At 45.2% G+C, this 72,089-nt stretch overlaps 1 protein-coding gene across 1 annotated transcript; it reads left to right on the top strand.

Moving 5' to 3' along the window:
• Nucleotides 1–20,415: 20,415 nt before the first annotated feature.
• On the top strand, nt 20,416–35,657 carry PIGT (phosphatidylinositol glycan anchor biosynthesis class T). Its single transcript, XM_044296521.1, has 12 exons — nt 20,416–20,625; nt 21,221–21,398; nt 22,720–22,847; nt 24,700–24,800; nt 24,881–24,967; nt 26,095–26,182; nt 26,430–26,524; nt 27,829–27,997; nt 29,268–29,468; nt 31,013–31,178; nt 31,807–31,890; nt 33,449–35,657. Exons 1-12 carry the CDS (start codon nt 20,442–20,444, stop codon nt 33,699–33,701), a joined length of 1,734 nt encoding a protein of 577 aa, XP_044152456.1. The 5' UTR covers nt 20,416–20,441; the 3' UTR covers nt 33,702–35,657.
• Nucleotides 35,658–72,089: the final 36,432 nt, after the last annotated feature.

Raw genomic sequence — 72,089 nt, 5'->3', positions numbered from 1 at the left:
AGCCACCATTGACTCTCTGGTCGGCATGGTGGCTGACGCTCAGTCCAGGGTGTCGGTACTGGAGTCAGCCCCCCCCCCCCCAGGCGTCCCACCCTCCGGCTGAGTCCGTTGTTCCTCAGACGGCCGCGATAGGTACTTCTATTTTCACTCCCCGGAGGGGCCCCGGCCCATTTCATCCCGGAAGGTATTAAAAAGGATATTCTGGTTCAACATTTCCTCTCCTCCAATACCATCAGGAACTACCAAGCCGGCTTCAAGGCTTATGAAGTGTTTTCCAGGTCCCAGCCGCAAGGTGGCTTGGACGACGTCTCCTACACCCTGGCGTTCATAGGAAGGAAGAGGGGTGACCCTAGGGGCATCGGACAACAAGGGGGACAGAAAAGTCCGGGGGGCCTGTGCTCCCCCAATAATATACCCAAGATGCTACCCCCAAAGAATTAACTCGGCCAAAGCTCCCGAGCATAAATCAGATTAAAGGAAGAATGGAGCTCAAAAAGCCAAAATAATAAATATTGTAAATACTTTATTATATCATGAAAAAGACATCAATAATTACATACATATAGATGCAGTGGGACAGGGAAACAAAAGAAACAGGGAAAGAAACAACAGCGCCACCCTGGGTGGAAAACTCTGGTCATAAATCATAAAAGGTGTGATCAGCAAGATAAATACATAATAGTAAGCAGAAATAGTGTAACATAATGATGCTGCCGATACACAATAAGTAAGGTAACAAAGGTGAGTCCCAGAATGTGAAGAGGGAAGTAAAGGACCCATACAAGGGACCACTAAAATCCGACTTGCAAGTAGAAACCCTGACAACAGAAGTGATCCGTGTGGAACAAGACCGGATGTAAGAAAGAATAAATGGAACTCACCAATGAATCAGACCAAGAGATGACCTAACCAGGATGGCGCTACCCCAACGCGCGTTTCGGCGTGCCTTCGTCAGGGGGTAGCGCCATCACTGCGGATCAGACATTTTAAAATCTGTACGAACCAATCATACTCCAGCACTTGCTTGTCCCCAGGTGTGATGTTTACTGGCGCGCGATCACTCCGGAAGCAAACCACATCCGGTCACCCTGTGCCCGGCGTCAGACCAAAGAACCCGCCCCCCCACGTGACCAAGCACATGATCGGGCGGGGATGATGCATAGACGCACAGGCCCAGGGCGCCGGAGGCGGCGCCAGATGATGCGCGCACGCATCACACTAGGGGAGGAGCAACAGACAGCCGTCTGTTTAGAATCGATGCCAAAGACTCAGAACACCCCTATCGCAGAGAAAAAGAGGGGGAAGAAAAAGTAGAAAAAGGGATTGCAGGACATTATAACTGAAATACTTATATAATAATTGCAAAGTGAATGTAGTGGCTAAAATATGTAGGGTACCATGTAATGACATGCCCGAAGTAGTGGGTAAAGTTCATTAATATACGCATATATATACAACCATATACACCATACAGACATATACAATATACAGACATATACAAACATATACAAACATGTACAATATTTAATGGGTACAAGTGACAGCAATTAATACATAAAGTGCAAATGCATGTGTGTACATGTCAAATGAAACTGATGAGTACATATCAAATAAGCATGTTAATGGAATCCCATGTATGGAATGTGCATCGAAAATGCACCATAGATTATAAATATACCATGATTAAAGATGAGAAAATAAGGAAGTGAAAAAGTAATGATAGTGAAAAAAGACCTAAATGGACAAAATATATATTAACATAATAAAAGTGCAAAGAAATGTGGTGAGGGTGAAGTGGGACTGTGACATAAGTGCCCAGATATGAATTCATAAGAAAAAGGACTAGAAGTAGTGAGAGCTGTAGCCAAGCGAGGTGCAGGCGTAATCAGTGAGTAAATTGAGAGACCCCAAAAAGATAAGAGGGTCAATTGTGATGCTTGCAGGAAAACCTGCAGCTATGTAGAGTGCTGAGTGCAGGTGAACTTGAATCCATGGAAATAGAAAAAAAACAGAAGAGAGATCAGCACGAAAAATAGAAGAACGGAAGCAAGCAGGGAAAGGGGATGGGGAAAGGGAGAGGGAGGGGAAGGGAAGGTGAGAAAAGGAAGAAGCCTTCATGCGTCAGTGTATTGATACACACAGGGGCGTAGCTATAGGGAGTGCAGAGGTAGCAGTCGCTACCGGGCCCAGGAGCCTGAGGGGGCCCAAAGACCCCTGTGCCACATTTGAAGACACCAGTATTATATAAAGTACATGCTGTTCAACTTATACCTCTGACTGGAGGGAAGGGGTTAGGTCAAGAATTTGGCATGGGGGGTTGCCGTTTCAATTTCTGCCTCAGGCATCACGAAGACTATGTGCTTCTCTTCCCCTGGCCACAAAGCTCTGAGGGAAAGGGGGCCCAAGCTGAACTCTTGCACCAGGGCCCATGAGCCTTTAGCTACGCCCCTGGATACACATAAAGCTGTACATTCTTCTGGGTCCAAGGTGTTTTACGGATATTTCAAGCCCATGAAGGGGACCATTTATAAGAAAAATACTACATAATAGTACATAAGAAGAAGTACTAATAAAAACAGTATCTTGCAAATAACTGGCGCAATTACAGCTGTGTATCCTTGTGGATCCAAGATGTTGCAGATATTCAAGCCCATAGAGGAGGGCCGATGATAAGGAACAAAGAATGAATCAAACTTTGGCATCGATAGAGGGGATATCCTATGAATGACTAAAAAAGTGCTGGAGAAAAAACAAGTAAAAAATAGTGAGTCAATAACATGTATTCATAAAAGTTACATACTAACTGTTAAAACAAGATGGAATCCACAGTCGTGGACCCAGCGACTACAAGAAAGCGGAGAAACCCAGGTTTTCATTAAGCCCCCTGGGGCGTAACGTCCCCAGGGTCCAAATCCAGCGGCTTTCCCGTTGGGCTAGTCGCTTGGAAGTATTACCAGCGCGCAAATCTACTTGGATACAATCGATTCCCCTCACTTTAAGGAGCCTGGGATTACAGGAGTGGTGTGCCTTGAAGTGTCTGGCAATGGGTTTAGAAACCTCAATCTCCTCCAGCTCCTGCGCCTTCAGGATGTCCCTCACGTGTTCCCTCACACGGACCCGCAGCTCCCGTGTGGTCAGTCCCACATAAATCATGGGACATGGGCACTGGGCGTAATACACCACCTGAGTGCTGGAACACGTGAAGGAGTGTTTGATCCTGAAGGTTCTGGTGCCAGAGGAATTGGCGAAATCCACCCAGGGTGGCGCTGTTGTTTCTTTCCCTGTTTCTTTTGTTTCCCTGTCCCACTGCATCTATATGTATGTAATTATTGATGTCTTTTTCATGATATAATAAAGTATTTACAATATTTATTATTTTGGCTTTTTGAGCTCCATTCTTCCTTTAATCTGACCCTGGCGTTCATAGCCCACTGTCACCGCAATCTCAGGCTGTCATACAACACGGTCAAGCTATACCTAGCCAGGATACAGCACGGTGCCATGCTTCATAATCCAAATGCAGGTTCCATTTTTTCAGTGCAGGCAGTCAAGGCGGCCCTTAGGGGAGTCCAAAGGTGCGGGGATGCCCCTCCCGCCCGTAAACAGCCTGTCTCCGGCGAGATGTTTAGGAGATCGTCGTCCGTGCTGAATGGACATCCTTTTGGGCACTCTCCTAGTTTGGTTATTAAGGCAGCCATGTATCTCGGGTTTTATGGGTTCCCTAGGCCAGGTGAGTTCACCAGCACCTCTCCTAAACGTCAGGGATTGCAGGTGCGGCAATTGTCCTGGGTCCATGACCATTTTGTCCTCTGGCTCCCATCCACGAAATCCAATCAGCATGGGCCTCCCTCGGAGGTCAGGTTCTGCAAAACTGCTAACGATTGGTGCCCGGTCATGTTCCTCCGTCAATCGGTAGCTCTGCTACAAGATACCCCCCTAGATGGCCCGCTGCTACCTTGGCACAGGAAGTTCCTGACTTCAATCCAGTTCGTGTCCCACATCAGAACACTGGCTACAGGTCTCGGTTACAACCCGTCAGCCATCACTGGGCACTCGCTCCAAACCGGGGCCGCGTCCTCAGCATCAAAAAATGGGGTTCCGGCGCATGTGATCAAAGGCATGGGTCGCTGGCGTTCTTCTTGCTTCACGAGGTACATCCCGAACCTGTACGTAGAGATTTCCCTGGCTTCTGTAAACTCGTTCTCTGAGAGGAATTAAAAGTTTTCGGACACTACTCTGCTCTCCTCGTTTATTTTTGCCCACTGCTAGGCTTACCCTCCCTCCTGGCTCCCGGCACAACACAGCCAGCTTAGGTCAGGGGTAAGCGCTTCCCCTCATCCGTAGCCCTAAGCCTCTCCCATAAGTGGAAGGCTGAAAAGTCAGCCTGAATTTGTGGGAGGGGCATATTACCTTCTTAAGCGCCAGCCCCCAACTCCTCAGGGCGCTTCTGTTCATACCCACCCACCCCCGTTTCTCAAACACTCCCTTTAGGGTACGCCCACTGCTAGGCTTACCCTCGCTCCTGGCTCACGGCACAACACAGCCAGCTTAGGTCAGGGGTAAGCGCTTTCCCTCATCCGTAGCCCTAAGCCTCTCCCATAAGTGAAATCGTTCCTATTAATCCTAATGCATCACCCACCAGTGCTGACTTTGGAAAATGCTGTCATTATGGGAACTATTCACTTTATCTCTGTGAGCAGTAAAAGTATTAGGCCCCAGACAAACTCCTTTGTGCCCAGTAGGCCATGAACTGCCTTCTTATATCACTTGTGTGATCTTTAGGTGGACTGGTAAACAACATTTCAAGAGGCGCTAACATAATGGAGAATGCTTGTATAAGAATGTGAGTTCTTCTTGCATGACAGGTTCTTTTAAATGGGTTTTGAGGTCAAGGAACGCTACTTGACAATTTTTAAACAGTCTGGTCAGCTCAGCCATCACTCTTGACTGAATAGAGGACAACTTCAGGACAATATTGTGCATGGCCTTGCATAGAGAAGGTGACCTTTTCTGGGGATACGTATCTGTCCTGAAGGTGCAACTAGTATGTGTTCTATAGCAGCACTGTGGCTTAGGAACTCCTGGGCACCTTTAGCTCTACTTTCTACCAGTTGCACCAGTATCTAGCTGGTTCTGACACTCTACTGCCAATATTCTTGTCACGAGGGTGTCAAGAGCCACGTCTGACTCCGTTATACCCGGGGTCAGGAAGTCGCAGCGGGTGGCTGCGCGCTCTATGTCTAAAGATCACGGTGTTTCTTAGTGTTTGTTTTCTGTGTTTGCCTTGCTATCCTTTTTGTCTCACTCAGGGATCCGTAGCTTCTCCTCCTCAGCTGTTTCTTGTCTGCCACTCCCAAACTCCTTATATTCTCCTCTCACACTTCTCTTGTTGCCAGTTATAGAGCTTCCTGCCTGGACATCTATGCTGACCCACTGGAGCTGAGAATCTGGTTGTTGTTCCAGAGTGCTACCCTCCGGATCCCTGTTGGGCTCTTGTTGTCTCCTGTTGTTGCCCACCTGGGATTATATGTTTAGTTTGTATTGTCTGTCCTCCCCTTGGTGTTTTCCTTTAGAGCTAGTGGTGCGGACTAGTGTTCCCACCGCCCTGTTCACCATCTAGGGCTCATCCTAGGGAAAGCCAGGGTTTTAGGCACGTGATCGGCGTACAGGTGAGGAACCCGTCTAGGGACGACAGGGCAGCCAGGCGCCAGCCGCAAGGTGAGTCAGGGGTCACCACCTTCCCTCTCACTAGGGCAGGGCCTCCCTCTTTTCCTCCCTCCGTGTCACATATGTGACAGTTACGCCGATCGTGATATTATAACTGGCCCTTATTTTTTTTTTAGAAAAAAAAATATATATATATATATAATTTTTTTTTCTTCTCTACTTAGAATCCAATATGGATCCTATTGCTGCTTTGGCAAAACAGCTTCAAGGCCTGTCTTTGGAGGTGGCAGGATTGAAGGCGTCTGTCCTCCAACAGCAGCAGCAAATGCAGCAGACCGTAAGCCCAGCGGTTGCTATGGGTAACCAGGTTGTTACAGAACCCAAGGTTGTTCTTCCTGACAGATTCTCTGGGGGAAGGGACAAATTTGTGTTGTTCCGTGAGGCCTGCAAATTATATTTTAAGCTGCGCCCTTACTCCTCAGGTAATGAAGAACAGCGGGTGGGGATTGTTATTTCCCTGCTTCAGGGGGACCCGCAATCCTGGGCGTTCTCGTTACCCCCTGGGTCCCAGGCTCTCCGGTCAGTGGAGGGATTTTTTGGGGCTTTGGGTCTCATATATGATGACCCTGACCGTGTCGCCCTGGCTGAGTCGAAGTTACGGAGACTCCTACAGGGAGATCGGCCAGCAGAGGAATATTGCTCAGAGTTCCGCAGGTGGGCTACGGATACTCAGTGGAACGACCCGGCTCTCAGGAGTCAGTTCTGCTCTGGGTTATCTGAAAGGGTTAAGGATGCGCTGGCGCTGTATGAGACCCCCCTTTCCCTTGATGCTGTTATGTCCCTCTCTATCAGGATAAATAGACGTCTTAGGGAGAGATCGAAAATTCCTGAGCAATCGGTAACCTCTCCCAAGCAGCAGTTAGTCTGTACTGACTTGGATGAGCCTATGCAGCTAGGAGGAACTTCTCGTCAGGTCCGTCCTCCTGAGGTTCGCCGTAGGGGGGGGGCTTGTTTTTTCTGTGGGGGGAAGGGTAATTTCATTAATGTCTGTCCCTCCTTTCCCAAAAACAAAAGACCGTCGGAAAACTACTAACCCCAGGCTGTGCGGAGGATGTCAGCCGGGGGGTATACGTTTCCTCCATACGAACATCTCAATTTGTGTTGCCAGCGGTTATTGTTTTTGGTGTTAAGACGGAGTCTATTTCTTTTTTTCTAGACAGTGGTGCAGGGGTAAATTTGATAGATGCCCATTTTGCCCGCACTATGGGTTTGTCTCTCTGTACGCTGCAGAGACCCATTCCCATATTCGCTATTGACTCTGCTCCTCTGTCTCAGAGAAACCTCACTCACGTTGTCCATAACTTACATCTTCGGGTAGGGGACCACCATAAGGAGCGTCTTTCATGTTACGTTCTGGAGGGCCTTCCCTCTCCTGTGGTATTGGGTCTTCCCTGGTTGGTAGCGCACAATCCAGTGGTGGATTGGCAGGCCAGGGAGATATTGGAGTGGAGTGAGCATTGCAGAGAGAATTGCTTAAATAACAATTGCTTAATCGCCTCCATAGCTTCCCTACCTACATTTATTTCGGACTTTGAGGACGTTTTTTCTGAAAAGGGTTGTCAGAAGCTACCACCTCATCGTCCTTATGATTGCCCGGTTAACCTCATTCCCGGTGCAAAATTACCCAAGTCCAGGTTGTATAATCTTTCGGGTCCCGAGAGACAAGCCATGAAAGATTATATATCCGAGAGTCTGGCCAAGGGACACATCAGACCCTCTTCTTCACCCGTGGCTGCAGGGTTTTTCTTTGTTAAAAAGAAAGATGGGGGCCTGCGTCCTTGCCTAGATTTCCGTGAGCTAAACCGGATAACCGTCCGAGACCCATATCCTCTTCCTCTCATTCCTGACCTTTTTAATCAGATTGCGGGTGCTAGGTGGTTCTCCAAACTTGATCTTAGGGGGGCCTACAATCTGATTCGTATCAAGGAAGGGGATGAGTGGAAGACAGCTTTTAACACCCCTGAGGGGCATTACGAAAATTTAGTCATGCCTTTCGGTCTGACCAATGCCCCTGCTGTCTTCCAACATTTCGTTAATGATATTTTTAGTCATCTCATCGGCAGGTTTGTAGTCATATACCTAGATGATATCTTAATTTATTCGGCTGATCTGAAAACACATGAAGTACATGTCAGGCAAGTACTGCAGGTCCTACGGACGAATAAATTATATGCGAAAATTGAAAAATGTGTCTTCGCCGTTCAGGAAATACAATTCCTGGGATATCTATTATCTGCTTCAGGTTTCCGTATGGATCCTGGGAAGGTCCAGGCAATTGTAGATTGGGATCTTCCTGAGAACCTTAAAGCTCTACAACGGTTTTTGGGTTTCGCAAATTTCTACAGAAAGTTTATTAAAAATTATTCAGTGATCGTTAAACCCCTTACTGACATGACTAGGAAGGGGACTGATTTTTCTAAATGGTCTGACGCCGCTAAAATTGCATTTTCCTCTCTAAAAGAGAGATTTACCTCGGCACCTGTCCTAATTCAACCTGATGTCTCCCAGCCTTTTATTGTTGAAGTTGATGCGTCGGAGGTGGGAGTGGGGGCTGTATTGTCTCAGGGTCCGTCTCCTGGCAAATGGCGTCCTTGCGCTTTCTTTTCCAAAAAATTATCTGCAACAGAAAAGAACTATGATATTGGAAATAGGGAACTGTTGGCGATTAAACTGGCGTTTGAAGAGTGGCGTCACTTCTTAGAGGGAGCAATCCACCCCGTCACGGTAATTACGGATCACAAAAACCTTCTGTACCTAGAATCGGCTAAGCGTCTCACCCCTAGACAAGCTAGGTGGTCGCTATTCTTTACCAGATTTAACTTTGTAATCACCTATCGTCCTGGGGCAAAAAATACCAAGGCAGACGCATTGTCTCGTAGTTTCCCTGGAGGGGGTAATGTTAGTGATCCGGTACCTATTTTACAAAGAGGAGTGGTTGTCTCTGCTGTACACTCTGTTCTAGAGGGAAAGGTGTTAGAGGCCCAGGGGGACGCCCCGGCCTCTTGCCCCTCAGAGAAATTGTTTGTACCGTTAAACCTGCGTCTTGAGTTATTGAAGGAACATCATAATTCGGCACTTGCTGGGCACCCGGGTAGTAAAGCAACCTTGGAGCTATTGTCTCGTCGTTTTTGGTGGCCAAGGTTGCGTCAGGATGTAATAGATTTCGTGTCTACTTGTGCACGCGCGAAAGTCTCTCATACACGTCCAGCAGGGTCTTTATTGCCACTTTTCATCCCCAATAGACCATGGACACATCTATCAATGGATTTCATCACTGACTTACCTTTGTCTGCGGGTAAAACAGTTATCTTGGTAGTAGTAGACAGGTTTAGCAAAATGGTACACTTTATTGCGCTACCCGCACTTCCTAATGCTAAGACTCTTGCTCAGGTGTTTATCAGTGAAATCGTGAAGCTTCACGGGGTCCCTTCCGATGTGGTTTCGGATCGGGGAACCCAGTTTATTTCTAAGTTTTGGAAAGCTTTTTGTACCCGTTTAGGGGTACACTTATCCTTTTCCTCAGCTTTCCATCCTCAGTCGAATGGACAGACTGAGCGTACCAACCAAAACCTAGAAACATATTTAAGGTGTTTTGCGTCTGAAAACCAAGAGGTGTGGTCATCATATTTACCGTTAGCCGAGTTTGCCATAAATAATCGCCGTCAGGAATCCACTGGCAAGTCACCATTTCTTGGTGCATACGGTTTTCATCCCCAATTTTGTACTTTCAAAGAGGGGGGGTCTTCTGGGGTTCCCGAAGAGGAACGGTTTTCTTCATCTCTTTCATCGGTATGGCAGAAGGTGCAAGCGAACTTGAAAAATATGAGTGGTAAATACAAATGCATGGCCGATAAGAAACGGTCGCCAGGTCCGGACCTAGGAGTGAATGACTATGTGTGGTTATCTACTAGAAATATTAAGTTGAAGGTTCCCTCTTGGAAACTGGGTCCTAGGTTCATTGGTCCTTATAAAATTGTAGCCGTCATTAACCCTGTGGCTTTTCGCCTGGAGCTACCTCAGACTTTTAAGATCCATAACGTCTTCCATAAGTCGTTGCTCAAGAAGTATGTTCCACCTCTAGAACCATCACCGCTGCCACCTCCTCCTGTTGTTGTGGATGGTAATCTGGAGTTTCAAATATCCAGAATTGTTGATTCTCGTTGGGTCCGCCGCTCTCTTCAGTATCTGGTGCATTGGAGGGGTTACGGTCCCGAGGAAAGAATGTGGGTTCCAGCGTCAGAGGTAAACGCCAACAGGTTGATTCAGGCTTTCCATGTCTCTCATCCGGAGAGACCTGGTCCTGAGTGTCCGGAGGCCCCTCGTGAAAGGGGGGGTACTGTCACGAGGGTGTCAAGAGCCACGTCTGACTCCGTTATACCCGGGGTCAGGAAGTCGCAGCGGGTGGCTGCGCGCTCTATGTCTAAAGATCACGGTGTTTCTTAGTGTTTGTTTTCTGTGTTTGCCTTGCTATCCTTTTTGTCTCACTCAGGGATCCGTAGCTTCTCCTCCTCAGCTGTTTCTTGTCTGCCACTCCCAAACTCCTTATATTCTCCTCTCACACTTCTCTTGTTGCCAGTTATAGAGCTTCCTGCCTGGACATCTATGCTGACCCACTGGAGCTGAGAATCTGGTTGTTGTTCCAGAGTGCTACCCTCCGGATCCCTGTTGGGCTCTTGTTGTCTCCTATTGTTGCCCACCTGGGATTATATGTTTAGTTTGTATTGTCTGTCCTCCCCTTGGTGTTTTCCTTTAGAGCTAGTGGTGCGGACTAGTGTTCCCACCGCCCTGTTCACTATCTAGGGCTCATCCTAGGGAAAGCCAGGGTTTTAGGCACGTGATCGGCGTACGGGTGAGGAACCCGTCTAGGGACGACAGGGCAGCCAGGCGCCAGCCGCAAGGTGAGTCAGGGGTCACCACCTTCCCTCTCACTAGGGCAGGGCCTCCCTCTTTTCCTCCCTCCGTGTCACATATGTGACAGTTACGCCGATCGTGATAATTCTGCACCATGACCACATTGGGGTCTGAGTTGAGGTCTGATTGTGGGTCTGATCTGAGGTCTTATTACAATTGGGAGACGTATTGGGGCTCCCAACTGAGGTCTTATTAACACTGGGGGTCTGATTGGGGGTCTGATCTGAGGTCTAATGAAAAATATTTTTTTTCTTACTTTCCTCCTAGGTGCATTTTATGGGCGTCTTATAGGGTGAAAAAAACGGTATATTAGACCGCAGCATGATCAGTACAGAGTCAGCAGAATATAAATACACAGAGAATTGATTATGAAGTATATTTTTTGATCATTGATTTAGAAATGTATTCGGTCTAGGTTTCTTTCTACCGTAAACTACCTGGATAAACGCGTTCTCAGAACTCCTATATACAGTGGGATGCGAAAGTTTGGGCAACCTTGTTAATCGTCATGATATTCCTGTATAAATCGTTGGTTGTTACGATAAAAAATGTCAAGTAAATATATCATATAGGAGACACACACAGTGATATTTGAGAAGTGAAATTAAGTTTATTGGATTTACAGAAAGTGTGCTATTATTGTTTAAACAAAATTAGGCAGGTGCATAAATTTGGGCACTGTTGTCTTTTTATTTATTCCAAAACCTTTAGAACTAATTATTGGAACTCAAATTGGCTTGGTAAGCTCAGTGACCCCTGACCTACATACACAGGTGAATCCAATTATGAGAAAGAGTATTTAAGAGGGTCAATTGTAAGTTTCCCTCCTCTTTTAATTTTCTCTGAAGAGTAGCAACATGGGGGTCTCAAAACAACTCTCAAATGACCTGAAGACAAAGATTGTTCACCATCATGGTTTAGGGGAAGGATACAGAAAGCTGTCTCAGAGATTTCAGCTGTCTGTTTCCACAGTTAAGAACATATTGAGGAAATGGAAGACCACAGGCTCAGTTCAAGTTAAGGCTCGAAGTGGCAGACCAAGAAAAATCTCGGATAGACACAAGCGACGAATGGTGACAACAGTCAGAGTCAACCCACAGACCAGCACCAAAGACCTACAACATCATCTTGCTGCAGATGGAGTCACTGTGCATCGTTCAACCATTCCTTTACACAAGGAGATGCTGTAAGCGAGAGTGATGCAGAGGAAGCCTTTTCTCCGCCCACAGCACAAAAAGTGCAGCTTGAGGTGGGCTAAAGCACATTTGGACAAGCCAGCTTCATTTTGAAATAAGGTGCTGTGGACTGATGAAACTAAAATTGAGTTATTTGGCCATAACAAGGGGCATTATGCATGGAGGAAAAAGAACACAGCATTCCGAGAAAAACACCTGCTACCTACAGTAAAATATGGTGGTGGTTCCATCATGCTGTGGGGCTATGTGGCCAGTGCAGGGACTGGGAATCTTGTCAAAGTTGAGGGACGCATGGATTCCACTCAGTATCAGCAGATTCTGGAGACCAATGTCCAGGAATCAGTGACAAAGCTGAAGCTGCGCCGGGGCTGGATCTTTCAACAAGACAACGACCCTAAACACTGCTCAAAATCCACTAAGGCATTTATGCAGAGGAACAAGTACAACGTTCTGGAATGGCCATCTCAGTCCCCAGACCTGAATATAATGGAGAATCTGTGGTGTGACTTAAAGAGAGTTGTCCGTGCTCGGAAGCCATTAAACCTGAATGAACTAAAGATGTTTTGTAAAGAGGAATGGTCCAAAATACCTTCAACCAGAATCCAGACTCTCATTGGAACCTACAGGAAGCGTTTAGAGGCTGTAATTTCTGCAAAAGGAGGATCTATTAAATATTGATTTCATTTCTTTTTTGTGGTGCCCAAATGTATGCACCTGCCTAATTGTGTTTAAACAATTATAGCACACTTTCTATAAATCCAATAAACTTTATTTCACTTCTCAAATATCACTGTATGTGTCTCCTATATGATATATTTAACTGACATTTTTTATCGTAACAACCAACGATTTATACAGGAAAATCATGATTATTAACAAGGTTGCCCAAACTTTCGCATCCCACTGTAGGTGAATGGAGAGAGTTGTACATGTGCTGCCACCTCTTTATTCACAGAGGTCACAGCACTGTGCAGGTTGGGGGGGAAGGCCGAGGGATCCCGTTTTGTAGATAAGTAGAGGCATTAGAGGTGGGACCCACACCTATCACACATTTCTAGCCTATGCGGTGGACATGCTAGAAATGTCTAGAATGAGACCGCGAGGGGGGCTGCAATGGTGTTATGTGCAGTGGAAAATTATCCATGTGCGAGTAAAAAAAAAAGAAAAACAAACAAACAAAATGGAGTTGAATGGAGTTTCCTACTTTTCTGTTCCTTGTCCCCTACACTGCAGAACCTGGAAAATGGGAGGGCGGGCACTGTGGCTGGGGACACTAACTGGCGGCATAATGGCTGTCACTGATATAGGCAACTGTGGCTCGCACTGCTATGGTGGCAGATTATGGCATTAATCTAAGCAAGTTATAGGGTTTACAAAGATATGGTGGCTCACTCCGTTTGTAGTTATGGATTGGGTGCTGCTAAGCCTAAAATGACTCACCCAGTCATAAAAAGGTGAAAATGTAAAAGATAGAAAGGCTGAGCACTCTCCACCTGGGCCAAAGAGAGATACGGACAAAAATGGGTAATGGTGACAATATTTATTACACCTAATGCAGATTCAACAATTTAAAATATGCAATGCTAAAACAATAACAACTAGTTAATCATAAAACAAATCATAAAACAAATGTCAATAAATAAATAAATAATATACAGGATAAAAGACGCATCAATACATCTAATATATGTAAATAGATATAAACTATGCTGTTCAGAGACCGTGGATACTAAAATGTCTACAATGGCATAAAAAACCTTTAGGAATAAATATTATCGATAAAGATTCGAAATGATGAAAAATCAATAAAATGTTCGCCGATAAAGTGCTCAGTGTTTTTTCAAATAATTGTCTAGACAAAGTTCATATCGATTATTTAGACATATTTGGCATATATTCACTGAATGGAATACACCTCTCAATACAGTTCAATTGCCGTCTGACCTGAGCACACAGTGGCGTCCCACGTGGCTCACAATGTTGGATCCGGTGGTACCTGATTATAGTTGATCAATTGGAGCGATTCGGGTAGTTCTGTGGTCCCCAATATGAACGGTCTCCAAAGGTCTTCACCAGCTTTTTCAGATCTGGGAGATGTATAAGAATCAGGGCCCAGTTTGTTTGACTCGAGGTGTTCACTCTATATTGAAAAGTCGAAGATTCGACATAGTGAAAATCCAATTCCAAGATGTCTTGCAGTAACCAGGCGCGTTTCGGGGTCTTTTCCTGGCCCCTTCCTCAGTTAGTGTTAAAGTTACTGTATTGACTAGTACACCAGAGGTGTCGGCGAATTGCGTGACACAGGGATTCTGGTTTCGGTGCTGTTTAAATCCTTGTGTCATGCACGGGCCCTTCAGGGCTCTAAAGGGGTTATCCCTTGCATAATGTAAAACATGAAAATCAGACATCATACAGTACATGACAACCTCTTTCTAACAAACCTATAACCAGTCCTGCACCTCAAATAGATCCAGAGAGCCATTGCTCCAATTGTTCTGCTAGATCATGTGTCAAACACAAGGCCTGTGGGCCAAATCCAACTCGTGGCCTTGTTTTTTGTGGCCCACCGGTGAGGCCTGTAATATGTGTGCCGCAGCATATATTTACAATCACGTCCCGGCCACTCAGGAATCACTTCAACACAGCGCGTCACAGCTCCCCCACCACACTACGTAGCAGGGGCGCTGCGTCTACGTGACTGCAGCTTCTATGGGGTCAATGGGCAATGTGGGGGCAATGTGGCAGCAGGCTCTGCGGGGGCAATGTGGCTGCTGGCTCTGCGGGGGCAATGGTGCGTCAGGCTCTGCAGGGGCAATGTGGCGGCAGGCTCTGCGGGGGCAATTTGGCGGCAGGCTCTGCGGGGGCAATGTTGCGGCAGGCTCTGCGGGGGCAATGTGGCGGCAGGCTCTGCGGGGGCAATGTGGCGGCAGGCTCTGTGGGGGCAATGTGGCGGCAGCCTCTGTGGGGGCAATGTGGCGGCAGGCTCTGTGGGGGCAATGTGGCAGCAGGCTCTGTGGGGCAATGTCACAGCAGGCTCTGTGGGGGCAATCTGTTTTGTGTTATTTAACAACATGTTAACAGCCTTATGGTTGCCTTCAATGGGCTATAAATATACTACCAGCCCTTTGAAGACAACCATAAGGCTGATGTGGCCCTTGGAAAAAATGAGTTTGACACCCCTGTGCTACATTTATTTCAGGCTGTCAGCTTAGGGCATGTGTCCTTTCTCAGGGCCATGTCCCAGGATGAAACTAACTGAGCATGTGCTTCTGTCTCAGTGAGTTGGACAAAAAAAAAGCAAACAGCAGGTGGCGCTGTACAGACAGATTTATGTGAATAACTCAGTGGCTATAGTGACATTTTAATTACATGCAAATACAAAAGTATTCAAATCCAGGTTTGAAAAATGTTAAATATTTTTCGTGGGACAACCCCTTTAAGAAGGAATGGCAAATTGTACATTTTTTCCAAAGTGCTCCTTTAAAGGGATTGTGCCAAGTATGAACGGTATCCCTATCCACAGGATAGGGGATAACTGATTTGTGGGGGTCTGACCACTGCGACCCCAGTCCTATATTCCCTTCCTGATGGGAGTGGTAGGCCCAGCATACGCACTGCTGATCCATTCATTCTCTATTGGTGTGCAGGCAACAGCTGAGCGCTCGACTATGTCCACCAGTCCATTGGAGAATGAATAGAGTAGCAGTGCGTATGCTTGTTGGGGGTCTTAACAGTCAGCTGTAACAATGTAGCGAAGGTAAAAGAAGTATGCGGCACTCACCGAGGCATATGAATCTGTATCTTTTTATTCAGTCCTAGACATTGGACGAACAGGTGGGGTTATGAGGCGGACACGCTCCTGCAGATGAATGGCGGCTACGGCCGTTTCGCGCAATGTGTTGCGCTTCTTCTGACCGCGGATCAGCGGCCAGAAGAAGCGCAACACATTGCGCGAAACGGCCGTAGCCGCCATTCATCTGCAGGAGCGTGTCCGCCTCATAACCCCACCTGTTCGTCCAATGTCTAGGACTGAATAAAAAGATACAGATTCATATGCCTCGGTGAGTGCCGCATACTTTTTTGACCCTCGCTACATTGTTACAATTGATACCGCCTCCCGTCTCTATGCTGAGCACCACATATGAAGCAGATTAGCTACATTGCTGTTACTTTAGCCAGCACTAAGGACCGCAGCTCCGACCTGTCGCTTGCAGTGCCGCTGTGTTCTATTCCCGTTTATGTCTTAACAGTCAGCCCCCCAGTTTTCATTTATCCTATGGATAGGGGATAACTTTAATACTTGGCACACCCCCTTTAAGCTTTATTGTGGAGTCCAATGTAGAACGTGAACCTGGAACCCGAAAAGTTTGCGCTTATTTTTAGAACATTTCCAGCCTTTTGTAAAAATTTTGGGGTCCCAGAAAGCTGCTTTACACTGCATGAGCCTTTACAAAGTATCTGCTGAAGAACATGGTGGGGCTGAGAAGGGGCAGATGAAATAGTCAGAGGAAAGACATATGGATATCAGTAGAACAGCGCCGCCCAGTGGCCAAACACATGAAGGCTTCCTTACAGTCCAGATACTGGAGGGCTGAGTTTCCAGTAGCGTTTCCTTTACCCTGCGGGCAAGGTGCTATATCTGTAGCTCAGATTGTATAACTGGTTTATGGCTGCTGCTGGGATGTGGAGTTCTCGCCGAGAGGAACGTGAGCGAGGACTGACAGCGCAGCTGCGGAGAGATGGCCACAACCTGCTAAACACTAGAAATCCATACCAAAACTCCAGCAGAGAGGGAGAGGCCTCCTCAAAGCCCCCACCTCACACCTGCCACAGCCTGCATCTCTGATTTATAGGACCACCTCCATGTTAATGTGGGCGCTTGGGTGGTAGATCTGCCACATTACTATACACCAATGATGTCACCAGTAACATCTTCATCGTGGTTTTTGCTGCATACGTATATATATTCCTGTCACTTACGCCAAAGAACACAAAAAAGGGATTGTGAACTTACCCTCATTCAGACGGCTGTGATGTGGGCGCATGTTATCATCCATATTACAGCTAGAAATCCTGGCATAGCATGGACCTAATGATCTGAACTGACTGTATCACAGGTCCCTAAAATGCACCATCTAAATTATGCCTAAGTAGGACAGAGACAGCTGTATGCCACAGTTATTCGAAAATAAGAAAACAAATGGCCATATAGCTCTGGGATGCCCTTCTGGAGAAATATTTCCTTCCGGGGATCTTCCATTGTGGTGTGCCAATGGCCACAAATTTTCGAAAGGCCTCCGAGTCCACCAGTTTATATGGCAGTAGTTGACGGGCTAGCAGTTCCGACATCGCTAAGGTCTGGGAATTGAAGGGAAAATAATTCCTCTGACTCGAGTGGAGGGGCTATGGTGGTGGTGGTGTCTTTGGGGGTGCACACAGCAGAGTGAAGAGGGTGCAGATAGAGAGGATGAGGAGGGTGCAGAAGCGGAAGGCCGAGTGAGCCTCTCAACCAACTCTGGTGTGTCATTTGATGTAATCGCACGCACCTTCTCCAACTTCCCACTTAGGCTCCGGCCTGGTGCACCTGCCCGACCCCTACCACCCCTGCAGAACGGCCTGCCTATTCCTCTGCCTGTCATTTTCAAAATGACCCTGTGGCAAAGTCCCTAGAGAAAAGCAGTATTTGTGGAAGCAGGTATATTGCAGGCCTCAATCAGTATTTGGCGGAAGCCGTTATATTGCACCCCTCAATCAGTATTTTGTAGAAGCAGGTATATAGAACACCTGAATCAATATTTGGTGGAAGCGGGTATATCGCAACCCTCAATCAGTATTTAGTGGAAGCAGGTATATCGCACCCCTAACTCTGTATTTAGTGGAAGCAGGTATATCGCAACCCTCAATCAGTATTTTGTGGAAGCAGGTATATAAAACCCCTTAATCAGTATTTTGTGGAAGCAGGTATATCGCACCCCTCAATCAGTTCTTTTTGGGGGACGACTGGTATATCACACCAGTAGAAATTATTTGTTCCAATAACGCTTGTCCCTCCATATACCTGCAGTATCGCAGCAGAACCGCACACAACTGCTGCACAATACAAATGCACTATAATATACTTTCTATATTAGAAAGTATATTATAGGTATATCACACCCCTGCCTTAATCAGTATTTTTTTGGGGCAACAGGTATATCACACCAGTTGCAATTAGTTGTTCCAACAGCGTTTGTCCCTCTGTATAGCTGCCGTATCGCAGCAGAACCGCACACAACTGCTGCACAGCACAAATGTACTATAATATACTTTCTATGTTAGAAAGTATATTATAAGTATATCACACCCCTCAGTATGTTACACCTATCGATAGCACACCTATACCAGTCCTTTAAAAGGTCTTTTGTGGCCCTATTAGCTAGCGTTTGGTGTCCCTAACAGCCTGTGCCCACTCCACACAGCAACCTCTCCCTACACTGGCAAAACACTGAATGTAAAATCGTTGCCAAGTCGGGTTCTGTTATAGGGTGGGGGTGTGTCCATGTGCTGAAACATCTCAATTGGCTGTCCTGTCCCACCTGATGGATGTGTCATGGGTCAAAGTTCAGCGCAATGCCATAGGTTTGCATGTTCGGCGAATCGCGAACGAGCAAAGTTCGCTGCGAAAGAAGCGCTTGGCAAACCGCAAGGCCATCTCTTATTGCCTCCTTTGCTGGCTAGATTCATTTTTCCATCACATTATACACTGCTAGTTTCCATGGTTACGTCCACCTAGCAGTCCATCAGCCGTGGCCGTGCTTGCACACTATAGGAAAAAGAACTGGCCTCTCTGATGGCCGGGACCATGGGAGTGCACATAGGCACACATACACATCCACTGTTGGGTGGTCATAACCCCTGGAAATGAGCAGTGTATAATGTGATGGAAAAGTGAATCAAGCCAGCAAAGGAGGCAATATGGACAATCACAATACATTAGTAAGTGCCTTGTATTAACTTTCTCTGCATGATAAATGCCAGTTGCTGAAGTGACACAACCTCTTCCAGGTGTCCATGTTTTTTCTGGCATGCTTCTGGATCAACATGTTTAGGAATAAGAATCCTATTCATACCAAAAGTAGGATAAGAAGGGTGGCATGACAGCAATAATTGTGCTCCAGACTAAGAAAAAATAAACAGGAGCCATTGGCTCCTAAACTGAAAAATTTAGAAGCCAAATTATATTTTTAGTCGCCAAATTAAAAATATATATAATTATAATAATTTAAAAAAAAAGACTTGGAGAAGATGAGACGCAGGTCACAGTAGTGAGCCAGCACTACATATAGGAGAATACAGCACCACATAGCTCTCACATCCAGTGACATCTCCTGTCAAGTAGACCTTCTCTTTCCTCTTCTCCTCCATTTTAATCAGACCTCCATGACAAAGTCTTTCAGCCGCATCTCATCTCTACAGAGTTTGTTAAAGACACGTTAGATTTTTCAGATTTTCCATTAACCCCCCCCCCCCCCATCCTGGTGTCCTAACAATGTCATCGTGCTTTCATTTCCAATAGTGTGCCTGTGGTGCTCCCCAATGCCCCAGGTACTATACTGCTGAAAGAATAGTGACCCCACTAGAAATAATGTCCCTATAGTGTCTACAGCAATTATAAATGCCCAGTAATAATAATAAAACCTTAGATTAATTCCCCCACACACACTGTCCACACATAGTAATTTCCCCCTCACGTAGTAGAAATATGCTCCACAGTAGTAATTTCCTCCCATACTGTCCCCCAGTGCCACCCTTACGGCCAGTAATGTCCCCCAGTGCCACCCTTACGGCCAGTAATGTCCCCCAGTGCCCCCCTTACGGCCAGTAATGTCCCCCAGTGCCCCCCTTACGACCAGTAATGTCCCCCAGTGCCCCCCTTACGGCCCGTAATGTCTCCCCAGTGTTCCCCTAATGGCCAGTAATGTGCCCCCTTACTGCCCGTAATATATCCCCCCAGTGCACCCTAATGACCAGTAATGTCCCCCCAGTGTCCCCTTTATGGCCAGTAATGTCCCCCCAGTGCCGCCCTTATGGCCAGTAATGTCCCCCCAGTGCCCCCCTTACGGCCAGTAATATTTTACTACCAGAAGACACTGGACTAGAGTACACATAGTACAGACATATACTACACACTACATCAGGGGTTAGCAACCCCCGGCACTCCCGCTGTTATGAAACTACAACCCCCAGCATGCTTTATTCATTTCTATGGGAGTTACAAGAACAGCCAAGCAAGTAGGCATGCTGGGAGTTGTAGTTTCACCACAGCTGAAGTGCCAGAGGTTGCTGATCCCTGCATTACATCATGTACATGGGGGAGCATAGAGAGGTGTCAGTCATCCCTGGCCTTAAGCAGGAGGATGGAGAGAGTTGGGATGATGAGGATTATCCTCTCCTCCTCAGTGCACTGGGGGTGGCAGCGCCGCTTGTGTTCGCGGGCACATACGTGCGTCGTATACACATGACTGGCCGCAGCACCAGCCTCGCCTCTGCTTCGGAGTCACGTGACTAGCGCTCGTCACGTGACCCTGCGCCGCCGGAAGGTCCTCACCGCGCACGCGCTGTGTAGTCATGGCCGCTGTGTGGCTGCTGCTGCTCCCTTTGCTGCTGTCACCCCGGGGAGGGGACGCGGCCGGGCTTCCCCATGGAGACTCCTTCCAAGAAGAGCTGCTCCTCACCCCGCTGCGCTCCGGGGATATCGCCGCCACCTTCCAGTTCCGCACCCGCCTGGACTCGGACCTGCGGCAGGAGAGAGGTGACAGCCCTTCTGTACATCCGTGTGCGGCTCACACAAGGCGGTGTAGCAGAGCTGAGAATGTCACCTGATGACCTGCTGCCCCCTAGCAGGCCATAGAGTATATTGGGGGGGGGGGGGGGGCAGAGATTTTGGTGCAACTGTGACGCCCTCGTTGCACCAAGATCATTTTCTCTGGAATGCCACTCCAAGCCTATAGTAAAGGCATGGATTTCTCTGGTGTGGGCACTGATTGGGTTGGGGGAAACAAGTTACTATGGAGGGATGTGGTGACGGGTCCCCACTTCCTGGCCCCAGCCTGACACACAGGAGATGCCCGCTCAGTGGACTCAGCCAGTGATTGGCGTGGCTAAGCGGGCATCTCCTACCACCTTCTGTGTCTCAAGCTTAGGCCCAGGAAGTGGACACCAGCAGAGACCGGGCAGAACAGCAGTGGTGGGGGGATCCATATTTAACCCATTCTGCTTATTGTCTAAAAAAAAAACCTGCTTGTTAACTCTTTCCTGGCTCTCTGTGATGCCCATATATGCCCTGTCTTAGTCGTTGGTATCTACTGGCTCCGTTCTGCATTTCTACAGATATTTCTTTCTTTCAGTTTCTCACTACAGGTTGTTCCCTAAAGTTCTTGGCCAAGTGATCTGGAAGTACTCCATCCAGGAGCTGCATCTGTCCTTCACGCAGGGGTTCTGGCATACAAGATCCTGGGGGCAGCCCCTCCTGCAGGCACCTGCCGGGGCCGAGCTCTGGGTCTGGTTTCAGGAGTCTGTCAAAGAGTAAGTCCCCAGTGTAGAGGAGAAGGTGTGAAAGGGGTTGTCCGGCGAGGGCGTATGGACGCCTCTGTGGAGGATTTTGTGTGACCAATTATTATTGTATGCAGGGGCGGACTGGGAACTAAAAGTGGCCCCATGTTCTAGGAGGGTCCAAACTGATGGAAGATGGGGCGACATTAGTAGGTGGGTCAGCAATACCACAGTGCAGCACAATATATTGCCCAGCAGAACCAAATACCACAGTTCAGCACAATATACCGCCCCAGCAGAACCAAATACCACAGTGCAGCACAATATACTGCTCCAGCAGAACCAAATACCACAGTGCAGCACAATATACTGCCCCAGCAGAACCAAATACCACAGTTCAGCACAATATACCGCCCCAGCAGAACCAAATACCACAGTGCAGCCCAATATACCGCCCCAGCAGAACCAAATACCACAGTGCAGCACAATATACCGCCCCAGCAGAACCAAATACCACAGTGCAGCACAATATACTGCCCCAGCAGAACCAAATACCACAGTGCAGCACAATATACCGCCCCAGCAGAACCAAATACCACAGTGCAGCACAATATACTGCCCCAGCAGAACCAAATACCACAGTGCAGCACAATATACCGCCCCAGCAGAACCAAATACCACAGTGCAGCACAATATACCGCCCCAGCAGAACCAAATACCACAGTGCAGCACAATATACCGCCCCAGCAGAACCAAATACCACAGTGCAGCACAATATACCGCCCCAGCAGAACCAAATACCACAGTGCAGCACAATATAATGCCCCAGCAGAACCAAATACCACAGTGCAGCACAATATACCACCCCAGCAGAACTAATTAACACAGTGCAGCACAAAATACTGCCACCCTCGCCACAGTATTCAACTGTACCCACGTCCTGAGGACAGTGATACAGTTGTGGCCGTTGGCCAGGAGCATAAGTACCTGATGCTTTTAGCATTAATGCTATAAACATCAGATCATTTCTACTCAGCGCGGGACAGTGAAGAGGGCTCGGGCGCCCCCCTGGGTTTCAGCGCTCCGAGAAATTTCCCTGTAGGGTCTATGCCCTTGATTGTATGGTTATGCGTTCGTAGGAATGTGCCTGTGTAATATTGGGTTTCCCTGCAGCTTCACCCATCAGGATTGGTAACTTGGTAAATCCAATGTGCATTTACAGAGGCTCTGCTTGTATACGACCCTGTGTACTCCTCACTTATACATGATGTATAGATTGATCCTCTGCTTTGGTAATGGTAATTGGTAGAGGCCATGTCTTTTTTTAATGTTGGGGTTTTGTTTGTAATTTCAGTGTGGACAAAAACTGGAAGGAGCTGACGAACATCCTCTCGGGAATCTTCTGCGCCTCGCTAAACTTCATAGACTCCACTAACACCGTGACTCCGACTGCGTCCTTCAAGCCTCTGGGACTGGCCAATGGTCAGTATATACAGACGTGGACAAAATTGTTGGTACCCTTTGGTCAATGAAAGAAAAAGTCACAATGGTCACAGAAATAACTTTAATCTGACAAAAGTAATAATAAATTAAAATTCTATAAATGTTAACCAATGAAAGTCAGACATTGTTTTTCAACCATGCTTCAACAGAATTATGTAAAAAAATAAACTCATGAAACAGGCATGGACAAAAATGATGGTACCCCTAGAAAACACAGAACATAATGTGACCAAAGGGACATGTTAATTCAAGGTGTGTCCACTAATTAGCATCACAGGTGTCTACAACCTTGTAATCAGCCATTGGGCCTATATATATGGCTCCAGGTAATCACTGTGTTGTTTGGTGATATGGTGTGTACCACACTCGACATGGACCAGAGGAAGCAAAGGAAAGAGCTGTCTCAAGAGATCAGAAAGAAAATTATAGACAAGCATGTTAAAGGTAAAGGCTATAAGACCATCTCCAAGCAACTAGATGTTCCTGTGAGTACAGTTGCACATATTATTCATAAGTTTAAGATCCATGGGACTGTAGCCAACCTCCCTGGACGTGGCCGCAGGAGGAAAATTGATGACAAATCTAAGAGACGGATAATCCGAATGGTAACAAAAGAGCCTAGAAAGACTTCTAAAGAGATTCAAGGTGAACTTCATGCTCAAGGAACATCAGTGTCAGATCGCACCATCCGTCGTTGTTTGAGCCAAAGTGGACTACATGGGAGACGACCAAGGAGGACACCATTGTTGAAAACGAATCATAAAAAAGCAAGACTGGAATATGCCAAACTACATGTTGACAAGCCACAAAGCTTCTGGGAGAATGTCCTGTGGACAGATGAGACAAAAATCGAAGTTTTTGCCAAGGCACATCAGCTGTATGTTCACAGACGAAAAAATGAAGCATATCAAGAAAAGAACACTGTCCCTACTGTGAAACATGGAGGAGGCTCTGTTATGTTCTGGGGCTGCTTTGCTGCGTCTGGCACAGGGTGTCTTGAATCTGTGCAGGGTACAATGAAATCTCAAGACTATCAAGGAATTCTAGAGAGAAATGTACTAGCCAGTGTCAGAAAGCTTGGTCTCAGTCGCAGGTCATGGGTCTTGCAACAGGACAATGACCCAAAACACACCGCTAAAAACACCCAAGAATGGCTAAGAGGAAAAAATTGGACTATTCTAAAGTGGCCTTCTATGAGCCCTGACCTCAATCCTATTGAGCATCTTTGGAAGGAGCTGAAACATGCAGTCTGGAAAAGGCACCCTTCAAACCGGACACAACTGGAGCAGTTTGCTCATGAGGAGTGGGCCAAAATACCTGCTGAGAGGTGCAGATGTCTCATTGACAGTTACAGGAAGCGTTTGATTGCAGTGATTGCCTCAAAAGGTTGCGCAACAAAATATTAAGTTAGGGGTACCATCATTTTTGTCCATGCCTGTTTCATGAGTTTATTTTTTTACATAATTCTGTTGAAGCATGGTTGAAAAACAATGTCTGACTTTCATTGGTTAACATTTATAGAATTTTAATTTATTATTACTTTTGTCAGATTAAAGTTATTTCTGTGACCATTGTGACTTTTTCTTTCATTGACCAAAGGGTACCAACAATTTTGTCCACGTCTGTAAACAGTCTGCACATAGTCCCCGGTTACGGGAGATAATTCACCAGAGGTGTCTGGCAGCAGTTTTTGCCTCTCTTCTCATTGAGAACACATGCACACTTAGCCAAACTAAGTGTGTATGAGGGACTCGGGAGACATAGCTGTCTGCTATTGGAGGTGTAAGGGCAGCTTATATGTTGGAATGATTCTAATCTGCCCATCTTGCAGTGACAGATCACCACCTTCTGCGATATGCCACCTTACCCAGGGAGATTGTGTGCACTGAGAACCTGACTCCATGGAAGAAGCTGCTGCCTTGTGGCTCCAAGGTAGCTACTTAGATATGTTATAAGATGATCCTATTAAGAGAGTGGATTCCAGGTATTAATTCCGTGTGTTCTGACCGCAGGTTGGCCTGGCTTCTCTGTTGGAGGCAGAGCGTCTGTATCACACCAGTTACCACTCCCAGTCTGTGCACATCCGACCAGTTTGTAGAGTAAGTGATATATAGTAGTATAAGGGTAAGAAAAACACTTACTGGTTTAAAATAGTTTCCCGGAGCAATAACGTGCATATGTTCTAGCGGGACCGCTGAGTCCGGTGATTGTCTGCAGCACGTCATCACTTCAGGAAAGCAAACAGCGGACACCACTGAAGCATCAGCGCTGGTTACTTAGGGGGTTTAAAGGAAATATGTCAGCAGAAAATGACCCATTGTTTAAAGGGGTTATCAGAGACTAATAAATGCCCCCCTATATGCCCGGGTCCATCACTGAATCTTGTGATACTTACCTGGCTCGCTGCGCCGCTCCTGGTCCCCGCACCACCGCTGCTGTTTCTCTCCGTGCGCGGATGAAAACATCCGGTGTCGGCGGGGAGCAGCCAGTTGCTGACGGTGACAGGGATGAGCCTCCCTAGCATGACCTGCAAGGATTGTCCTTGTCACCGCCTGCCATTGGCTGCTCCCGCTTCCCCCGGACACCGGATGTTTTCATCCGCGCACGCGGTGAAGCAGGTGCGGGGACCAGGAGCGACGCAGCGAGCCAGGTAAGTATATTCAGTTTGAGGGGCCCAGGCATATGGGGGCATTTGTTAGTCTCGGATAACCCCTTTAAATCAGGTTATGTCACACGCATTTTTTTTTCCTTTAGCTTTTTATGTCTCTGTAGTAAAAAAAATCTTAAAACCTGCAGTTTACATACTGGCCACTAGGCCTCTTGCACTTGTCTTATTTTTGTCCATATTTGTGAATGAGAATAGCCTTTTCTATTGATGGGAGTGCGAAAAAAGTGCAATGCTCGTGCAGACCTAAAATTTGATACGGCAAGTAGTGGTTCTGTGCCTCCGTTCCGCACAGACCTTGCCGATTGCGGACCTGTTCAAGTGAATGGGTCCGCGTCTGTGATGCGAGGTGCACACGGCCGGTGCCTGCATATTGCAGACCCACTGTTTGCTACCCGCAATACGTGCGCAGCTGAACAACGGCCGTGTACTGTAAGTCTGCACATCAGAGGAATAGGCATCCACATCTTAGGATAGCGAGTATTCTCTAGGAATGCGGTTTTTGTGATACTTCTTGATAACGATCCACAGTACGAAGAAAACAATCTCATTATTTTCTAGGATGCAGGATGCTCAGCGGTCTCCTGGGAGTTGAGACAAATGTTAACTGTGGTGTTTGACATGTATACCAACGGACTTGGGAAAAGAGGTATTCACATTTCTTATAATGATCGTATAATAGATGTGTGTAAGGTCCACCTCCTTTATGTACTGGTATGTAAGTGACCAGAACAAACCTGTCCCTATATGTGCAATATGCAAGTTTTCTGAAATCACGGCGTCCCTGTGATCCTGCATTTCTCTGCGCAGTTTCTATTTTCAATAACTGTCTCCCTGAATTCAGCTATCCTCTAACAGACCGGCTCCTTACACTTAGTCATTTCATCCTCTTACAGACTGGTCTCTCTTTAAGATGTTTGCCCGAACAGTAACTGAGCCTTGTCCTCTGGCTACTCACAGCAAGATCTATGTGGAGTCTGGATATGACGAGGTAGGACACTGTGTACACATGGAACCTGTCAGAAAATGTCCTGCGGTTTTAAATCACTTTTTTTATGTTTAACATATTTTTAAGCTGTTTTTAATGTTCCAACAAAAAACATAAAATCCTGAAGTTTTGTGCACTGGCTACTATATCTAACAATAGGCACCACTTTAAATGTATAGATCACTTTACTGCAGTTATCTGCTTATCTGTCATTCTAATCCTGTCTGTAAAGATATCACCTTTGTGTACAGATAAGACAGCATCCACCATTCACAATAGGTGATTGTCACAGCTTTCACACTAGCAAAAACTCTTCCGTTACTGATAATACAACAATCTGCATCTGTTATGAACGGATCCGGTTGTATTATCTTTAACATTGCCAAGACGGATCCGTCATGAACTCCATTGAAAGTGAATGGGGGACGTGTCCATTTTCTATTCTGTCCGTCCCCATTGACTTGCATTGTGGGTCATGACGGATCCGTTTTGTTCCGCATCCCAGGATGGAAAGCAAACTTCAGCATGCTGCTCTCCGATATGAGAACGGAACGGAATGAATTTTGGAGCATTCTGTTCTGTTCAGTTAGGTTTTGTCCCCATTGACAATTAATGGGGACAAAACGGAAGAGTTTTTTTCTGGTATTGAGACCCTATGATGGATCTCAATACCGTAAAATATTAACGCTAGTGTGAAAGTAGCCTTATCTATTCTTTCCTTTCCTTGTACAATGACCTCTGCACAGATCACAGAGCATGCCTAGAAAACTCTCCCATAGAAATCAATAGGGTCCCCTCCTGTACATTGCGTCCATGGCCCATGTGACTGCCGTAAAGCAATTTTCTTACCGATTTCTAAATTCTGTTGAGATCAGCTCAGGCAAGATGGCCGCCCCCATAATCATGTTCATGAAATAGAATAAATCTGAATCAGAAAATAAAAACAGATTAGAAAAAAATGTATATGTGCTACCATCTGGTTTTAACTGGCAGATAACATTTTTGGTGACACATTTCACAGTTCAGCTTCCAGTTTCTAAACTGCCCTGGAAATAGGAAACATGGACTCTTGTTCTGGGCGACAAGTACACTTTTTTTTTTTTTTTTTTCTCTGGCGAGGTTTTCATACATGTGTAATTCAGGACGGGCCTTCCAGAGCAAGAGGTGTCCTCTCTGGCCAAGTCCTTGACAGAGGACCCCCCCCCCCTTCTGTTTTTTATTTATCTTTTTCAACTGGACATGGGTCTAGGCTGTCGAGTGTTCATTTTCAGGACGTGCTAACAACATGACTTTCTCCACCTTTCCAGAAAGAGATTGACCTGTTTGAAGTCACACCAAGTTCAGCTTTGGACATCACGGTTCCTGTCCATGGAAATCACAGGGTGTACACGTTGTATAATCTTCTAGAACCCGAATTTTTCAACACCTCTAGAAACGTGAATGTAGCACTAAAGTGGAAAGGAGGTTCTGATTCAGGTGAGAACTAAAAGACGTCAGGAACACTGATGGCACCCACTGCTGGTTCTGCCTCTATGACCCCCCGGCTATCAGCTGGGGGAGTGAGACTTCTCTGCAGAGGAAATGCGAGACATGGAGGCTTTGACGTCCACAGAGTACCAGCCACTTGTTGCAGATTCTGATTAGATGACTGCTGCTGACATCCATATTCTGTTACTATCTGATTGGGTTCTGGCTGCCCGGACCTCCACCGTCCTAAGAATCAAGGGTTTAGCGCTGTTCTGCTCGGTGGCTCTCCTGGTCACCAAGTAGTGTAGGGATCCGCAGCCCCTTTCACTTCAGTGGTGTCACCAAGTAGTGTAGGCATCCGCAGCCCCTTTGACTTCAGTGGTGTCACCAAGTAGTGTAGGCATCCGCAGCCCCTTTCACTTCAGTGGTGTCACCAAGTAGTGTAGGCATCCGCAGCCCCTTTGACTTCAGTGGTGTAACCAAGTAGTGTAGGCATCCGCAGCCCCTTTCACTTCAGTGGTGTCACCAAGTAGTGTAGGCATCCGCAGCCCCTTTCACTTCAGTGGTGTCACCAAGTAGTGTAGGCATCCGCAGCTCCTTTCACTTCAGTGGTGTCACCAAGTAGTGTAGGCATCCGCAGCCCCTTTCACTTCAGTGGTGTCACCAAGTAGTGTAGGCATCCGCAGCCCCTTTCACTTCAGTGGTGTCACCAAGTAGTGTAGGCATCCGCAGCCCCTTTCACTTCAGTGGTGTCACCAAGTAGTGTAGGCATCCGCAGCCCCTTTCACTTCAGTGGTGTCACCAAGTAGTGTAGGCATCCGCAGCCCCTTTCACTTCAGTGGTGTCACCAAGTAGTGTAGGCATCCGCAGCCCCTTTCACTTCAGTGGTGTCACCAAGTAGTGTAGGCATCCGCAGCTCCTTTCACTTCAGTGGTGCTGTGCTGCGGTTCTAGGCACTGGCGTGAATGGACTGTGACGCTAAACAGTGCTGCGTCTCTTGCTTCTCAGGACCGTATAGTTTAATTTGTGCCATTTTCACATAATATGCTGCATCTTATGACACAACTTATTTTAAACCTTATTCAAATTGGGGGGAAAAAACACATTAAATTAAACATGTGCATTTTTGTTTTAAATATTTGAGCACATTCCCCGACCATATTGTGACTGGAAAGGTTTTTGCGTTGACAATGTTGTATTTTGTCCTTACCTCTGTTGTATACCACTTCAATAATAGTAATGAGACCTTTTGTGTGTTTCCAACTTTTATCTCTGCCAGGTCAACCCCAGGCTCCCGTCTTCCATGCTGATCGTTATGTTAGTGGCTATGGCCTTCAGACTGGAGTGATTAATACCATGATTTATAACAATCATCCATTCAGGGCCTTTCCTGTCATGTTTCTGGAGACTGTTCCCTGGTACCTCCGTCTATACGTCCACACGCTGACCATAATTACCAAGGGCAAAGAGAATAAACCCAGTAAGTGCGCCAGGTTGGGAGATCTGTCATAAGTAAACCTGCTGCGATCATACACAAGTGCCCTCTCTTAGCTATAGCATAGTAGACTTGGTTGACTATCGGTGGTGACTGACCTGGAATGAGTAGATACCTAGGTAAGGCTGAGTTCACACCAGCGTTTAGCCTTTCCGTTCTCCTGCACCGTTATAGGAGCAGGAGAACGGAAAGGATGGATTGGGCACATAACTGAGCCGAGCGGAGCCTACGGACCCCATAGACTATAATGGGGTCCGTTAGGTTTACGCTCAGAAGATGATTTTGGAGCGGAGACGAAAGTACTGCATGTAGTGTAGGGATCCGCAGCCCCTTTCACTTCAGTGGTGCCCCCTCCCTCCCCTGGATTTAACTCATTGGTGGCCAGTGCGTGTTTTTTCACGGACCCATTGACTTGAAACACGGACGCGGATGAACAACGGTGCATTTTCCGAGTTTTCAACGGACCCATTGAAAGTAAATGGGTCCGCAGAAAATCACGGAAAACGGAACAACAGACACGAATGCACACAACGGTCGTGTGCATGAGGCCTTATTCCAACGATTGAGTACTCTAATAAGGAAAAAAAAAAAAAAATTTTCCTTTATAAAAACTCCCCTCCCCCCACCCCAATTCTATCAGGTTTCTCCCCACCCCATGTAAGCGCGCACTATGTCCTGACGATGTGTGTATGTCAGGATACAGCGCGGTGCGGGCTGGCGGGAGACCACGGAGCGGTGAGTAAAAGCAATCGCTTCACTCGCACTTTGGTTACACGGCACAAACGAATCCTCAATGCAAAGAATTTGTGTTTGAGGATTTTTTTGTGTTGAGTTACTCTATCTAATCAAGTAATCGTTTCAGCCCTACAATGGACCGAAGGGGGTTCGTAACCGTTAATATAGTTTTTACATGTTTACAAGAAGAGATTCCAACATGTTACTGTCATCTCTCGTCCTGTACATTTCACCGAAGCTTTTCTTTATGTTGTCTCCCCTCTTACCCATTCCATATCATTACGGTCATCTATTCCACTAGACATCTTTCAGTGACCCTTGGAAGGAAGGGGGGAACAAATGTGTTGTACATTTTAGTCTCTGCTTACAAAAGGGGTTTAACCACAGACCTGACTTTTAATGCCTTCTTTACATAACTTTAGGCTTTGGTGCAAAGTTGCCTGACAACTCCCCAAGATTGCAATATGCTGGGTGGAATTTTCAGAATGTCACAATGGTGTCTAGTTTCATAACGTATATGGAGATATACTATGGTTTTGCAATTCTAGTTTTGTGAAAATTGCCCCAGCAGTGAAAGGGTTAACAATATCTCGTCATTAGGGACTGGATATGGAACCTTCAATTTAATTTGACTTGGTTCACATGCAGTACTTGTGAATAGGAGTAAGGAGAGAAGCTGCTATTTCGGGTGGGAACCAAGAAGATAGGGACGTGCCTGAGCCTTAGGGTCTCCTGCTGCCACATACTCATTAGATTATGGGTGGCTCTTGACATTTGTCCTGTTTATTTTCCAGGTTATATCCACTATGTGCCAGCCAAGGATCGCCAGTGCCCCCATCTCTTAGAGATGTTAATCCAACTGCCACCTAATTCAGTCACTAAGATAAGCATCCAGTTTGAGAGGGCGCTGCTGAAGTGGACGGAGTACCCTCCGGACCCTAATCATGGATTCTATATCAGGTGAGGTACCTACACACTTTCCGATATTGCACGGTGGGGTTGCTTTTACAGCTTTTTTTTTTTTTTTTTGTGCTCTCCACATCATAAATTTCAATATTTTTCTTGGATAGTCTAAAGTTAAGGCCTCATGCATACGACGGTATGTATTTTGTGGTCCACAAAAAAACGGATCCGCAAAAAATACGGATGACGTCTGTGTTCATTGCATATTTTGTGGAACGGGGCAGCTGGCCCCTGATAGAACAGCACTATCCTTGTCTGTAATGCAGACAATAATAGGACATGTTATATTTTTTTCTTGGAATGCACACGGAGTAACTTCTGTTTGTATTGTGGACCCACTAAAAATGAATGGTTCCGTATACGGTCCGCCAAAAAACGGAACGGACACGGAAATAATATACGTTCATGTGCATGAGCCCTAAGTCAAAGCCTGGTCGCTTTCTACTGATTGCTTATGGGTCGCACAGTTTATTTTTATTTTTTATTAGTTCCCCATTACCTGTTGGTAGCCCACATTGGAGAAGGTTAGCTCCTGAGATTTGCCTCCTCATAAGCTTCATGTTTGTGCTGTGAGGAGGGTATGTAAGGGAGCATGCCCAATATCCTAACATGTCTCCTTGTATAGTCCTTCAGTACTGAGTGTCCTGATCCCCAGTGTAAGGAATGCGAAGACCGATGAGCTGGAAGCAAGCCCACTCTTCTCCACGATGTGAGTATTACTATCTGGACTTCTCATATTACTCTGAGGAGTAATGTCAGTTACCGGGAATCAGACTGCATGGTCAGAGGGAGGATATAGTATTATACAGAGGGTTACATTTTATTAAGAATGAGGAATGCACCAGATACAGGCATCTAACTATAATAAGGGAAATGATCATCGACCATGGTAAAACATACCTAAACCAAGGCTAAAATTACTTGTGTGCAACATGTAATAAGTTGGTGGAAGACAAGTGGTTGCTAGGCAATATGAAATAAGAAAATAAATGTATGTAACCTTAAAGGGGTATTCCGGTTATGACAAGTTATCCCTTCTACAACAGGATAGGGGATAACTGTGAGACTGTGGGGGGGTCCAGCAGCCGGTCGAAAAAGCGCACCCCTCCATTACGACGGCGCACTTTTCTGACCAGCCACTCCATCCGTTTCAGGGGGGCTCCACAGGTTACGGGGCCCCTCTTCTCATGATCGGTGGAGGTCCCAGCAGTAGGACCCCCCATCTATCTGATACTTGTTATAACCGGCTTTGTCCAAATAGCTTATTTATATGCCCCCCCCCCCCCCCCCCCCCTTCATTGGACCACCGTCTCTATTCACCAGAGTAGAAAGCCTCTGCAGACAGTGGCTCCCGTTGTATTATATGGTCATCGGTTCAGCTGGGTGGCATGTAGTGTCACGTTCCCCTGTAGGCTGGATGTCATGTGGGGACAGTTTCAGCTGTTAGACCCATGACCAATAACTGATCTCAAGCGGGTCTTTTTTCTGTTTGGCTGTGATGCGTGTAGTGAACGCATCTGTACTTATCCTGACCCGTTCATTTCAATGGGTCTGTGTACATTTTTCACGCATCATCTTTGCATTCAGGAAAAATCGCAACATATTGTGTGGTTTTCATGTAGCTCTGGCCCCACGTGAATGGGACTTGCGTAGAAGGCATCCAGATGCAGCTGATGGTTACTAGGAGATGTAGATTTTTCTTCACTTGCGTGAAAAAACGCATGCAATCTAGATACAATCCGGGCAGAAAAACTGCACACACTGAACGCAATGGCAGAAAAAAGAGATTCGACTTGCTTGCAAAACATCCGTTTTTCCCTGATCAGATCCTGCGTCATTCCATATCACTCATGTGAAAGAGGCCTAACCTAGGAAACAGCAGAAATTGGTATCAAAGAACCAAGTAATATTCTCCAATCCTGTGCCGTCCTCATGCTGAGGCTTTCCTGCAGGTCTCTACCAGGTGTGGAGTGTTGAATTCCCTCCCTAGTCCATTGTGTCTATGGCACTTGGTGGCTGCTGTAAATGCTGTTAACAGCTCAGGCAAGATGGCCGCCCCCATAATCTCATGCAGAAGTAGAAATCTACAGTCAGAAAATAAAAACTGATTAGAAAAAAAAGAATGTCACAATCTTATTTTAATTGGCAGAAGGAGTTATAGGTGACCCGTTCCCTTTGAAGAGCCGTAGACAACTACAATAACTGAAATTTCATGGCCAATTTCCTGAGAACTTCCTTCTCTTATTCTCCATTTTGCTCATTGCCAGATTCCCATCCTCTGATGATTCCGGTTACTTCATGCGGCTGTACACTGAACCCTTACTGGTGAACCTTCCTACTCCTGACTTCAGCATGCCCTATAATGTCATCTGTCTGACTTGCACTGTGGTGGCCGTGGGCTACGGCTCTTTCTACAACCTCCTCACCAGGACTTTTCAAGTGGAGGACAATAAGAAGGGTGGACTGGCCAAGAAGATAGCCAACATCATCCGCAGATTACGTGGTGTCGCACCTCTATGATGATGGGATGGAGCCTATTTCTACTCAGGCCCAACCATCACTTGCCGTGCCCATCAGTATCTCTGACTCGAGACCTGAATTCTTGGCTGTCATGTTAAGAGTTTTACAGGATTAAAGGGGTTGAGCAGTGGCGTAATATTGATGACTAGTGTTGGGCGAACCTGTTTTTTAAGTTCTATGTCCAAAGTTCGGGTTCGGGTTATCGAAGAATCCTGTTCTGGATTCCAAATTCCGTTATGGTCCGTGGTAGCAGAATCCATATCCCGAACTTTGGACGCAGAACTTTAAAAACAAGTTCGCTCAACACTATTGGTGACCTATCGTTAGGACAGGTCATCAATATCAGATCGGCGGGGGCCTGACCCTGCACCCCTGCCAGTCGGCTTTTTAAAGAGGTTGCAGCTCTCATGAATGGCACGAGCAGTAATTACACTGCACCGCCGCTACAAAGGAGACTGCACACAGATAACCTTAGAAGAGAAAGCAGCGCTCACATGAGCACCACAGCTGTTCGGTGGGTGTGCCAGATTCTGGACTCCTGCCAATCTGATATTGATGAAGGCTTTTTTTTTTTTTTGTATAAACCCTTTTTACGTGCTATAAATGACTTGCTATGGATTTGTATGAATGTTGGGTAGAGGACCACTAAACATTGCTTTGTCCCACATGTTAATGGGACATTGTACATACAGCAAAAAGTCCTTATACACACTGGATGTACAGGACAAACAAAATCGCCGTTCAGTTACTTTTATTCAGGTCGAACGAGGATAAATAAATAATCCATGACTTAATATAGAAAATATTAAAAATCCATTTTGCCTTATGACCGATCAGCAAGATTGGCAAGCGTTTGACAAAAGGGACGCACCCTCGAAATGTTGCGAGGCAGGTGCGATATGCTGGCCGGCTCCTGGTGAACATGGTTGATAACACAGACGATTCCTGGATGAAGACAGTTATTCCAGATCATATGGGCTCAGGTTTTTAATATTTTCTATATGCATGAGTTTCAACTGATATCATAATGACGGTTGGGAAGAGGTATGGGATTTTATGGGTATTTATTTAATAGGCTGAGATCCATGAGCTAATGCCACCATTGACTGGCAGGATGACGAGGCTTTGGAGCTGGGTAGTAGATCACAAAGAAGTACCAAGGGCTCGGGCACATAACTAGCCATGCATGATCTGTGTGCTTCAGCTCCTGGATCTCCACTGATAATCTGTTCTGATAACAAGCTGTGAGTCAACCTTCGAAAAATGTACAGAAAGTAATACAGACCTAATACATCCAGATTTTTATATTTAAAGGGAATTTGTCAAAGTGATAGACCCATTTAACATAGGACTTGTACAAGATGGTGTGCCCACCTGCACCTTCTTAAGCCTCATGAAAACGGCTGTGGCCTGTATTGCGGATTCGCAATATGCAGGCATCGGCCATTTGTGCACTGCATCACAGATGTGGGCCCATTCACTTGAATTGGTCCGCAATCTGGAAGGTCAGTTTGGACCCGAGGCACAAAACCCCACGGAAGTACTACTTTCTCTTTGGGCCTCCGCACCGCAAAAAAAAATAGAACATGTTCTATTTTTTTGTGGTGTGGACGGATCACGTACCTATTCAAGTTGAATGGGTCTGGAACCGTCACGGCATCTGCACGGATAATGCCCGTGCATTGGGGACTGCAAATTTTGGTCCCCAATGCACGGAATGGCCGTGTGCATGAGGCCTTACATGGTTACTTCAGTGCACCATATGGTCCCACTCAGTTGACTAGCAGGCTACACGCTTTACATATAATGAATGCACTACGTTAAAGGGGATGGTCACCCTGATAAATTCCCTTTAAAGGTATTGTCTGCTTCTTACTATTGATGACCTAGCCTCAGAATAGGTCATCAATATCAGATTGGCGGGGGTCCGACTCCCAGCACCCCCACCGATCAGCTGTTTGAAGAGAAGGCAGCGCTCATACAAGTGCTGACTTCTCTGCTCTGTTTACCTGCTCGCCACAGCAATTGCACTGGTGAGCAGGTGTAATTACAACTATGGTGTCCCCATTTACTTCTATGGGACAGCTCTGTAGTATTCACTTGAACAGACAGAGCGTTCCATAGAAGTGAATAGAGACGCCAAACTTGTAATTATACCTGCTCACCAGTGCAGGTAAACAGAGCAGAGAAGGCAGCACTTGTATGAGCGCTGCCTTCTCGTCAAACAGCTGATCAGCGGGGTGCAGGGTGTCTGCCTCCTGCCAATCTGATATTGATTACCTATCCTGAGGATAGGTCATCAATAGTTAAAAGCAGACAACCCCTTTAAGGCCCATGTTACACTTCTGTTCTTGGGTCCAGAAAATATGATTTTGTAAATAAAGAGATTTAAAAAAATAACTTTCTCTGACTATTCTCCTAGTGCCAAACTGCAGAGATCTAACACCCGGTGACCCTGGGGAAGCGAAGTCTTCATAGCACAGACCATGTGTTCGGTCATTTTTAGAAGGCTTGTGGTGTCCTCTTTAGGGTACGGCCTCACGAGGCAGAATTTCCAGTGAAATCCACAATGAGTCCTCAGCAAAATAATGTGCTACATCCGTATATGTCATGGGTTTGCTGCAGATTTCATTGCAAACTGCAGTTTTGTTGCAGAAACTTTTCTATACAGCATGCTTTTCTGCAACTCCCATTCATATTAATGAGATCATCATAGCCATTTTTGCAACAAATCTTCTGTGTGACCATACTCTTACAGGCAAATTCAAGAAGTCAGCATTTGTGACATATCGTTCGGATATGCTACGAATGTCAGATTGCTGCGGGTCCCACCCCAGGGACCAATGGCTTGCTCTCTCTTCACTACTATGGGACTTCCGAAAATAGCTATTTTTGGAAGTCTCATAGCAGTGCATGGAGAGGACGCCGCGCAAGTGTAGCCACCGCTTCATTAACCAGCATGGTACTGCTTGGCTATTGGCAGAACTCCCATAGAGTCAGGTGGAGGACAGTGGTGCATGCACAGCTGCTTCCCTTTCATCCTGGAAGCCACATTCTGGAGATAGCTTAAAAAAAAACTGTCAGGAAAGCCAAAAAGACAATGTGGCATCCATTTTTCTGTAGAAAATCTTTTTTGAGTAGAAATGGATCAGTTGAACGGAAAAAGCCCTTAGATTGGTTCTGCAAAACTCAGTACCCACTCTGTCCACTTCAGTTCTAGGTAGACCTCGGACGTGAGCTCGCTGCTATATATCATCTGTAACACTACTTAGGCCTGTGTTACACCAACAGATTATCTGTCCAATCAGACCAATAGCCTGTGTGTGTAATAGGCCATCCCACCAATGATTGGTCAGATAATCTTTTGGTGTAATACAGGTGTTAGGGCTCTTTCACACGAGCGGATCCACTGCATGAAAGACAGCCAAGCCCCGTTCCGGACAGCAGACACGGAGTATTAACCTGATTGATAATGCTCTGTGCCTCTCTGACATTTTTACTACAAAATCACGGTGACAACTTTATCTCACTGTGATTTTGTGGTAAAGAGATCACAGAGAGGCACAGAGCATTATCAGTCATGTTAATGCTCCGTGTCCCTGCTGTCCGGAACGGGGCTTGGCTGTCTTTCGTGGAGTGGATTACCCGCACGGCATTCGCTTGTGTGAAAGAGCCCTTAGGCCTGCTAGGCACTGTCCATAAGGAGGAATAGTATCCCATTGAATCCAGTTCAAGCAGCAAACACTAGGTGGCAGTCACAGCCCTGGACAGAAGCAAGCTCTAGCTCGCAGTAACTGAACATACGGTATACATACCCTCCGTTTTCTGCAGTATAATACATAATTTGTGTAGTTTTTACTGTAAATTGTGTTTCCAGCTCTGATTCAGCAAGGTGCACACACTAGCCTCTGTCCGCGTAGTGGTAGGGACTTTGACATGATTGCTTTGAAACAAAGCAATAACATTTGTCTGTTCCTCATTCACAAGTTTTTTTTTTTTTTTTTATGCCGCTGCTCTTTTTTCCCCCTGCCCTTTTCCAAATTACACCAATTGAAATTCATCCTCCAACATGATCAGAAAACAGTGAATTCAACCAACCATGGTCGAATGTATATTGGGGACTTAAAGGGAACCTGTCACCGGGATTTTGTGTATAGAGCTGAGGACATGGTTGCTAGATGGCCGCTAGCACATCCGCAATATCCAGTCCCCATAGCTCTGTGTGCTTTTATTGTGTAAAAAAAACGATTTTATACATATGCAAATTAACCTGAGATGAGTCCTGTATGTGAGAGGAGTCAGGGACAGGACTCATTTCAGGGTAATTTGCATATGTATCAAATTGTTTTTTTTACACAATAAAAGCACACTGAGCTATGGGGACTGGGTATTGCGGATGTGCTAGTAGCCATCTAGCAACCCATGTCCCCAGCTCTATACACAAAATCCCGATGACAGGTTCCCTTTAAAGCAACCCTCCAGATCACAAAAAAAAAAAAAATCACATTAATTAGGAAACGAGTAGAACAAATACCTGGTGACCTCCTTTTCATCCTTCCAGCTGCAGATCTTTCAATTCCTGGCCTCCTCTCTTGTTATCAGAGATGGCCGCGCTGCTCTTCAGACTACCCAGTGCACATTGGGGGAGAATAATCAAAATGAGATTAAAGGAAAACTGTCTTAGTTGCCCACAGCAACCAATCAGATTCCACCTTTCTGTTTTCCTTTACACCTGTTTTGATAAATCGACCCCCTTTGTGCATTCGGTAGTCCAAGACCCTTCCTGCTGCTGTCAGACTGACCAGCACTGCTCACATGTGCAGGACTGGACAAGTAGGAAGTGTCTTCCCAAGATTATGATTTCTTAGTGGCAAGATAGGGGCTGATCATCTTCTACTGAACAATGTAATATCTCCCTGGATGTCATATTCTTTATGACCTTTCCACACTTGACACATGCTTTCTCAATGTCCCACCGCTCATGTTCTAGCATTGACATGTACACTAGTGATGGACTTTAATGGCAGGCGAACCTGAAAACCCTTCAGGTCATATTTGCAGCCAGCAAACACTTACTAGAAGTACACAAATAGTCCCACAACATGGACATTGATATACCAGAGGGGGATCATTGGCAAAAATTCCCACAAAAAATATGTATTTTAATCAGGGACCATTTTTATGCCTCCTAAAAGGAAGCTCTCAAAAATGTGCCCTGCTGGAGCCTAGGAAAAAAATGTATTTATCGGTTTGATGTATACAAATATGCAGCACTCCACGTTTTTTTTTTGTATCCTGCAGAGTCCATAAAAAAAAAAAATGCATACTTTAACGTAAATTATTTTTTTGGGTCCCGGTAAGGATCATTTTCTATTGGGAAATACAGGGCACAGTATAATATATAATATAAGGATATTATCCCTACCCCCGAATAATAATACAATTAGGTGGTCATTTATTATATAGAAATAAGTCTGTTAGGTGTATTTCTGACACAGATTGTGGCTCAGAGGTCATTAGCACCGCAATCTGAATATTTTTCCTGCTCATGCCAGGTCTAAAAAAGGATGGCGTGGGCAGGGAAAGGGATACAGTTATGGCCATCCAGTTATTGGATACCACCTCTGTACAGTGACCGGATAAAAGGATATAAGAGGGCACAGTAAAGGGAATAACTAGGGCCACTTCACAAGGTGTGATAAGAGGGCACAATGCAGGTTATAGGGGGGCACAGTCACATGACCTTGTGACAGAAGTTCCTTATGGTGAATGAGGTTCATACGCCACCATAATGAGAGGCAGAGGAGAGAGACAGGGGTGTGATTATGTGGCTAGAGATAAAAAAAAAATTAACTGTCGGCCAGTACAGGCCCCAAAACTTAGGCAATAGGCATTCACCTGACAGCAAAGAACTTTGGATTCTGTGGCTGGAGGTACATTAGGCAGTCAGAGGATAAATATTTAACTGTCGGCCAGTGCAGGCCCCAAAAATTAACCAATAGGCATTCACCTCACAGCAAAGAACTTTGGATTCTGTGGCTGGAGGTACATTAGGCGGTCACAGGATAAATATGTAACTGTCGGCCAGTACAGGCCCCAAAACTTAGGCATTCGCCTGACATAAAAGGTCTTTTATGCCGCTGTATATACATAAGGCAAGGACCATTGTTTGTGCTGAGTGGTGGCGGATATGTGTGGGATGGCATGAGGAAATTCAGTTACACGTGTTCATCACAGGTGTTGAATTCCTCTGAGATCCATGCCTCATTTATTTTTAAAAATGTGAGGTAGTCCACACTGTCATGAGCTAGGCGAGTGCGCTTATCGGTCACGATCCCCCCCCCCCCTGCTACGCTGAACGTCCTTTTGGACAGGACACTCGAATTGTGCCAGCTCTGGCCACAGGCCAAGCCTACACACCGTAGTCAAGGGCTTCCTCCCTTCTCAGAGCATCCACATCGGCCGTTAACCCGATGTAATCGGACACCTGTCGGGGATGCGGAGGGCGGCTGTCGATGGGTTGGCTGCAAGAATGATCTCATATCTGAAGTGACCAACACCTCTTCAAACTGCCCTCTTTTTGCAGGTGCGGTAGGATTGGTACCTGCACCTGTTTTGCTGTGGGTGGAAATTCCTCTGCCAGTGCCCGCAACAGCATAATGCAGCATCTCTCGCAGCAAAGCCTGGAAATGCTGCATTCTGACAGCCCTCTGTGATGCTGGTAACATGTCCGCCATTTTGTGTTTGTACGTTGCCACCCAGTACAGTTCCTTGACCTTTTATGCTTTTTATACGGGGGTCCTTCTTCAAACACTGGAGCATGAAGGCCCCCATTTGCACTAAATTGGAAGCGGTGGAGTGCCCTGGAGAATGTCGTCCTCGGTCTCCTCCCCCCAGCCACGCACAACACCAGGGATCCCCGAAAAGTTTACAGCCTGCTCTTCTTGCTCCTCCTCCCCCCTAGCCACCATCCTCCTCAGACTCTTCTTCAGACTCTTGCTGACTAGTCTCAGATGGAGTAGCCCCCCCTGGGAATTCATTCAGCATTGTGACTTCCTCATCTTCCAGCTCCTGCTCCTCGATGATTTGATCAATGACACAACGCGATGCACGCTCCAGAAAGAAGGTGTAAGGTACTATGTCACTGATGGTGCCCTGGCAGTTTGGTGATCTCATCAAAAGTCTGCATGCCTTGCGCTTGAGCAGCCACTGGCGCGGTGAAAGGAAATCAAGCTCCCCAGAATCTGTCCTGCTGCAGAGTTCGTACAGGTAGTCGTTAACAGCACGTTTCTGCTACAGTAGCCTATCAAGCATATACAAGGTGGAGTTCCAGTGTGTCGGGCAGTCACAAATCGGACGTCTGACAGGCAAGTGGTGTCGCTGCTGAACGTCCACAAGGCGAGCCATGGCTGTGTAAGATCTTCTAAAATGGGCACAGATTTTCCTGGCCTGCCGCAAGACGTCCTGGAGCCCGGGGTATTTGGCAACGAATCGCTGCACGACTAAGTTCAGGACGTGTGCTATGCACAGCACATGTGTCATTTTGCCCTGTTTCAGCGCGCTCAGCAGATTGACACCGTTGTCGCACACCACTTTATCAACTGTAAAATTGAGTGGGGTTAGCCACTGATCGGCCTGTAACAGGAGAGCAGGACCTGTGTGGCTCTTGACTTCCAGGCACAACAGCCGCAGCACAGCATGGAAACGTCTCACCTGGCACGTCGAATAGGTTCTGGGGAGCTTGGGGGTGCAGTGGAAGAGGAGGAGTCAGCCGAGGAAGAGACAGAGGATGGAGTAGGAGGAGGAGAAGAAGAGGCAGGCCTGCATGCAATCCTTGGCGGTAACACCAAATCCACACGGGTGCCACGGGTTACATGCTTGACAGCCGTCAGAAGCATCTCCCAGTGGGCAGTAAAAGTTATGTACCTTCCCTGCCTGTGTTTGCTAGACCACATGTCTGTGGTCAGATGTATCTTGGCACTGACACTGTGTGCCAGAGACTTATTAATTTGCCGCTGAACGTGGCCATATAGTTCAGGGATGCCCTTTTGGGAGAAATATTTATTTCCGGGGACCCTCCATTTCCCCAGTCGTCTCCATGACACCAAGTACTGAGATTGACTTCCTTCTGATTGGACAGGAAAAACACAGAGAGGTTAAAAACCTCACCCCCTCCCTACATCGCCAGTGTTTTTCCTGTCCCATCAGGATAGGAAGCAGGAGAGGTGCATGGAGCTCTAACGGGCTCACCTGGATTTTTTTCCTTCAGGCCGAGGTCGGATCTGCAGGGCAGCTCTCCCTCCTCCCTTCAGTTAGGCCTGGGCTCGGGCGCATAAGCGGTATGCCCCCCTGCGAAGATTCCCTCTGCGGCGGCCCAGGAGGGCTTAATGCAGAGAGGAAAATGAAGATACGGCGGATCGGCACTGAGGTGTGTCCCTTCCGGCCAGCAGGCGGGTGACGTCAGATGCCGGGGCGGAGCAAGCGTCCTGACGTCATCAACATGCGCCACAGGTCCTGGAGGGTAAAGGACGCTATAAAACCTCACAGGACCTGTACAATGGCGCCCTGCATAGCGCGGCTTACTCTTCTCGAGGTGTGCCCCTGGAAGCGGTCGGGAGTCAAGATGAGTACCCCCCTCACGCCGGGCTCTGGAACCGAGCCTGCATCAAACCCAGGGACTGTGAGTAGCCTGCTCTCAGGCACATGCTATGTATTGCTGGTTCGGTCTGCTCATCCTTTCCTCCTTTACCTTTACAGGGAGAAAAGAATTCGGCTACTACCACTAAAAAAACTAGGAAATGTGGTATTTGCTGTAAATGACTGTCTAACACAGGATCTAAACCCCTGTGTAAAGAATGTACATCCAGTGTCGTCAAATCCGAATCTTCCAGCCTACTTGAAGATATTAGGAAAGTAGTTAAAGAGGAGGTTCAGCTGGCCTTAACGGCCAAGGAACCAACTCCCCCAAAAATTACTCCTCCTCAGGACACCCGTAGTAATAGGTCACTTATCTTGGACTCGGACTCTGAGGGACTGGCGGTTTCAGACTCTGAGTCAGTACAAAAACATCCTCAGATGAAGAGGGTGAATACAAACGTTTTCTGTTTAATTCAGAAGAAATTGACGAGCTTATCAGGGCCATTAGGGCTACCATTCAGATGGAAATGCCCAAGACTCCAAAATCAACCCAACAAGAAATTTTCGGGGGACTAGGAGAAAGGAAGAAAGCGGTTTTTCCAGTACCAGATAGTGTCCAGAAATTAATACGCTCTGAGTGGGAGAAACCAGACAAGGGGTCCTTTATTCCAAGGGGAATTAAAAGGCGCTACCCGTTTAGTCCAGAGGACTGTACTGACTGGGAGACTATACCTAAAGTAGACGCACCAGTGGCTAAGGTGGCGAAGCATACAGCTCTACCTTTTGAGGACTCAGCACAGCTAAAAGATCCTCTAGATAGGAAAGCAGAGAGTGTCTTAAGAAAGACCTGGGAGACTATGGCGGCCCTTCTCAAACCGGGCGTTGCCTCAACTTGTGTAGCCAGAACACTAAACTTATGGCTAGAACAATTGGAGATGCATCTAGTCAATAAGACACCTCTCGATCAAATATTAGAGAGCTTGCCCCTATTAAAGATGGCAACCTCTTTTCTAGCAGACGCAGCAGCAGAATCTGTTAAACTGTCCGCCCGAACAGCCGTTCTATCCAATACAGCGAGACGGGCGTTATGGCTTAAAGCGTGGTCGGGAGACATCACTTCTAAAAATAAATTAATCGCACTCCCCTTCCACGGTCAGTATGTCTTTGGAGAGGATTTAGATAAAATCCTAGAGAATGCGACAAATAAAAAAAGGGGTTTCCCAGAGGAAAGGTATAAACAAAAAAGGCAGCCCTTTCGTGACCGACATTTTCAGCCTGAGAATAAAAAAGATAAAGGAAAGACCGGTAGGTGGAGCTATGCGAAGGGAGGCAGGAGAAGAAATTTCCTCTTCAACCCGAATCGTGCTGAAACCTCCAGCAGCAAGCAATGATGCCATACCAGTGGGGGGAAGGCTCAGCTCCTTCCAAAAATCTTGGAAGCACATAACAAACAGCGCATGGATACTAAATATTATAGAAGAGGGCTATTTAATAGAACTACTCTCTCCCCCTCCACAGAAATTTGTTGTCACTACCCTTCCCCCGTGTCAAGTTGGTACCTTAAAAAACGACATAAAAAACTTGTTAAGCTTGGCCGCAATAGAACCAGTCCCAGAAAATCAGACAGGAATGGGATTCTATTCTTGTCTCTTCATCATAAAAAAACCAAACGTGAAATCCAGAGTTATAATAAATTTAAAATACCTAAACAAATACGTGAGATACCAAAAATTCAAAATGGAAACTCTGAAGTCGGCAGGGAAGCTTCTAAAAAAGGATTCAGTGATGGCCACAAAAGACTTAAGGGATGCCTACTATCATGTCCAAATACACTGGTCATCAAGGAAATTCCTAAGGTTTGCGATAGAATTAGAGGGACACATTCAACACTTTCAGTTCAAGTGTCTCCCCTTCGGAATCTCTTCAGCCCCAAGAGTTTTTACAAAGGTAATGGCGGAAGCCATAGCTATCCTGAGAGAAAAGGCAATCTGTGTGATCCCTTATCTGGACGACCTGTTAGTAGTTGCAGACAACATAACTACCCTGGAAATCCATCTCAGGTTGGTCCTGGACCATCTACAGAGCCTAGGTCGGCTAATCAATTGGGAAAAATCAGATTTAATCCCAGACAGACAGAAGATAATTTTGGGTATAACTTTAAACACAAGTTCCCAAAGATCCTTTCTTCCACCTCAAAAGATAATGAAACTTCAAACAACCTTAAGGAATTTCAAGAAAGAGAAATTCTGTTTCGTCCGGCAGGCCATGAAAGTGTTAGGAAGTCTTTCAGCATGCATCCCAGCAGTAGCCTTGGCACAGTTTCATCTAAGGCCACTCCAAAAAATCATTTTAGCCAAGTGGAACAGATCGCAATCGACTCTAGAGAGACGAATATTCTTAGATCCAAAAGTGAAGAAGTCTCTGAATTGGGGGAAGGAGTCACTGCCAACTCCGAAACGCGTCTGGTATTAAGTCTCAAACAAAGAAAATTGACGCAGCCGATATATCTGCGCACCATTTTGGAATTCCTGGAAGCGCTTATTCACGGAGCCGATAATATCAAACACAAGCTTCAAAGCGTCCGGGACTAAAGATATTAACTAACGCCGAACTCCACATTGGGTCTGGATTTCCTTTGACCCTGGCGTTTTAATCAACGGTCCACAACAGACTCACCTGTTAATAGGAAGGAACCGGAACCCAGAATACCGCTGCTGACGCACGGGGGATCGGTCATTGCAGAACATCGTAACAGTGAGTAGTGTGTTCACACACAGTACGGGCCAGCAGCAGTCTAATCATAATCGCTGTGAAGAAACAAACTATATGACTGTTCATGTATTTACAAATATCGGCCACACAGGTGCGGTAAGAATCAATATAATATCGGCTACACAGTGCGGTTTAACAGCTGACTACGTTATACCTGCTGTGAAGACATTCTTTAGTCAGGACTGTCTGTTGAATCATTAACTACGGCCAGAAGCCTAGTTTCCAGTAGAGGCAGTGCGCATCTAATCCTGCGCATTTGAAACATTGTAATTCCCACATCAGTCAAACTGGTTACTATATAGTTCATCCATTGATACTTAGTTATTCATGTATTCTATGTATCACCTTTTATGCATATGTATCTTATGTGAAAATTGAGGATCCTCATTCTTTTAGTGTAGTTTATTATACTGTGGCATTTAATAAATTAATAATTGTTACACATATATTGGCTGGTTGTCCATGTGATTTCCATGTGTAGGTGTGCCCCTCACATCCTGTTATTTATACCAATGACAAGTATCTAAAAATATGGGGGAAATTTGCTGATTGGTCAGGAAACTCCTTCGACTGGTTCAGGGCCATTATCCCACTAATCCTAGAATTCCTTCAGGAAGGCCTAGATTTAGGACTATCCCCCAATACCCTTAGGGTCCAGGTATCGGCTCTAGGAGCACTTTATAATACCAAGCTAACAGAACACCCTTGGATATCTAGATTCCTTAAGGCAGCGGATAGGATCCAGACCTACGATTAAAAACATGGTGGCTCCATGGAATCTCAATACGGTACTGGCGGGTCTAACCTCTTATCTGTTTGAACCTATGGACACTATCCACATCAAATGGCCTACTGTCAAAACTATTTTCTTGGTTGCAATAACTTCTGCCAGAAGAGTCTGTGAGCTACAGGCCTTGTCCATCCAAGAGCCATTTTTTTCAGTGTTTCAGGACAAGTTAGTTCTCAAATTAGATCCGGCATTCCTCCCAAAGGTAGTTTTGACCTTCCATAGATCACAAGACATTGTTCTTCCTTCATTTTGTGACAATCCAAAAAATGAACAAGAAATCTCCTACCACACATTAGATGTTCGGAGAGCGGTCCTAAAATACCTGGAAGCTACCAGACAATGGAGAGTAGACAAAGATCTTTTCCTCCAGTTTTCAGGTCCCAATAAGGGGAAAAAAGGGGCAAAAAGTTCCATCTCCAGGTGGATTAGACTGGCTATCTCCGAAGCATATAAAGTCCAAGGAAAAGATGCCCCAGCTTCTCTAAAAGCACATTCAACAAGAGGCATGGCTGCCTCCTGGGCGGAAAAAGCTTCAGCCTCTTTACAACAAATTTGCAGAGCAGCAACCTGGAAAAGAGTTCATACCTTTACTAAACACTACAGATTAGATATATTTGCCAATGATGACCTAAGATTTGGACGTAAAGTCCTTTCTGCTGTCGTCCCCCCCTAATAGTATCTTTGATATTTTCTCAGGACTTGGTGTCATGGAGACGACTGGGGAAATGAGTATAACACTCACCGGTAATCCAGTTTCCTGGAAGTCTCAATGACACCACATACATCCCACCCTTTTTTTTCTGCTATTATCTATGATCCTTTCATCCTGGGGTTATTCGTTAAAATACACTGGCGATGTAGGGAGGGGGTGGGGTTTTTAACCTCTCTGTGTTTTTCCTGTCCAATCAGAAGGAAGTCAATCTCAGGACTTGGTGTCATGGAGACTTCCAGGAAACCAGATTACCGGTGAGTGTAATACTCATTTACGGTGTGCCAATGGCCACAAATTTTCTAAAGGCCTCCGAGTCCACCAATTTATATGGCAGTAGTTGGCAGGCTAGCAGTTCCGACAAGCCGGCGGTCAGTGGTTGGGCAAGAGAATTATCCAGCGTCATCATTTTTTTACACTTGAACATTTGGGCCACGGAAGCCTGCCTTGTGCCAGATGAACGCGACGACGGCACGGTGGAAGGTGGAGTGGAGGAAAAATGGGAGGAGAAGGAGAAGAGGCAGGATGTGGAGCGCCCGGAGTGTGGCTTTGTGGGTTTTGACTGCATTACTCCCACTGGGCTTGGTGATGGGAGGCAAGGTGCCTTCTTAGGTGAGTGTTGGGCTTACCGCGACTTATGCGTTGACAGCTGGCAACACTATTATCAGCAGCTGACATGTTAAAAAAAAATCCCACACTGCAGAGCCATGTGCCGGCGTCCAGGGGAGAGCAAGATGTGAACGTGCATGGTGGATGGCTCACTCCAGATACATTTGCAGTCTGCTTTTTGCATCTTGTGCACTGCGAGTTCTGCTTGCTTCTCCTCCCTATCTGCTGCAACGTCTCTCCCTCTGAACTCCCCTCTTCCTCTCTTGTGGGCACCCACGTGACGTCCATCGACACTTCATCATCGTCACCTTCACCACCACTGACATTAGAGATCTCAGAGTAGGCAGCAAGATGTCACTGAAGGTATGTCAGCAGGGAAATAACCAAATATGTGGATATGCACATGCCTTCGTGCCTACGTCTATATACCCTGGGAAAACCCTGAGCAGAATAGAAGGGGGAAGAGGCGACCTGCTTCCTCAAGCAGGAGGAAGAAAGCGTCTCCCTAGAGGCCTAGACAAAAGACAAACAAGTAAAGAAACAGAGAGGACTGATCTTGAGCTGAGCTGGAGCAGACCATCCACAACACATCCAAAGCCCACAGGAATGAACTATAACCCGCACAGGCTTCTGGGAGAAGGAGGAATAAATAGCCTTGCTAACAACCAACCCAGTACACCTGAGGGAAGGTGGATCCAGCTCAACTCAAACCAAAACAAAGAGAAGAGTCAAACATGTGCAGCCAGCCTGGCAGATCTCCGTACATTCATAGGGCAAGGGGTGACAGTACCCCTCCTTCTACGGGTGACCTCCGGACACCCCGAACCAACTTTCTCCGGGTGTGCCCTGTGAAAGGCCCTCACCAGGCTGCTACTGCTAACATCAGAAGCTGGAATCCTCGTTCTTTCCTCGGGACCGTATCCTTTCCAGTGCACTAGGTACTGGAGGGAACCCCGAAGAGATCTCAAACTCTAAATTGCCATCCGCCAGGACAGGAGGAGGTGGCAATGGAGATGGTTCCACAGGTTCCACATATTTCTTCAGTAAGGACCTGTGAAACACATTATGGATCTTCCAGGTCTGCGGAAGATCCTGACGGAATGCCACCGGGTTGACCACAGCAGAGATTTTGTAAGGGCCAATAAATCTTGGACCCAGTTTCCAAGATGGTACCTTGAGCTTAATGTTTTTAGTAGACAACCACACTGAGTCACCCACACACAGGTCCGGACCAGTCATACGTCTCCTGTCAGCCATCCGTTTAGATCTTTCACCCATCTTTTCCAAATTAACTTGGATCTTCCGCCAGATAGATGACAAGGCGGAAGAGAATCTCTCCTCTTCTGGCATCCCAGAAGATCCAGTCCCAGAAAAAGTACCAAATTGTGGGTGAAAACCACATGCGCCCAAAAATGGCAACTTATCAGTGGACTCCGGTCTACGGTTATTCAAGTCAAATTTGGCTAGAGACAAGAACGAGGACCAGTCATCCTGGTTCTTGGCAACAAAACACCTCAAATAGGTCTCCAGGTTTTGGTTAGTGCGCTCTGTCTGACCTTTCGACTGGGGATGAAAAGCCGAAGAGAAAGACAGTTGAATTCCCAGACAAGAGCAAAACGCCCTCCAAACCTGGAAACAAATTGCGTCCCCCTATTAGTCACCACATCAGAGGGAATGCCATGTAGTTTTACAATTTTATTGATAAAAACCTGAGCGAGAGTTTTGGCATTGGGCAAGCTAGGTAACGGTATAAAGTCAGCCATCTTACTAAAGCGGTCCACTACCACCAAAATCACAGTTTTCCCAGAGGAACTCGGTAAATGGGTAATAAAGTCCATGGACAAAGACTGGATGGACAAAGGAAGAAGAGATCCTGAAGGCAGAGTGTGAGCCACCTTCGCACGTGCACAGGTCTCACAAGCTGCCACATAACCCTCCACACCCTTGCGCAACCCTGGCCCCCAGAATCTCCGGGAAATAAGATCTATGCTGGATTTGCTTCCAGGATGTCCCGCAAGGACCGTATCATGATGTTCCTTGAACACCTTGTATCGCAGTTCAGCAGGAACAAACAACTTGCCTGGAGAACAGGAATCGGGAGCCTACTCCTGGGCCCCCAACACCTCTAACTCGGGGTACAGAGCAGAAACCACCACCCCATCAGCCAAAATCAGAGCGGGATCCTCCGAATCACTCCCCCCAGGAAAACTTTGTGACAGCGCATCTGCCTAGACGTTTTTAACCTCTCTGTGTTTTTCCTGTCCAATCAGAAGGAAGTCAATCTCAGGACTTGGTGTCATGGAGACGTTTTTAAGGTGACCACAAAATTGAACCTAGTAAAAAACCGTGACCACCTAGCCTGTCTAGGATTTAGGCACTTAGCAGACTGCAGGTAAGCCAAATTCTTGTGGTCAGTATATACCGTAATAGGATGAGTAGCCCCTTCCAACCAGTGATGCCATTCTTCAAAGGCCAATTTAATGGCCAGTAATTCTCTATCTCCTACATCATAATTTCTTTCAGCGACAGAGTTTTTTGGAGAAAAAAGCACACGGATGCAATTTGCTAGGGGATGGACCCTGCGACAGAACTGCTCTGATCCCCACTTGTGATGCATCAACCTCCACGCCAAACGGTTGAGACACATCAGGTTGCATCAGAATGGGAGCAGACGCAAAACATTTCTTAATAGCAGAAAAGGCCTGTAATGCCTCATCCGACCAGACAGAGAGGTTGGTGCCTTTTTTAGTCATATCTGTCAAAGGTTTTACAATGGTGGAATCATTCAAGATCAATTTTCTGTAGTAATTGGTAAAACCCAAAAACCTCATCAGAGCTTTCTGATTCTCAGACCGGTCCCATTCCAGTACCGCCCGGACCTTTTCGGGGTCCATGCGAAAACCAGAGTCAGTAAGCAGGTATCCCAAAAACGGTAGTTCCTGGACAGCAAATTCACATTTTTCCAATTTTGCATACAATTTATTCTCCCGAAGGATCGACAACACCTGTCTCATGTGATCCTGATGGGTCTCCAAATCTGGTGATTAAATTAGTATGTCATCAAGATAAAAAACAACAAACCTTCCCACTAAATGATGGAAAATATCATTGACAAATCGCTGAAAGACCGCTGGCGCATTAGTTAAACCAAAGGGCATGACAAGATTCTCGAAATGACCTTCGGGTGTATTGAAGGCTGTTTTCCACTCATCTCCTTCCTTTATTCTGATCAAATTATAGGCTCCTCTTAAATCCAACTTGGAGAACACCTTGGCTCAGACAATTTGATCAGAAATCAAAGGAAGGGGATACGGATCATGGACCGTAATAAGATTCAATTCCCGGAAATCCAAACACGGTCCAAGTGATACGTCTTTCTTTCTTTTTTGCGAAAAAGAAGCCGGAGGCCACAGGGGACTTGGATGGCCTAATATGTCCCTTTGCCAAACTCTCGGCAATATACTTCCACATAGCCTCTCTTTCGGGTTGGGAAAGGTTGTATAGCCGAGATTTTGGCAGTTTAGCTCCAGGGATGAGATTGACCGGACAATCATATTCTCGATGGGGGAGGGGGGGCTGCTCCTGAGCTCCACCCTCCGAGAATACATCTGCAAAATCAGAGAGAAACTGAGGTAGGACCGTAGTTGACACTCCTGAGAGAGAAGCACAGAGACAGTTGTCCGTACAAAATTCACTCCAGCTACTGATTTGTCTTGTTTGTCAGTCAATAGTAGGGTTATGCTTTACCAACCATGGTAAACCTAGAACCATCAGAGCAGGCAAGCCCCTCATAACAAAACAAGAAATGGACTCAACATGTGAATCACCCATCCTTAACTGAATGTCATGAACAATATGAGTAAGACTCTTTTGTGAGAGAGGGAAGGAATCAATAGCAAACACTGGTATTACCTTTTCTAATGCGCTAGTTCTAAAACCAAAATTTTGGAGAAAATGAAAGTCAATAAGGTTTACCACCGCACCACTGTCAAATAATACCTCAAAATTTCCTGAGTCTAGTGCCACCATGGCAGGCAGGAGAAAACTGGTATTGCAGGGAGAATGCATATTAGCTTGCTCAGACTCCCCATTCACACTACCAAGAGTCAGGGAGGTTTTTTCTTTCTCTTTATGTGAATACCTCAGTAGTTTTTAATTACAATTTTGAAGTTTAACAAAAGGACACGCATAAACAAAATTACCTTTTTTACCACAGTAGTAACATAGCTTATTCAGCTTCCTAAAATCCCTATCACCTGAGCGAAAGGAAACCTGGCCCAACTGCATAGGCTCCTCTCCTGCCCCAGATTCAAAAGTCATATCACCCCGGGGACTAGGTGGGACAGATCCACTTATAGACGGGACCCCCCCCCCCCACTCAAGAGGAATCTTATACCTTCCTCCAAGAAGCCTATCAAGCCGCACTGCCAAAGACATGGCCGTCTCTAATAAATCAGGGTACTCATGAAAAGCAAGGGCATCTTTCAACCTCTCAGATAGCCCCTGACCAAACTGACTTCGGAGTGCAGGATCATTCTACCCCGAGTCAGTTGCCCATCTTCTTAATTCTGCACAATACGACTCCACAGTGCGTTCTCCCTTTAACCAACTGTGCAGCTTCGATTCAGCCATAGAGATCATCATAAATCAAGCCCAAAATTCATCCACCGACTGGAGGGATGGTGAACCTGTCGGTAGAGAAAAAGCCCAGGACTGCATGTCCCCTTTGAGCAAAGATATAATGATCCCCACTCTTTGATTCTCATCACCAGAGGACATCAGTTGCAGACGAAAATACAACCTGCAGAACTCCCTGAACCGTATAAAGTCATCACCACCCCCTAAAAACCTATCAGGGAGAGCGATTTTAGGCTTTAAGCTGGCCTGTTTTTCTCCAGCAGCGCCAGACGCCAGAGCATTCTGACACCATGCAACAGTACTGCGGAGATCAGCAACCTCCAGCGATAATCCCTGCATGCGATTTGCCAAATCATCCATAGCCTCTATTTCGCAAACAGCAGGGATATGACAGTTTTATGGCTGGTTATAATGTCACGGAAGGTATGTCAGCAGGGAAATAACCATAGACAGGGACACATATAACAGAACAATAGACTAGGCCCAAAAGCTAGGGAGAAAGGGTCACCTCCTAACAATCCCTGAAGCTTTCCCTATACTGCTGTGCACATGTGCATACCCTTATGGTGGATATGCACATGCCCTCGTGCCTACGTCTATATACCCTGGGAAAACCCTGAGCAGAAAGGAAAGGGGAAGAGGCAACCTGATTCCTCAAGCAGGAGGAAGCAAGCGTCTCCCTAGAGGCCTAGACAAAAGACAACAAGGGAAGAAACAGAGAGGACTTATCTTGAGCTGAGCTGGAGCAGACAATCCACAACACATCTAAAGCCCACAGGAATGAACTATAACCCACACAGGCCACTGGGAGAAGGAGGAATAAATAGCCTTACTAACAATCAACCCAGTACACCTGAGAAAAGGTAGATTCAGCTCAACTCAAAACAAAGAGAAGAGTCAAACATGTGCAGCCAGCCTGGCAGATCTCCGCACATTCACATGGCAAGGCGTGACACAACAGCAGTAACCACCCGATTTGGGCTGAACTGGGTACTGTCGTCAGACCGCTGGGTGGCGGCCGTTGCTACCTCCTCTTCCTCATTCGATGCCAAGAATGGCTGCTCATTGGTAAGGTCTGGGAATGGATGGGAAAATAATTCCTCTGACTCGAGTGGAGGGGCTATAGTGGTGGTGGTGTCTTTGGGGGTGCACACAGCAGAGAGTGAGGAGGGTGCAGATACAGAGGATGAGGAGGGTGCAGAAGCGAAAGGCTGGTGCACCCTTTGAATTTATTGCACGCGCCATCTCCAACTTCCCACTTAGGCTCTGGCCTAGTGCACCTGCCCGACCCCTACCACCCCTTGCGGAAAGGTCTGGCTCTTCCTCTGCCTGTCATTTTCTAAATGACCCTCTGCCTAAGTCTGTAGAGAAGAGCAATATTTGTGGAAGAATGTATATTGCAGCCCTCAATCAGTATTTGGTGGAAAAAGGTATATAGCAATAGCACCCCTCAATCAGTATTTTGTGGAAGAAGGTATATGGCACCCCTCAATCAGTATTTGGCGGAAACAGGTATATAGCACCCCTCAATCAGTATTTGGCGGAAACAGGTATATGGCACCCCTCAATCAGTATTTTGTGGAAGCAGGTTTATCGCAGCCCTCAATCAGTATTTGGTGGAAGAAGGTATATATGTCGGGGATATAAAGCAAAAGGCTTTATATAAAAGAAAGGATCAAAGAAAAAAAAAATCAAATGGTTATTGATCCTGAGGTGGGCACATAAACACCTCAAAAAGAGTTTGATCGGTTATTTAATTATATTGTGCAGTAAAACAAGGTACAAGCTTCTATGCAAAAATATAAATGATTTATTATACAATAATTTAAAATACAATAAAAAATTAATCAATGTAGAGTTTAATGATGCACAATGATATGCAGTACCCAATATTCGCCACTAGATGGTGCCAACAGAACACAAATTTATCAGCGCTCTCTACTATTTAACCAACACAAGAATTTATGCAATACTGCTTACAATTATGAGAGATATACCATCAATTGATTATGCACAGAAATTTAATCCAGAAAATGACAGATACAAGCCCTTGCTCTGCCAAAACTATGACCAATCTCGGATTGTATTGGTAGTATTGCAATAAAGCTTATAAATTATCGGCTTCATATCAAACTAGGCAATAAAGATTCCCAACAGAGAAGTTCTCTTGATATCAATATTAGATCTTTTATTCAGTAATATGCATCTTCACTAAATACTGCCAATATTGATGAAGCACTAACACTATATCCACACAAAATGGGGATTTTGGCTAGATATCAAGCAAAATAATTTATTAATACTGCACATGCATTAACATCATACATTACCCGAGAAAGTAGGTGATAGGTAGAGTCTAGGGGAAGTCAGCTCTCAAGAGTTTTTCTGATAATCAAGATCCTTCTTCCGGCTCCCTTTCTTTTTTCCTCCCTCCTTTCTTTTTGATATGTGGTTTCTTAACCAAAAACTTATCAGATGAACATAGGCGTGTACATTGATAAGGAATATGACATCATAACACTACCCAGAATGTACTTTTGCTACTGGTGTAGTGTTACCTACTCATACCTAGGTGGCACTGTTGTATAAGCATCATACCATTAAGGGTTAACTCATACATTCCTGACATCTTCAACACTACACACACCTGACATCTGGAAGCCTTATCTCATAGCTGAGGGACAAACTTTGATACATGAACCAATTACACCACGCAACAAAAAAATAACTTTTCGTTTGCTACTGGGCAAAAACCATTTGTCCTATACTAAATCGAGTGTGCGGATTACAAATCCTAAGTCAGAATTGTTGTAACACGTCACAAAATGTCCCCAAACATGGCGCCCGCTTGCACTTTAAATAGCAAAGACTCGCGGCACATAAGGCTGATCGCATACATTTTCCCTTTCAGATGCCATGGTCAAATGTGACCACAGCATCTGCACAGTCCGGAAGCGGAAGTGGTGAACTTCCGCTCTGGTAACAGCGTTCCCCGGCTAAGATCGGGGAACCTGTCACATTGATCTAATAGGCTGAAGCCTCAAGCATGCTTCAGTGCCTATTAGATGACTATACCAATACAGGCCACTAGGTGACAGCATTGTATTGGTATAGTGCAGGGATGCTCAACCTGCTGCCCTTCAGCTGTTGCAAAACTACAACTCCCAGCATGCCCTAATAGCTGTAGGCTGTCTAGGCATGTGGGGATTTGTAGTTTTGCAACAGCTGGAGGGCCGCAGGTTGGGCATCCCTGGTATAGTGCAAATGAAGTGTTCAATGGTGTCTAGATAGACATCAATGAACACAATAGGCAATCTAATTATTGCCAGTTATTGTCACCCAAGGTGACTTTAAAAAAAAAGAGTAAAAAAAAGTTGTAATCACCCCCCTTTCCTTAAAATAAAAATACTTAAGCAATAAAAAAAATAAACATCATGGGCATCGCCGAGTGTGAAAATGCCCATACTATTAAAATATAACAATATTAATGGCATACGGCAAATGGCGTACGGGAAAAAATATTAAAACTGCCAATTTGCCATTTCTTGTCACTTCAACTACCCAATATTTTTTTTTTATAAAAAGTGATCAAAAAGTCGCACACCATTAAAATTGGTATCACTGAAAAGAACAGATCGTTCCGCAAAAAATGAGCCCTCACACAACCTCGTACACATAACTACAAAAAAGTTATAGGGGTCAGAATATGGTTATTAAAAAATAAAATAAAAAACTTTATCAGAATTGCATTTTTTCCTAATTCTACCCCATTTGGATTTTTTTTCCCGCTTCCTAAAACATGGTATGCAACTATAAATGGTGCCATTAGAAAGTACAGCTTGTCCCGCAAAAAATAAGCCCTCATAGGACTATGTGAATGGAAAAATAAAAAAGTTAGGAATATGAGAAGGTGGAGAGTGAAAAACGAAAACGCAAAAATGGAAAATCCCAGGGTCCTTAAGGGGTTTAAATCTAGACCTGTCAGGCAAATTCCGAGTTCACATTTAGAATCAGCGTGCTCATTTTCGTATAAATCACATGTTTTTCTCTCAGTAGCAAAATCATTGCTGTGCGGTGTTATAATGTATAATGTAGGCTCGGAGAAACATCTTGACACGTCTTACATTGTGGAATTTATGTTCAGATAAGAAATACAATGAAGCCTTTACCACGACAGGTGGCGTGTATCTTCTAACTGTCTAAATGACGATTGACTATTGGTTACAAAAACACAACTTCCTCTGAACAAAGTCTCATTACCAAAAGTCCATACAAAAATAGGGACTGTATGTAAACTTTCCATCATAACTAGAATAAGTAGATATAACTGTTTACACTTCTGAAAAGGCACAACAAATCCCCCTTCATTACAATGTAATCCAAGAGATAAGTTGAATTACATTGGAATGTCAAAAAGGGCTTTTCACACGGATTCTTCAAGAACCGGGGCGCGCAGACTCGGTTTGTAATGTTCCAACCAGAGCTTTGCTAAAGTCTTTCTGAAAAATTGTATCCAATGCACCACTTGGATGGTTAGGAAACTCAATCATCCCAGAATGATGACAATCAGCACACCCCATATATAATCCGCCCCCCATGTCCAAACGGAGGGATTTAATATATCATTGTCCGACGAAGAATACTGTAATGTGTCCACGATGACATTATCCTTCCTGATTACCATGCGGACTGTAGGGCTAGGCTTGTTGTCTAGCAGAAATTTTAGATCTGGATTTATGGTAATCTCTTGGTTATGGAAGGCATCGATACTCTCCACATCCCCTTGAATGGCCTCTATTTCGACAGGATATACAGGATTCGACAGGAGTACGGTTTCCAATCATAATCCTGGAATTGTGGGACACTTTTATGATGGAGACACGAGAAGGCGGGGCAATGACTTTTTACTATCACGTGATTATTTTAAAAAACAGTCATATTGGGTAAACTGGTAGTAACAAGCCACTTGTCTTGTATCAAAACAGCGTTCACTACCTTATCCTCTTCGATTTTGGACAGGGTCACCTGGCACTTTTCTGATCCATGTTTCTCGTGTTCGAGACTAATAAGAAATATTAAGGAATATTAATGAAAATCGTGTTTGATCACCTATTATTTAAACAAACAACCTGAGGAGGCAATCATATGGAGTATGTAAAGCCAAAAACATAACTTTTAATACATATTACTAATATAAGATATCCCTGAAAATATATGATACAACACAATACATAGAAAATGTGGTAGGAAAGGAGTTGGTGCACATCAGCATCTGATATAGATAACCAATTGTCCTTCCACAACCCGGAAGGTTCCAATGATCCATGATCCCAGGAAGGAAGCTGAATGGGAAGTGAGAGCTGTCCCTGGGTACAATGGCGTGGTAATGACCAAACGACAGGGGAAAGGGAATATCCCTAATTAAGCCCTAAGTGGGGGGTACTGCCCTGGCCCTGATAACTAAATATAAATAGCAGTCTAACAGCAGAGCACCCGCCCTGATAAGGGCGACCCTGTCAGGAACCTTGCCCTAAAATAAGTAGCCCTAATACGCCCTGCTCCTATCTATCCCTACATGCATGTTTCGACTTCAGAAGAAGACTCATCAGGGGAAACATGGGGAGCTAAGCACAAATATGGTTGGAGTCGGGGAGCCGCGGTACGGGCCGTAATGCACTGGCCCCGGACCGTCGGTTCCCAAGTAAAGTTGGAGCTGAGTCTGGATATGAAGTCAGCTCAAAAAGGCAAGATAGGGGCAGTATTGTGGCATATGATAATGGCCACAATCCTCCCTGACTAGGGGCATAGTATCGCAGGCGATGAAAAGCCTGACTTAACCGTGAAGGCCACCGGTCTTTTAAAAGGAGCGCCATCCTAAATCGAGGCTTGGTTCTCTCCCTGAGTTTGAACGCGCCAAGACATTCACAGTTCCTCCGACAGAGATGCCTGGTGACCGGGACGCATCTCCGGCAGCTGTCAGTGTTGCGGCCCACCAGATGAGCGGCCGCAGTGGAAGGATGGTATTTAACCCCTTAGGGACACAGCCTTTTTACACCTTAGGACCAGGCCATTTTTTGAAAATCTGACCAGTGTCACTTTAAGTGATGATAACTTTAAAACGCTTTGACTTATCCAGGCCATTCTGAGATTGTTTTTTCGTCACATATTGTACTTCATGACACTGGTAAAATAAAGTTAAAAAAAATATTTTTTTTGCATAAAAAAATGTAAAATTTACCAAAAATTGGGAAAAATTAGCAAATTTCAAAGTTTCAGTTTCTCTACTTCTGTAATACATAGTAATACCCTTAAAAATTGTGATGACTTTACATTCCCCATATGTCTACTTCATGTTTGAATTATTTTGGGAATGATATTTTATTTTTTGGGGATGTTACAAGGCTTAGAAGTTTAGAAGCAAATCTTGAAATTTTTCAGAAATTTACAAAAACCCAATTTTTAGGGACCACTACAGCTCTGAAGTCACTTTGCGAGGCTTACATAATAGAAACCACCCAAAAATGACCCCATTCTATAAACTACACCCCTCAAGGTATTCAAAACTGATTTTACAAATTTTGTTAACCCTTTAGGTTTTGCACAAGAGTTATTGGCAAATGGTGGATGAAATTTGAGAATTTCATTTTATTGCCTAATTTTCCATTTTAACCAATTTTTTCCACTAACAAAGCAAGGGTTAACAGCCAAACAAGACTGTATCTTTATTGCCCTGACTCTGCCGTTTACAGAAACACCCCATATGTGGCCGTAAACTACTGTACGGCCACACAGCGGGGCGTAGAGTGAAAGGTGCGCCGTTTGGTTTTTGGAAGGCATGTTTTGCTGGACAGTTTTTTTGACACCATGTCCCATTTGAAGCCCCCCTGATGCACCCCTAGAGTAGAAACTCCATAAAAGTGACCCCATCTAAGAAACTACACCCCTCAAGGTATACAAAACTGATTTTACAAACTTTGTTAACCCTTTAGGTGTTGCACAAGATTTAATGGAAAATAGAGATACAATTTCAAAATTTCACTTTTTTGGCAGATTTTCCATTTTAATATTTTTTTTCCAGTTACAAAGCAAGGGTTAACAGCCAAACAAAACTCGTTATTTATGGCCCTGATTCTGTCGTTTACAGAAACACCCCATATGTGGTCGTAAACCGCTGTACGGTCACACGGCAGGGCGCAGAAGGAAAGGAATGCCATACGGTTTTTGGAAGGCAGATTTTGCTGGACTGGTTTTTTTGACACCATGTCCCATTTGAAGCCCCCTGATGCACCCCTAGAGTAGAAACTCCAAAAAAGTGACCCCATTTTAGAAACTACGGGATAGGGTGGCAGTTTTGTTGGTACAAGTTTAGGGTACATATGATTTTTGGTTGCTCTATATTACACTTTTTGTGCGGCAAGCTAACAAGAAATTGTTTTTTTGGCATCGTTTTTTTTTTTGTTATTTACACCATTCATCTGACAGGTTAGATCATGTGGTAATTTTATAGAGCAGGTTGTCACGGACGCGGTGATACCCAATATGTATACAATTTTTTTTATTTATGTACGTTTTACACAATAATTTCATTTTTAAAACAAAAAAAATGTTTTAGTGTCTCCATAGTCTAAGAGCCATAGTTTTTTAAATTTTTGGGCGATTATCTTAAGTAGGGTCTAATTTTTTGTGGGATGAGATGACGGTTTGATTGGCACTATTTTGGGGTGCACATGACTTTTTGATTGCTTGCTATTACACTTTTTGTGACGGAAGATGACAAAAAATGGCTTTTTTTACACCGTTTTTATTTTTATTTTTTTACAGTGGTCATCTGAGGGGTTAGGTCATGTGATATTTTTATAGAGCCGGTCAATACGGACGCGGCGATACCTAATATGTATACTTTTTTTTAATTTATGTAAGTTTTACACAATGATTTCATTTTTGAAACAAAAGAAATCATGTTTTAGTGTTTCCATAGTCTAAGAGCCATAACTTTTTCAGTTTTTGGGCGATTATCTTGGGTAGGGTATGATTTTTGCGGGATGAGATAACGGTTTGATTGTTACAATTTTGGCGTAGATGCGACTTTTTTGATCACTTTTATTACCTTTTTTGGGAAGTAAGGTGGGCAAAATTCCAATTTCATCATAGTTTTTAATTTTTTATTTTTATGGCGTTCACCGTTCGGGTAAAGTAACATTACCGTTTTATAGATCAGGTCGTTACGGACGCGGCGATACCAAACATGTGTAGGGAATTTTATTTTTTTCATTTTAAATCAGTGATAAATGTGTTTTTTGATTTTTACTTTATTTTTCACTCAGACCCATATGGTTCTTGAAGATCCAGTGGGTCTGATGTCTGCATAATACATTACAGTACAATATATATTGTACTGTACTGTATTTTACTTACACTTTGTCTGAACAGATCTATGCTTTCAGCACAGATCTGTTCAGCACCATGGACAGCAGGACGCCTGAGAAGGCGTCCTGTTGCCATGGGGACCTTCCCCGTCTGCTCAGTAGTGGCCAGAACTGCGCAGACGGAGAAGGGTAAGGACGGGGCTTGGGGGGCTGCCTGGAAGCTCTCTCCCTCTCCATTCGGGGGACTGCAAAGGCACAGCAGCCCCCCGATCGGAGAGGGAGGGAGCTCCCTCTTACTGTTAACCTTTTCCATACAGCGGTCCGTACGGACCGCTGTATGGAAAGGGTTAAACGGCTGACATCGCATCACCGATGTCAGCCGTTTATACCAGGGTGCCAGCAATGTGCTGGCACCCTGGTATACCCACTAGACGCCAACGATTACGCAATGGGAGGCGGGCGGGGGATCGCGATCCCGCCTACCGCACCGCCCGCCTCCCGCACCGCCCACAACCCTCCCCCTGCACCTCCCACCATGCTCGAATAACTCAGGGGTGCAGGGGGGAGGGATACAGGAAACAATTTTTAATCCTAAAGTTTCTGATCCCCGCGGTCAGGGACCGCGGGGATCAGAAACTGCAGAAATCTCAGCAAACCGCAGGTCTGAATTGACCTGCGGTTTGCCACGATCGCCGACATGGGGGGGTCACGGGACCCCCCCACGCATTTAGCCTAGGTGCCTGCTCAATGATTTGAGCAGGCACCGGGTTCCGATCACTGCCAGCCGCACGGCAGTGATCGAAAATGCACAGGGCGTACATGTACGCCCTGTGTCCTTAAGTACCAGGGCACAAGGGCGTACCTGTACGCCCTGTGTCCTTAAGGGGTTAAGGCGCTATAAAATAATAATTTTTAGCTGATGGCATCATGCAGATAGGAACACTTGCAGTCAGCCCATAAAGCGGTCATGGGGGGGATGTTCGGGATGGGGGTGTCACCGCCAGATCTCTCAGAAGCTCTGACAGACGTTCTTCAGTACCTCTTGCTTGAGGTTCTTTCGTTTTGGTTTCGTTTTGTCATCTCGTTTCCCTCTCTCAGCTGTCATCTAGTTGCACTGATTGCATCCCTTTATATCCCCTCCCATACTGCATCACTTTGCAGTTTATACAACTTCCTGGATTGTGCTCACTGCTAGATGCTGCAACTGCTGCTTCCTCAGATAAGTCTTTTCCTTTATTTGTGTTTTCCTGTTGGCTTGATTCTAGGTGACCCTGACTCCCTCCGTATTAAGTGCAGGGAGCCGGTGGTCGTGTCCCCTCACTATTGTAGGGTTTTCAGGTGTCACACAGTCTAGGTACGAGGGAATGCAATTTTCTATTATAAAGATCTTTGCATGGGCTGAGCAGTCAGGGAGAGCTCTAGGGCTTTTAGAGGGCTCACCCATGTTCCTTAGTTTGGGATCAAGTCAGTCGGATCTTTATTTGTTACTTCTAGTTTTCTGCAACACCATCCGTGACAGGGGGTCGGCAGTCCACAGAAACAATGCAACTGCTGCACCTATGTCATATAGTATATATACAGGGAGTGCAGAATTATTAGGCAAGTTGTATTTTTGAGGATTAATTTTATTATGAGAACATTATAACAACCATGTTCTCAATGAACCCAAAAAACTCATTAATATCAAAGCTGAATATTTTTGGAAGTAGTTTTTAGATTGTTTTTAGTTTTAGCTATTTTAGGGGGATATCTGTGTGTGCAGGTGACTATTACTGTGCATAATTATTAGGCAACTTAACAAAAAACAAATATATACCCATTTCAATTATTTATTTTTACTCAACATTCACAAATATACATTTCTGACATTCAAAAACAAAACAAAAACAAATCAGTGACCAATATAGCCACCTTTCTTTTACAAGGACACTCAAAAGCCTGCCATCCATGGATTCTGTCAGTGTTTTGATCTGTTCACCATCAACATTGCGTGCAGCAGCAACCACAGCCTCCCAGACACTGTTCAGAGAGGTGTACTGTTTTCCCTCGTTGTAAATCTCACATTTGATGATGGACCACAGGTTCTCAATGGGGTTCAGATCAGGTGAACAAGGAGGCCATGTCATTAGATTTTCTTCTTTTATACCCTTTCTTGCCAGCCACGCTGTGGAGTACTTGGACGCGTGTGATGGAGCATTGTCCTGCATGAAAATCATGTTTTTCTTGAAGGATGCAGACTTCTTCCTGTACCACTGCTTGAAGAAGGTGTCTTCCAGAAACTGGCAGTAGGACTGGGAGTTGAGCTTGACTCCATCCTCAACCCGAAAAGGCCCCACAAGCTCATCTTTGATGATACCAGCCCAAACCAGTACTCCACCTCCACCTTGCTGGCGTCTGAGTCGGACTGGAGCTCTCTGCCCTTTACCAATCCAGCCACGGGCCCATCCATCTGGCCCATCAAGACTCACTCTCATTTCATCAGTCCATAAAACCTTAGAAAAATCAGTCTTGAGATATTTCTTGGCCCAGTCTTGACGTTTCAGCTTGTGTGTCTTGTTCAGTGGTGGTCGTCTTTCAGCCTTTCTTACCTTGGCCATGTCTCTGAGTATTGCACACCTTGTGCTTTTGGGCACTCCAGTGATGTTGCAGCTCTGAAATATGGCCAAACTGGTGGCAAGTGGCATCTTGGCAGCTGAACGCTTGACTTTTCTCAGTTCATGGGCAGTTATTTTGCGCCTTGGTTTTTCCACACGCTTCTTGCGACCCTGTTGACTATTTTGAATGAAACGCTTGATTGTTCGATGATCACGCTTCAGAAGCTTTGCAATTTTAAGAGTGCTGCATCCCTCTGCAAAATATCTCACTATTTTTGACTTTTCTGAGCCTGACAAGTCCTTCTTTTGACCCATTTTGCTAAAGGAAAGGAAGTTGCCTAATAATTATGCACACCTGATATAGGGTGTTGATGTCATTAGACCACACCCCTTCTCATTACAGAGATGCACATCACCTAATGTGCTTAATTGGTAGTAGGCTTTCGAGCCTATACAGCTTGGAGTAAGACAACATGCATAAAGAGGATGATGTGGTCAAAATACTCATTTGCCTAATAATTCTGCACTCCCTGTAGTAGTCAACCACACGTGTGCAACTCAGCACCCGTGCAGCATATATACAACATGCACAAATATGCTAATAAAGAATCAAAGTATAGAAAATCAAATAAAGCAACTATAATTAAGTCGCTCATTTAATCCTGATGGAGACATGGTTTGTAAACGATAGGTCCACCGGGCCTCATGCTGTAATAAGATGCGATCCCAGTCTCCACCATGTATGAGTGGATGAACCACCTCACTGCCTATGGCTTTTATGCATTTAGGGTTACCCTGGTGACACTCATGTACGTGTCTGGACACTGCGGTATCTCTGCCATTAGCAATGTCTCCCAGGTGTTCCCCTATGCGTCGACGAAGCTCCCTTTTTGTTTTACCAATGTATTCCTTTTTACAGTCACAAGTAATCTTATAGATGACCCCCTTCGTCCTACAATTAATGAAATACTTAATTGTGAAGGATTTCTTTAGGTTAGTGCTGTAAAAGGTTTTACTACATTGGATCGTGTTGCATGCAACACAGCCGCTGCATCTGAAACATCCTTTAGGTTCTTGATCCAACCATGTGCCCTTTTGTGGGGCGGGGGTGTAATGACTTTGGACCAAGAGATCCCGTAAGCTACTGCCCTTCCTGAAAGTGACTTGTGGATAGTCATGAATGACCTCCCTGATGTTGGGGTCCATTAACAGGATAGGCCAGTGCTTTTTGAGGATCTCTTTAGCACGTCCTGAGTCCTGACACACCGTCAAACGTGATGATGAGGCGTATTTTCGGATCCCCATTCTTCTTACCACCAGGAATAAGTAGTTTGGTGCAATCAGTGGAGAGGGCTGTCTGGAAGGCCGGTCTGAGTGTATGGTCTGGGTAACCCCTAGATGAAAACCTTGCCCTCAGTATATCAGCTTGTTTGATAAATTCTGATTTCTCAGCACAGTTACGGCGGAGTCGCAAATACTGACCCCCGCGGAATCCCTCTTTTGAGCGGTGTAGGATGACTGCTATTCCAGTGCAGCACTGAATTAGTTGCAATTGGCTTTCTATAGATCGTAGTAGAAAGTTCACCAGAGGTGTTTTTATAGATATACACGTCTAAAAAGGGTAGATTCTCTGTGGAACCTTCCGGGTTGTGGTAGGACAATTGGTTATCTATATCAGGTGCCGCCGTGCACCAACTCCTTTCCTACCACATTTTCTATGTATTGTGTTATATCATATATTTTCAGGGATATCTTATATTAGTAATATGTATTAAAAGTTATGTTTTAGGCTTTACATACTCCATATGATTGCCTCCTCAGGTTGCTCGTGTTTGAGACTACACAACGCATTGGTTGCGTCATAATTGAAAGGATAACCTTTGCACTGGAAGTTATTGTCCCGGAATGTTACGCAATTGTCCAGAATTGGGACAGAAAGCCAGTTCGGTTTCCAGGGCTGGTAGGCTACTATGTCAGGAGTCTGAATCCTAACATGAATATTGTCTTTCCAGGTGCTTACATTATGATTTTTTTAAAATCTGGAATACATTATTTGTAGAAACAATGCGAATTGAAAGAAGAAAACGAATTTCCATCTTTATAGGATCAATATACAACGGTATGGCAATCCCTATGTTGAATGCAAAGTTCATTTGGATGTCCTCTACTTTCTCTTCACTGACTTTTTGTTGCATTTTGCGAATTATATCATACGAAACGAAATATAGGGGAATGCGTCCTTCCCTGAAGTCCTGCATCTCACTTTGTACTTCATCATGATAGACCTGCGTATGGAAGTCAATACGCTCTTTTAGAAACATAAGTTCTTGTATAAACTATTCATTACTCTCATAAAGATTTTTTGAGTGGGTCAATAATTTTGAATGTAAGTTAGTGGTAATGACAGTATCCTCCACCACGGAATATAAGTGCCATAGATTGTTTCTGATTTTCCATCTCTGCATGAATACTCATCAGGTTCCTTTTCAGTGAACCGATCTCAAGTTTCAATGTCTTAATAGCGATGGAATTAACAGCTGATACACTGGTGGCAATGACAGTGCCCACTACGCCAAAGATTATGGCGGCTGTCATCGCGGAAATGAACCGCTTTGGTCGTCGACTCGTTGAAAACTGTTCTCTGGTCATGGTTTTCCCTGTCTGTTCCAGGATCTATGTAGACCTTTCTTGGGCATAACCGACGTGTACTTGATACCACATCTTTATTTCCGGAGACAAAATCTCGGAAACGTTGAACTGTCTTTCAATGAAGACACAATCCAAACTGACGTAGATCTTTTGGGATAGAACCCTCTTATTCGTCTAGATGAATCCCATGGTATCCTGCAGCATGATCCCAGATGAAGGTCCTGGTACAGCGATCGGCTTGGCGTGGCACTCCTTTCCCAAGGTTAGGACGACGTAGATAATGGCAACAACCCTCGATGCCATCTTGCACCTATAATATATTGTATGACAAATATAAGCACATACATCTTCCACTTTTTATCACTCCTGCAAGAAAAGAGTTAATATTACCATACATCTTTGATTTGGCATAGTTTCTTTTCTGGAACAGAGAAAGTTCTCGATTCAGAAGTGAGTCAAGAGATAATTAGTTTCAGGGGAAAATACATGAGGATAGGTTAGTACACTCAATTGTTTATACAATACCAATCCTGGGTTTCCGTCTTTAGCTGTAGCCTTGATATCTCTTTACTTCTCATCATCTGGTAATCCTTCCATCTCGCAAAATCGTGAGCTAGGATGACAAACATGTAATTGATTAATATGCACCCATTTCTCTACAAATTCATCCCCTTTTGGAATCTTGATTTTGTAGACCACAGGTGACAATTTGTCAATGACGACATATCGTCCCTTCCAGGAAGGCAGGAACTTCCTTTCCTTCACCTGATCCCGGGCAAAGTTATAGAGGTAAACCTGCCCGGAAATCTGATACTCCTTTTGGGTAGTCTTCAAATCGTAGTTAGTTTTAGTGCTCACTGTGCAACACGCAAGACCTGCAGGGTATAGCGAAGTGAGGTCACGGTTATGGGCAATCGAGGGTTACTCACTGTATTGGAGAACCCTGGGCAGGCGCGTGGCAGTGAAGGAGAGGTAGACACGGTTCCTCTGGGGCACACTCTGTATATAGGGACCAGGCCTGATGGTGGATGAGGTGCCCTGGATGTTACGGGTATTTTGAGTGCCTGGAGCAAGGTCCCTTTTGGATTCGTGACGCCAGTGCCTTTGACGGTGGCACACCGGTTGGTAGTTGGAATGATGGAGGTACACAGGTAGTATAGTGAACCAAACGTTACTTTACTGAACAGTCCAACTTTGTACAAGCAGGTGGTAACACAGTCCTTAAATCACAGTTTCACAAGTAGGCTTTTTCCACAAAATGGCAGGTATTAATTATGCAAGATACGCAAAGGGTAAATTCACAATGCACTCAGAAGCAGGTTTTACCTTTCCTCAGAAATAGTGTACACTGTTCTTTCTAGAACTCCTGTCTGGCTTTCTATCCCAAGGCCCGGATGCCTAAAGGGTGGCTTAAATCCTTGGTAATTATATCTTCCTCTGGTATTAATTAAATCCTTGCGTTACTTTCTATTTGCATCTGCCCATCAGGGTTACTTATCTTTCCCTGGCATTTCCTTACTTGGCTGGTGATTGACTGTGGGTTTCTCCCAGGAGGTTCTGTCCTGCAACTGGGGTGTCTTCAGAGCTAACTAAGGCTCTCTTGGCTTCAGGCAGGCTGGATTTCCTCACTAGCCTCCTGGTCATAGCTAGCAGCCAGGGCTATCAAGCTGCATGTCAGGAGCAGGCTTTCTAACCTCTGTCTTCTCAGACTCCTGACTCTGCACTGCACTAGCTCTCCCTGTCTAGGCCTGGACATTTATACTAGGGGCTCCCTCTAGTGTCTGGGATGTCTAACTACACCCAACTAGGCCTGCTATTGCATCATACAGGGGAACATTGCATAGAAAAACACAGTAGAACATACATTAAATGCACAATTAAATATAACATTTCTGTTCCTTGTGAGTAGGAGTAACGCGCACACCAATTGACCCTTGTGTAGTGCCCACCCCTACCTAGTGGGACACTACAACTGCTGCTTTCTCGATATTCTTCTAGGCAAACGTGAAAGCATGCTGAAGGTGCTTCCGTAGATTCTCCATATACTGATGAGCTGTTGAAGCATTTATCAAATTGTGGTCAGTCGTCCGGTAGAGTAAATGCTGGGGTGACTCCATCTTCCTGCCTGTGATCATTTCGAAGGGAGAAAGATTGGTTGCCGCGCTTGGGGTGGCCCTTATGGCCATGAAAACCAAAGGCAACTTCACATCCCAGTCCTTACCAGATCCATTGACAAATTTCTTTAGAATGTTGACAATGGTTTGGGTGTAGCGTTCTACTCCACTGCTAGAGGCTTGCTGATCAGCTATATGTAGCTTTCTTTTTACCTCCAGCATCTCCCACATTTTTGTCATTACCTCACTAGTGAAATGACTTCCACGATCGGACTCGATGCGTTGGGGAAGACCAAACCTTGAAAATACGTGGTTAATGAGTAGAGATGCACACACACTTGAACTGCATGTTCTGCAAGGCAAACATTCCACCCATTTTGTGAACAAACAAGTCACGGTTAAAATAGATCTTTTACCTTTTGATGAAGTTGTTACTGGTCCAATAAAGTCAACTTGGATGTCTGACCATGGCATAGACACCCCCCTTTTCATCAGCAGTGCCTGATGAGTGGGTGCTTGTGGCTGGAATTGAGGACAAATTAAACATCCTTGACAATATGTGTGAACGTCTTGCAACATATGAGGCCAATAAGCGTAATCCGGTAATAATTAATACGTTATCTTCTCACCTCTAAGACCAGCCGTTGGGGCGTCATGGGCATGCTGCAACATCAAACCCCGGAATGCTGCGGGTACCACCCATTGTGAGATAGCATACTTCAAGGTTCTTACCAACAATCCATCCTGTAACGAGAATTGGAACTTACCCTTCATCAAAATCTGTAACTCTTCTTTGCCTGCATAGTCTTCCACAGTTATGGGAAGATTCTGTGGATCTTCAATGTGTTTGTAAAAGATACCAATGACTGGATCCCCCTTTTGACTCGCGATAAGATCCTCACCAGGGGAATCTTGGCTCCATTGCATTACATTGGTTTCGGCCTCCTTTTTGGCCTGCTTTCTTGTCGTTGCCTCAACTTGAACAATTCTCATAAGGTCATTAACGTTCAGGACTTCACCATTAAATTTTCCGTAGTCTTATCTCCTATGGAAATAGACAATAGACATCTTGCAATTACATTATGACTCTGTGAATCTCCATCCAGATCATGTACAAATTGGTCCTGTGGAGAGGAAACTTTAATCACTTAGGGTTAGCGACCTGTTTCAAGAGACTTAGGCTCATGTAACTGGCTTTGTATTTCAGATGCAACTTGGCGTATTTCACCCGGGCCATAGTGTTCACCTGTAGGGGAATCAATAAGTTATCATTTACCTTCTCAATCCGTACCATGGATTGAGTATGCCTGGTCAGGTCCGCAACTTTGTAACTTCCCCCTTTAAGAGAAATAGTTAATGCATCCCCATCCAAGGTTACCTTTTCAATTCGGTCTTTCTGGATGGTTATGGTATGGGTGGCACTGTTGACGGCTTCCTCGGGTTCTCCATTTTTCAGGATCGTGACATTCGGCGTTTGATTGTTCCTAAAATGAACTTCAACAGAGTTAAATCTTTCTTCAATCACATTACAACTACGTTAGGGTTGTGCATTGCAAGAGTACTCATATGCAATGGGTGCCTTCACCTGAGTCCAGACTACTTCATTGATGAAGTCTACTATGGAACTCAATCTTTTCAGGAGGTCGATTCCTATGATCAGCCGATCATAGGGTAGGTCCACAATCAATGTGGGATGTCTAATTACTTTCTTGCCAACTTAAAATTTTAACCATGATGTACCTCTTACTTTCAAAGCGTCTCCGCCTACACTTATCAAATTAAAAAAGGGGGTTAGTCAACACATCCCAATGCGCAGGTGCACGTTGCTATGGCTGAAAACACAACATAGAACAAAACATACAATGCAACAGCACTCTGCAAACAGAATAAAGTACAAAAATGTATTATATTGCTAATGATATGCTCATAAATTAGAGATGCTTGGCAAATCATTTTGTACAAAATTATTTGAGCCTGTCTGCCACATGTCAAGGCGATCTCTGTAAGACGGGAACCTAACACTAAGTTCAACCTCTTAAGTGCCATGACCGCGACCATGAAGTTCAGGGGGTGTAGGTTCCACATGCATGCTGGGCCCCCTTTGGTTTTTATCATTTTCTGTGCCAAAATGGCCTCTGTTGAATCCAGGGACTACAAGTACCAACATGCATGCAGCGCAAACTAAGCTTTATACTCATGCTCATTGTACTTACTTATCCATGCAGCCACATCATGATCCAAATCTAAATGTGAATTTACATATTCAACAACATTATGGATTAACTGCTCCAGGCTAGATGGACAATCTCCTGTTGCATCACCATTACCCACTCCAGTAGCTGCTGCACTCATTTTCCTACAACAAAGTTATACACAGATCTATGAATAATCTGGTTAGCCAAGAAAGTATGGAACGTTTTACTATTTGCACAAATAATCAAAGAATTAACTCGATCTGAGCAGTTCCTCCACTTATGTTGGGGATATAAAGCAAAAGACTTTATATAAAAGTAAGGATCAAAGAAAATTTTTCAAAATGTTATTGATCCTGAGGTGTTTATATGTCCACCTCAGGATGAATAACCATTTGAATTTTTTTTTGTTTGATCCTTTATTTTATATAAAGCCTTTTGCTTTATATCGCCGACATATAGCAATAGCACCCCTCAATTAGTATTTTGTGGAAGAAGGTATATAGCACCCCTCAAACAGTATTTGGCGGAAACGAAACTGGTATATAGTACCCCTCAATCAGTATTTGGTGGAAACAGGTATATAGCACCCCTCAATCAGGATTTTGTGGAAGCAGGTGTATCGCAGCCCTCAAACAGTATTTGGTGGAAGAAGGTATATAGCAATAGCACCCTTCATTCAGTATTTTGTGGAAGAAGCTATATAGCACCCCTGAATCAGTATTTGGCAGAAACTGGTATATAGCACATCTCAAACAGGTATATAGCACTCCTCAATCAGTATTTGGCGGAAACAGGTATATGGCACCCCTCAATCAGTATTTTGTGGAAGCAGGTGTATTGCAGCCCTCAATCAGTATTTGGTGGAAGAAGGTATATAGCAACAGTACCCCTCAATCAGTATTTAGTGTAAGAAGGTATATGGCACCCCTTAATCAGTATTTAGCGAAAACAGGTATAAAGCACCCCTCAATCAGTATTTGGCAGAAACAGTTATATGGCACCCCTCAATCAGTATTTTGTGGAAGCAGGTGTATTGCAGCCCTCAATCAGTATTTGGTGGAAGAAGGTATATAGCAATAGCACCCCTCAATCAGTATTTAGTGGAAGAAGGTATATGGCACCCCTCAATCAGTATTTGGTGGAAACAGGTATATGGCACCCCTCAATCAGTATTTGGTGGAAACAGGTATATGGCACCCCTCAATCAGTATTTTGTGGAACAGGTGTATTGCAGCCCTCAATCAGTATTTGCTGGAAGAAGGTATATAGCAATAGCACCCCTCAATCAGGATTTTGTGGAAGAAGGTATATGGCACCCCTCAATCAGTATTTGGCGGAAACAGATATATAGCACCCCTCAATCAGTATTTGTCTGAAACGGGTATATAGCACCCCTCAATCATTATTTGGCGGAAACAGGTATATAGCACCCCTCAATCAGGATTTTGTGGAAGACAGGTATATAGCACTCCTCAATCAGGATTTTATGGAAGAAGGCATATCACAGCCCTCAAGCAGTTTTTTGGGGGGCAACAGGTATATCACACCCGTTGCAATTAGTTACTCCAATAGAGTTTGTCCCTCTATCTAGCTGCGGTATCGCAGCAGAACCGCACACAACTGCTGCACAATACAAATACACTATAATATAATTTCTATGTTAGAAAGTATATTATAAGTATATCACACCCCTCTATATCAGACCTATCGATAGCACACCTAAACCAGTCCTTAAAAGGACTTTTGTGGCCGTATTGGCTAATTGTCACTGCTCCAAAATGCAACCTCTCCCTACACTGGCAAAACACATAATGTAAAATGGCTGCCAGATCGGGTTCTGTTAAAGGGTTGGGGGTGTGTCCATGTGCTGAAACATCTCAATTGACTGTCCTGTCCCACCTGATGGATGTGTCATGGGTCAAAGTTCAGCACTATGCATGTTTGGCGAATCGCGAACGAGCAAAGTTTGCCGCGAAACGACTGCCGGGCGAACCGCAAGGCCATCTCTAATGTGCACTTGTCTCATCTAAGCTTACCACTTAGAATAATTGTACTAAAAAGTACTGTCTATAGTCAGAACTTATATCTGTGTCCACATGCCCTTAAAGGGGTTATCCGAGACTAAAAAATTAGCCTCCCCCTGACACCGGATGTTTTCATTCGCACACGGAGAGAAGCAGCAGCTGCGGTGCAGAGACCAGGAGCGGCAATGGGAGCCAGGTAAGTAGATTCAGTGTGAAGGGTCCAGGCATATGGGGGGCATTTTTTAGTCTTGGATAACCCCTTTAATATTATTGAGGCTTATCAGATGAATA

Source organism: Bufo gargarizans, chromosome 6 (assembly GCF_014858855.1).
Source record: "Bufo gargarizans isolate SCDJY-AF-19 chromosome 6, ASM1485885v1, whole genome shotgun sequence".
Classification (NCBI taxonomy): Eukaryota; Metazoa; Chordata; class Amphibia; order Anura; family Bufonidae; genus Bufo; species Bufo gargarizans.
Note: the sequence above shows the minus strand (reverse complement) of the source record. Positions and strands in the feature narration are given on the sequence as shown.

Bases quoted from the DNA above. Each gene is read 5' to 3' on its own strand.
- PIGT (XM_044296521.1), top strand. From the start codon at position 20,442: ATGGCCGCTGTGTGGCTGCTGCTGCTCCCTTTGCTGCTGTCACCCCGG. The intron at 22,848-24,699 runs GTCAGTATATAC...CCCATCTTGCAG, and splicing joins GCCTCTGGGACTGGCCAATG to TGACAGATCACCACCTTCTG. The intron at 29,469-31,012 runs GTAAGTGCGCCA...TTTATTTTCCAG, and splicing joins GGGCAAAGAGAATAAACCCA to GTTATATCCACTATGTGCCA.